Below are 72089 nucleotides of genomic sequence, written 5' to 3'. Positions count from 1 at the left end.
TACTTACATATCCTTGAAACAATAGCAAAAAGATAGATTTGGGGTTGAATGAAGTATGGGGAGAATGAACTCATGTTTTTTTAACATGAATTCTTAGGGAAAGTATTTGCATATAATAGAATACTGGTGTGTTTTTTGTTGCTGTTGTTTTTTAATTGAACACCAGGTGATTGGTATTCACTTCTGTTCCCTGGTGACTGCAAGTGGGAGGAGCCACAGAGGGCTGGGCTTCCAAAAAGCAGCTGTGCCTGTTTGAATAAAAGAGAGGAAAGGTAGGGCCCATCTATTTACAAGTCAACTGTAGCCTGGATATCTGATGCCTTGTGGAACTAATTCCTAATTGGGGCATTGTTTGTCAACACTGTCAGGACCCTAATACAATATAATGGTTCCAGCCACAAACTCTGATAGAGATCTTAATCTCCACACTGTCCCCTTCACAGGCAGCGGGCCTGCCTCCCACCCTCTCCCTCCCCATTCTTGGCTCTGTCTCTCAATCTCTTTTCCCTACATCCTCACCTCTTTTTGTACCATTTTTGCATTTCTCTATTACCAGCACCCTTTGTCTCTCTTTCACAGACTGGTTTTTTCCTTCTTCTACTCTTCATAGAGTCTTGGATCTCCCTCTCCATCCTCCTATTTCTCTTTTTCTTTTATCGCTCTCTCTCAAAAATACCCACCAAATTTAAATCCTCAAGAGTTCCCAGAGAGTTTAGGCCACATTTAATCTTAATATGTGGGTAGTTATTCACTCAATGTCAACAATCTCTGAAATCTTTAAAAAAGTCAAATTACACTTTGGCAAATTTTTACAAATAGAAGCAGAGAGTTAATATAAAAGTCTGTGGCAAATAGAAAGTGTCTATATTTTGATAATTTGGCAAAAATAATTGTCTCACTTTAGCTAGTGTCCTGGTTGGTATTATTGCAGCACAATCTGAACCAGGCCTTGGGAGAAACATGTTTATAACAGAGCCAGATAAACAGCAGGCACCAGTGAATTAGGATGAAGCCCTTCTGTTAAACACTGGAGCCACACCACATGGATAATGTCCCAGTTCCAAGACTATCTGGAGAGACCTGGGTAGAAAGCAGTAGCCAAGTGGGCACTCCATCACTTCATTTCATTCAGTTTTCAATTTTGCCTCCAAACTAGCTGGTTGCCACTTGAATCATACTGTTGGCCCTGAATCTAAAGCATGATCAATTCCTCACTCTTATCTTTCAAACTCCTTGGAAATGTTATATTTCAAATGTCATTGTCCTCACCCCTAGGGTCTCAGTTCAAACATTATACCTCTTTACAAAGGTGAAACCCTGACCACTCTGAACAGAATATTAGCTCTCCACACACCATTATTCTCTATCCTTAATCTGTTTTCTCCATGGCACTTATTACAAACTGTAATTATCTTGTTTGTTTGTTTCCCTTCAGGAGCATAAGATTCATGAAGAGAAAGAATGTCTCTTTACTTCCCCATAATGTCCCCATTATAGTGTCCAGCACATAGTAGTCTTCAATAAACATTTGTTGGATGAATGAAGGAATGAATGAATGAAATATGGAGCAAATAATAGGAAGATCATCCTCCAATCTTTCTCATTTCTAACAATAGTGATCATAATTCCATCACTTTAATTTTCTCTATTCTCAAAAATTCTTAGTGACCCATGTAATCAAATCCAAACTTGTGAATTTCTCCTTCGAGACCTCCTAAAATTTTGTTCCAATCTCCTTAGCCAGTCTTGTTGATATGTTTCTCAAGATTTCCCATAGTGAACCCTCTGCTTGGACTCGTGCTCTCTGCTCCATGCCTTGTGTATTCTCACCTTTGCTGAAACTGTTCTTCTGCTCTCCAGGATGTCAGCATGCTGAGAGCAAGCCACGCTTTATCCTTCTCTGTATCCCTAAACCCACAGCAGACTTTCCCAAAACCTCTGTGTTCTGGTAATTGGCATCACTGCTTGCCTGATTCTTTAGGGCTTTCTCTCCACCTGTATTATCACATTTTTCAGGCAAGAATGCTCTCTGCTTACCTGTGGAGATTATACAAGTCATGGAATTGAACTTACAACCAACTCAACCTCCCACCTAGCTCTACTACAACTGCATTAGTGGGACCTCTGGAGTTTCTTGGGAACAGGCTTTTGGAGAGAATTTCTCACCTGAAGCTGCAGAGATGTCTGAAGAGTTAAGAAAAATGTATGAGGAGATGGAGGCCAAGGGAGGGAGGAGTGGGAATCACTGAAAAGGAAGAAAAAAAGCATAAAGGAGAGTCTAGAAGTAGAGGAGGCCTAAGAAGATCTTCAAAGCCTGGTTGTGGTGATGGAATTGGCAAGCCCAGGAGACAAGCAAAAGCACCTGAGGGTTAAGAGTTGATGGGAAGTGGGCATGAGGCAGCAGGAGGGCCTGGGATTGTGGCCTCTGGTGAGTGTCTGTGGGCCAACTGAGGCACGATGTGGAGGTAAGCCAGGAACGAAACGTGCTCCCCTGACTTCTTTTATCCCCTCCATTTCCTCCCATCCTCTCTTTCCCTCCTTCCTCCTCTTCCCACTTGTCTCACACTAGGTCCCCTCTTTCTTCTTTATACCAATACTGTTCCCCCTCTTTTGTGCATTTTCTTCATCATACACTTTCGCTCCTCAGAGAGATGAAACTGTCTGCAAATGTTGTGGGGCTGAAGGCAGGCACATCATCAAACCTCCACAGAACTCCCACCTCCTTTGAATGGACACAGTCAATGCTCTGCTTCTGAGAAGCCCCACAAGGCCTCAACAAAGTGAGTCCTAAAAGTCTAGCACTCCCTGAACTGTCAGTTATCTCATGCTTTTTGTTTTCCCTTTTCCCCGTAGCTCCTAAAGTCTTTCTGCATCAGTCCCAGGCATGGCTACGCTTACCTGTGATTTATTGATGATAATCGCAGGGAAGCCATTTGTAATCAAATGTTAAACAAAGACATTCTCTCACTGAGAAGGAGTGATAACGCACCATTTAGTAATTTTTGTGCGGCTGGTAATTTGGAGAATGAATGATAATTTCTGAGCCTTGAAAAACTACGTTGACAATGCCTGGTGTTATTCACCTAGTGAATAAAGACACCTTCCTCTCCATGTCTTATGATAAATTTCTTTTATTAGGGCCACTTATGCGGGACTTTATCTTAATGGTCTCTCATATGGGGCAGTTGTGCTTAGCCATTAGGTTGTTTTTCATCACGCCTTAAACACAGGGCTCAGAGAAAATAAATAGCAACAGTGCTTCCAGGCAGCTCAGCAGCTATAGAAAGTAGCTGGTTTGCCCAATTACAAGCCACAGGAAACTCAGAGAGTGGGTCTCTACACCCCCTTGAGGATCATAAGACTACCCCACCTCCCCACCATTTCACTCTGCTTCTCTCGTCTCTGTGTCCCCTTCCTAAGTGACTTGTATCTTCCCTTCTTGTTCCCCACTCCCTATTAAGTTCCCTTATTTGCAGTTTTCCCTGTGTTAACTCAGTATTCCTTTCAGTGTGGAAAGAAGTGGTGGTACATCCAGTAACTGAAGAGACATTCTGTTGGCCCATACAGGTTCTCTGAAATCTGCCTTCCACCCAAGAGAAATCCTTGTAGGTGGTCAGAAGAATCTGAGGAGGAAGAGCAGTCACCCACTCCATACTCCACACCAACATGTCCTACGACGGCTACAGTGATATCCCATCAGTGATTGGCTTCAGTTACAGGTTATATAGCTCACTACATGCTGAAACCCCAGGACTGCCCTGGTAGAGGTAGACTGCCTCAGTGTGCCGTTCACAGCCTCAGGACCTCTCTATGGGCATTGTAGCCACCCCTTCAGATGTCAAAGAGTACTCATGAATCCTGTCCTGAGGTAATTTTCCCTTTCCCATAGTCCCAGTTCCTAAGCCCATCTCCAAACTCCCACCCAGTCCCCACCTTCAGTTGTACCACAGACCCCAGCCATTCTCTACCCCTCCTAGCTCCTCTCCCAGGTAAGGCAATTGTGGAAGAGAGGAACAGAGGAAGGCTATTTTAGTAAGCCAGTAGCACATCTAAAAAACCATGGTTCTGTTGGTTGGGCATTGTCTCCTGCACAGAAAGGTTGCTGGTTTGATTCCCGGTCATTCTATCCCCAGTAGGGGGTATGCAGGAGGCAGCTGATCGATGTTTCTCTCTCTCCCCTCCTCTCTCTCTAAAAATCAAAATATTATTAAAAAGCCAAAAACCCATAAGTCATCTCAACTTGCCTTACAAAAAGAGTAACTGTCACCTTCTCAGCCTTGAATTGAATTATAAGGAACTCCCTTTCATTTCTTTAGCATAGGACACATAGCTCCAGGAGATGGGAGGTAAGTGGTAATATTATTAACATCTAACATTTAATTCATAATTACTATATGCTAGGCATTGCACCGAAACTTTGCATTGGTTATCTCATTTAACCTTCAAAACATCCTTAGAATATAGATACTGTTATATTTATAGCTTTATTGAGATATAATTGACATATAACACTGTGTAAGATTAAGGTATACAAAGTGATTGAGAAAGATGGAGGAAAGGAAGAACCTGTTCAGAAAATAACTCCCTTTTAGTGGTCTTTTCAAGATGAGTCTTGCCTGGTCACCTCCCAAGGCATCCTTGTAGCTCCTAAGGAAGCTCACTAGCCTTTGGCCATGGAGAGAAGTGAAAGTCACTCCTTCAGCTGCCCTCTCTCCAGTCAGACTTCCCTTTCATTTCTCTGGGCAGCAGTTCCAGACCCAGATGACAAATGAGGGTCTCCCAAGAATTCTCTCAAGAGGAGAAACCAAGATGGCGGCATAGGTAAACACCTAAACTGCTGCCTCGCACAACAATTTCAAAACTACAACTAAAAGACAGAACGGACACCATCCAGAACCACAGGAAAGCTGGCTGAGTGAAAATTCTACAACTAGAAGGAAAGAGAAAAGCTCACAGAGAATTGGAGGTACGGCAAAGGGTCTTTGTGCGCGCAGAGAGGAAGGGCGGCTGAAAGCCTAGCTGACTTTCTCTGGTGGAAGGGGGAAGGAAGCCCCCGACCGCACTGAACCCCAGTTCTGACTGCACTGAACCCCAGTTCCGGGCGAGCCCCTGGGGACCCACGCTCTTACGGGGGGAGTCTGGACTCTCGGGCGGAGACTCGGGAGCTGGGGAAGGCGGAGGACTGAAAGTGCGCGCGCGCCAGTGCGCACAAAGGCTGCGGAGGTTGCCACAGGCTTTCCCTAGTGGAAGGGAGTCAGAGGCTCCTGACTGCACTGAGCCCCAGTTCTGACTGCAGTGAACCCCAGTTCCAGGCGAGCCCCTGGGGACCCACGCTCTTGTGGGGGGAGTCTGGACTCTCGGGCAGAGACTCGGGAGCCGGGAAGGCAGAGGTCTGAAGGCACGCACGTGCACGCAAGGGCAAGGCTGACGGGAAGCCAAGACTGAGACTCCACCCCATCCAAGCTGAGCACAGAGGCTATTGCAATTTGGCAAGTCTAATCCTATAAGGCTGTCTCCAGCACCGAACTTCTCCCAGCATAGACACAGCTGATCCTTACAGCCAACTGGCCTGGAGGTCAATTCCTCTCAGTGATACCAACAACAATCAAGACTTAACTACAACAAGGCTGTACACACAGTCCACAAAGGGGTGCACCAAGAGTATCCACCTCAGGTTAACTGGGGAGGCAGACCCACTGGGCCATATTGGAAACCTAGCACAAATATCTACCTTACCAACTCAGGGAAGCAGTGAAAATGCAGCGTCAAAGAATCAGATCACAAACGAAAGAAATGGAGGAAAACAAACGACTGGATATAGAATTCAAAACCACGGTTATAAGGCTTTTTAAGAATATCCTAGAAAAGGCCGATAAATATAACGAGACCCTCGAAGATATGAAAAAGGACCAACTAGAAATTAAACATACACTGACTGAAATAAAAAATATTATACAGAGACCCAAAAACAGACAAGAGGAACACAAAAATCAAGTCAAAGAATTGAATTACAAAGAAGCAAAAAACACTCAACCGAAAAAGCAAAAAGCAAAAAAAAAAAATCCAAAAAGTTGAAGATAATGTAAGAAGACTCTGGGACAACTTCAAGCGTACCAACATCAGAATTATGGGGGTGCCAGAAGAAGAGAGAGAGCAAGATACTGAAAACCTATTGGAAGAAATAATGACAGAAAACTTCCCCCACCTGGTGAAAGAAATAGACTTACAAGTCCAGGAAGCGCACAGAACCCCAAACAAAAGGAATCCAAAGAGGACCACACCAAGACACATCATAATTAAAATGCCAAGAGCAAAAGACAAAGAGAGAATATTAAAAGCAGCAAGAGAAAAACAGTTAGTTACCTACAAGGGAGCACCCATACGACTGTCAGCTGACTTTTCAACAGAAACTATGCAGGCCAGACGGGAGTGGCAAGAAATTTTCAATGTGATGAATAGCAAGAACCTACAACCAAGATTACTCTACCCAGCAAAGCTATCATTCAGAATTGAAGGTCAGATAAAGAGCTTCACAGACAAGAAAAAGCTAAAGGAGTTCATCACCACCAAACCAGTATTATATGAAATGCTGAAAGGTATTCTTAAAGAAGAGGAAGAAGAAAAAAGTAAAGATAAAAATTATGAACAACAAATACATATCTATCAACAAGTGAACCTAAAAATCAAGTGAATTAAAAACCTGAGGGACAGAATAATCTGGTGAATATAATAGAATCAGGGGCATAGAAAGGGAGTGGACTGATAATTCTCAGGGGGAAAGGGGTATGGGAGGTTCATGAAGAGACTGGACAAAAATCATACACCTATGGATGAGGACAGTGGGGGGGAGGTAAGGGCAGAAGGTGGGGTGGGAAATGGGTAGAGGGGAACTATGGGGGGAAAAAGGAGAAATAATTGTAATAATCTGAATAAAGATTTATTTAAAAAAAAAAGAATTCTCTCAAGCCACATTCTGCCAACAGCACAGGGAGTGAAACCAGGGTCTCCCCTCCTCTTCAGCACCCCCAATATCTCTAAGTCATTCTTTTGGGTTATTCCTCACTTAGCTAAGGTGGGATAAAAGTATTCCTGACCCTCCCCTCTGTATCCTCTCTGTCTACAAATTCCAATCCAAGATTCTTCCTCAAGGCACCCTCTACATTTCTATTTTATAGGCTGTTGGAAATGTTTACTATATCAGTTTGGTCACCTCTTAGCAAGATCTCAGATCCCTTAAAATACATCAGCCATTTTCCCCAGCTTTATTAACCATTCAACATCCTGCCACTCTCACTTTACCACACCCTGCAAGGTGTGTATTTTTTACAGGTACGAAAACAAACTCAGAGACTCGTCCAAGATCACTCCACTTGCAAATGGTAAAACTTGTATTTTAACCTGAGATGTCTGACTTCAAAGCTAGTACTCTTTGCACTATGCCTCAAAATGTTCTGCCTCACAAATTAAATCAATCAGAAGCCCCTTTGTTTTTTCTATTCTCAAGACAAAATACTGGACACACCTCCCAGTGAGCTTCTTAGAGTCCTGTTGCTGAAAAGACATAGTATCCACAGTCAAACCGTCAAATTGCAGGAATAAAAACAAACAAACAAAATATTATCTGCCAAGGAATATAGCAGCAAATTAAGGACAGTCATTTCTGTTCTTTTCACAGCATCTGTATGAGCAAGATATTGAGAATATTAACCTTCATTCTAAAAACCTCCATCCGGAAAGTACATTGATTTGTGTCCTAGCTGTCTTGCTCTGCCTCCATAAACATAACTAGTTACATGTCAGTGGGGTCTTCAGAAACTAGAGGAAGCGCTCTCAGGAGACAAGGGCATCGTGATCCCCATGTTTCCATTTCAACAGCTCAGGGGTCCACATTCTCTTGGCCAACAAGAAATTCACAAATCTTGCCCCCAAACTCTAGAAGTCTGACCACTCCTACTGCTGCCACCACCTAGCCATCCCAGACCACGCCTGTCAGCCTCCCACCTTTAGATTTCCAAACCAAATCCAATATATTTCATCTCAAACTTCTGCCTTTATGTCCTTTCTAAGTGAATGGTACACAAAACTGGCTATGTAATTTGTGGAGCCTGGTATAAAATGAAAGTGTAGGGCCCCTTTTTCAAAAATTGTTAGGAACTTTAAGACAGCAATAGCAGAATATTAAACTAAGTGTGGGGACCTGTGTGGTTTAAGATCCTCCCGTGCTCTGGTATTAGTTTATTGTCTTCTCATCAGTTGCCCCCACTACACTGTGAGTAAATTGAAGGCAGAGAATGTGTCCAGTAGGCTTTCAATAGAATTGAATGGATGAATGAATAAAAGAGCAAGAGTGTCACGAGTCTTCCAGAACTCTGACACCTCAAGCTCACTCTGCCTTTGGAGAATAGAAGGAGCAGAGAAGCCAATCTGGAAGTTAGCCAGGAAGGGGGCTTAGGAAAGTACATGAAGCATGACCATGAAGCTGGCCCTGAGTACCACCATCCACCAGTCTTTCAAGCCAGAAAGCAAGACTTCTCAACTCCTCCCTCTACAACCCCCGCCCCCTGACACTAACTCTCACACATATAATAAACTACCATATTCTGTCAATTCTAGTTTCTTAAAAGTACTTAAATCTGGCTCCTTCTTTCTGTCCTCACCTGCCACCACGTCATTTCAGGCCTGAATCGTTTTTTCACTTGGTGTATTAGTTAGAGTAAGAGTCTGAGCTGCTGTAATAGACTGGCTCAACAATGCTGTGTTAGAGTTTAAAACCAGATTTGTCTCACTCCAAAGCACAGGTCTTAATCTATACTGGTATTTTCTAAGATGTTGTAGAAGTTCGTTGTAGAAGTTCGTAAAAGTAGGAATAAAGGAGTTTATTATTCAAGGTTCTTTTGGATGCAAGTGATAAAAACTCAAACTAAAAAAAAAAAAAAGAAGAAGAAGGGATTTACTGGTTGCCATAACTGAAGAGTCCAAAGGATAGCTATTTTTAGAGACAGCAAGGTCCAGAAACAATGTTATCAGGAAGCCAACTCTTTGCTCTGCTTTTCTTTGTTTGTTGGCCTCATTCCTTCCTGTTGCAAATGGCTTTCTTAAGGCAGCAATGGAAGATGAAATACAAGCAACTCTGACTCCTTTGGCTCCAAAACCTGGTCCTCAGTTTGACAGACTTGGCTAGTTGATCTGACCAGGAACAGGAGTTGATGGGCTTCAGGGAAGCCAATTATGCCTATGACACAGCCCTCCCAGAATCACAGGAAGTTGGTAAATTAATTTACAGTAGACATTTCAGATCAAGACTCCCAGTTGGAGGCACATGTCTTGCAGCAAGCTATTGTCCATATCCATTTCTCTGACTGAAGCTTCCCTGTAAGGCTGTGCATGCTTTTTGGATAGAGCCCTCCTTCTTCCATGCTCTGCTTCTTCCATTTTCTGAAGGCAGCATGGGCTTGCAGTGTCAGCTGCATGACACTCCACTCATTTATTCATTCATTAAATTTCCTTATGGAAAGCCTATGTATAAGGCACACTCTCTGACCTCAACTTGCTCATGGTGTAGTGTGGGAAACTAAATAGAAAACAGTAAACTCCAATACAGAGCAGTTGAAGGTCTTACTAAAGCCAAGTACAACATAGAGTGGGAAATGCTCAACATGATGAGGTTCTGGGCCGTTCTAACCTTTACCACATTGAGTTTTATATCATCATATGTTCACCTGTTCCCTTATGAGAATGTGGGGTTGTTTTAAGAGAAGGCACCATATCCTATTTCACTCTGTATCCTTAGCATGTAATACTCAGTATGGACATAGTAAGTGCTTGGTCCAAATAAATGGGAGTATAAAAGATGGAAGGATTCTCTTCAACATTTTTTAAACACCCACTAAGTTCAACACTCTGTGATGGATGTGGGGGGAAACACAGGATGATTAACTGCCCATTCTTATAGGGAGAGGGTGCAGGGGAGTGAATTCTTAGAAGTCAGCTGAGACTTGTTAGGAACTGAATCTTCAGGTCTAAACACCCAAAGTTCCCTCCCACTGACTCCTACAAGAATGGAGCCAGAGTCAGTAAACTCATTACCCTTCTCTGCCCTGTAATTGAAAAGACAAATAACTCTTTAGCTAGTCATTATGCTCTAATCAGAGTAATTTCCATACAAGAAGGTAGACTGTGTTTGTTCTTCAATTGTAACATTTGTGAAATTCAACCACAATTCCACTTATTAATAGTCATTAGCAGTCTATAAATAAAGCACAGTCCTTTAAATACAGAAACCAAGCTATGAGCTTGTTTGAAATGTAAACAAGATATTTATGAATTTGCTAATTGCAATTCCCTGCTTGGCCTTTGGCCAACCTTCATTCTCTGGAAGTGGCCACTGATTGAAATGTTATGTTGTCTAATGATGAGTCCTGGGAGGTCAGAATCTAGAATGTGTGAGTTTATAATCCAGAAGCCTGGTACTTTCTTCTTTCACTCATTTACGCAAATACTCATTGAGTCCTTGCAGTGTTTGGGTCTGTGGGTTATCCAAATGTGAATACAGCATGTTTCCAGCCACGTAAAAATGTAAATTCTGCTGTTAGGTGTGGACCCAGACATTAACAATGCCCAGTGGGACCAGAGGAATGGACCAGGGGTCTCTACAGGGTGAGGGGTGGAAGGTAAAGAGGGAAGCTTCTTAAAGAGGGAACAATGGGAAGGATTTTATTGGTGGAGTTAGAAGTGTAGAGTGAGGAAAGATGGTCTAAGTAGAGGAAAAGTTGAGATCAATAGTTTAGAACATAAAAATTAAATATTCCAATTTAAAACTAGGCAGATTTTTTTTTATAAATGTCCGTATTTCTAACTTCTCTTATAAAGTCAGGAGATCCAACAGTACTAAGCCCACCCTCATTCCTTCAGACAACAATCAACTGAGTCTAGGTTCAAACTTCCCCATACATGTTAACCTGTGAGATTCAGAACAAGTGAAATTGGGATTCCTGGGAATGCTCAGAAATTTTCCCCAAATCATAAGTTTCTCCTAAAATATCTTCAAAATTCTTCATAATCATTACTTATTATTATGGATATTTTTAAATATTTTAAGAAATAAGAAATATTAAGCTTAGCAGTATTTTAAAATAAATGTAGGTCATAGTAAACACTAGAAAAGACCAGGGAAAATTGTTGGTAGTATTCAAAAAGCTCTCCTAGCAAGGTTATTAACACTACACACAGTCATATATCAAAATTGCCAACCTAAGGACTGACTTTGCTTCCAAACATGTTCTTTTTTGGAACATCATTCAGAGGATTCATATTCAATATATCATTTATAAAAATGTCATGTTTATTTTATTTGCAAAATTGACTCACTATAAGCAGCAGTCTAGGCCACAAACACACACTTATGAAGTGGTGACAAGCTGTAAGCAAGACTAACTGATTAAATGATAAGGATTAATTCGATCTTGATCACTTCTCTCTTACATGTTCATGTCCTGAAAAGTCAAATTTAATCTTCAATTTCACATGTCAGCATTTCCTGCTTGTTTTCAAGTTGACATCAGTGGATTCCTTTGAATCAATTATATCTTAATTTTAATTGTTAAATTTAATTCTTGCCCCAAAAATTGTAATGCTTTTTCCTGTTTTCTTGACTAATTTTTCTCTGGATTCAGGATTCAGAGAAAGTACGCATTTTCTAAGGAATGCTGGAAAAGAATACCTGTTTGGAACCACTATCTGGGTCCGAGTAGAAGCTGCCCCCTTACATGAGATGTGTGTTGTGCGATTCTCCAGAGTCCACAATCACTTCTTTTTCTCCCCTAGATTGAGACCAAGTATTGGATACCATTTATCATTTTTCCTTCATTTACATGGTCTACCTGGCTCCTGAAAAATATTTCAGTCCTGCCTCAAAGTTTAGGGACATGGAGGCCATGGACATCTGAAAGGACAGTGGCAAGAGGAACACCTGCTTTGAGTCAGGTGAGTCTAGTTCATGGGGAAATGGTGCTGAAATATCAGATACCAAGCTGTTTGTCTTACCCAGTGGGAAGCCACTGGAGGTTTTAAAGAAGCATGACACCACCAAAACAATGCTTTTAGAAGATTAATCTGGTGCCAGCATATAAGACAGCCATAACCTGGAGGCAGGGGGCTCACAATAATGTCTCTTGAAGGAGGAGATGAGACTTGAAACAACCGCAGACAGTAGAAGCATAAAGGAAGGAATGGACATCAGGTACATTGTGAGGGAGGTTGAACACGTGGCCCCTCATTGGAAGGCAGTGCTGAGAGGCTTTTAATCTACTGGGTCTGCGCCATCCAGCTTGTCTAAAAATAAGGGTAGCAGGGGAAAGAGTGCCAAAACCACAGCAGAATACAGGTCCAGGTGTCCAGGGTCCCACTCAGACTTGTTCACAGGCAGAGGGATAAGCAAGATGTCCTAACATCTTCCACAACTTCGCCCCTTTATAAAACTCTCAACTTTCAGTCCACACCAGCTTCACATCAGACAATCATAGGAAAGGAGATAAACAAAGGACTTTTACAATTGCTCGAAATACTTTTGTTCCAGCTAGGAGAGAAGACAGGATTCTTTCCCCACTGCAAGAAGTTGCCTCATCTAGATTTTTGTATAAGACTTCAACCGGCATGCTGCCCTCCAGACCACGGCACCCAGGACCACAGCACTCTGCTTCCCCCCAGGCTGCCGACATCATTCACGCCCTCCCCAGCCCTAGTAATTCAAGTCCTTCCCACAGCCCAAGCTGCAGCTGCCCGCTACCTGGGAGAATTAATAAGAAATTCACCTTTCCTCCCTGGCACAAATGAATTCCATTCAGTTCGTTCTCACAGGAAATAAATTTTAAAATGGAAATTAAACAAAACAATTGCTGGGAAAGGTAATAACGTGTTGGCCTTAATTCTGCCTCAGAGAGGAATGTATTACCATTCCCAAGATCACAGCAGGCTCAGAGAACCCTCTGTGGACACCAGGGTTTTGCAGTGTTAGGATGGCGGCCAGTGGCTCCTGTCCATTTGCTGGTGGCTTGCCAGGCTGTTAAATGGGTCTCAAAACCACAAATCTACTTGTCGAAATTCATGGGCTGCATGTAGGTAAGGGCCTCTGCACGCCCTGTAGCATTCTCTGCGGCCTTGGTCCCTAAGAGTTTCCACACCAGTCAAGACACTAACAGTGATTAAGAGACAGGCTTGTGGGGGATACAGGCTCTTCCATTTACTACCTGTGTGACCTTGAGCAAATTACTTAAACTCTCTAAGCTTTGGTTCCTTATCTGTTAAATAGGATAAAAAAAAGAAAAGAAAAGAAAAAACCCTGCGTCATAGGATTACTGTGAAAGCAAATAAATTAATGCTTGCAAAGACCATGCCTCACAGAACGTAAGTGTTCAATAAATGTCAGTTTTTATTATTATCCTATTTTTTAAAGGTCTTCAGGAGTGAGATAGATATGCTACAACCTAAAGCAGGTCCCATGTGATTTATTGTTTAGAAGTGTATACCATATTTAAATGTTTAATGTGTTTCTTTAAAAGGAATTTTATCTTTAACCAAAACTTACAGAGCTAGAAATTTGGGTCAGGAGTTTTGTAACAAAATCGAATAAAGCTGTTTGTTTGAATAGTTTAGATCCCTTTGAGCAGAAAAATCACAAAGTTCTGAATTGAAATGTTACTACAGGTGGTTCTGGGCTACCCACGTGCAGGCAGGAGGCTTCTTTTGTGCTAAGAGGAGAAAACTGGGGATGATACCGACAAAAAAGAGACTGTAGCAAAATAACCCGCTGGAAGTATTAAGAAGGCAACCCAACTCCTACTCATTTATTCATAGAAGCAGGTAACTAAAGAACATTGAAGGACTCATAAGGGATTTAGATGTCAAACTTCCCCTATGTTCCAAAGTGCCAGCCCTATAAATGATTTTATTCTTTTGCAAAGTTTCAGCGTGAATCAAGGTTGCTTTTCACGTTAACTTTGGGAGAAAGAGTCAGAGTTAGCTTTAGAACAAGGTTTAAATAAAAGCTACATAAAACCTTGAAGTTTGACAATAGAATATCACCACCTTGTAAGGGAATACTATGCAGCCACTAAAAGTGATGGCAGGCCTGTTAGTGGGGATGTACATATAAATTATTTATATGTATGTAAATATGTACATATAAAAATATAAATTATCTGGAGGGCAATTCAATAATATATACTAGAAGTTCTTATAAATTTGGACATCCTTTGGTGAAAGAATTCCATATCCATTACTTAATTTCAAGAAAATAATCTTAGTGTATAAAGACAGAAGTAAAATTATATTGAAATGCTTACCAGTGTGTTATAGTAGTTTAAAACATCTCCTAGTTAGATAACATTAAAATATGTTATGAATTTTTTTAGTTCTGTATAGATATGCTTTTATTGCTATTATTTACTAAATTTTCCCCAATTGTGTCCTATCCTGCTCATTTCTACCAATAGCCAAGCAAAGAGACATTTTAATATGGTGGTTAAAAGCTCCATCTCTGGAGTCAGATGGCCATGGGTTTGAACTTGCCTTTGCTTTTTACGCTAAATTGTCTGGTACATGTCCTTAGCTTCTCAGTTTCTTTAAACTGGGAATGAGTATAATATTTACCTAATAAGGTCATGAAGAAGATTAAATGAGTTAATCTAATAACAGTTACATGAGTTAGGGCCTAGTACTTAGTATGCTGTCGATAAATGTTAACTATTGTCAATAGAGCCCATATTTCTGGCATCATCATACCAAGCACATTTGGACTCTAAATGCCACGAGCCCTGCACTAACACTTAGTCAAACCACTTGTGCATCAGGAACATGAGAACAGATGAACTTGTCACCCTTAACTACAACCCTGATGATTCTTCAGTGTTAAACTACTGATTTAGAATTGGTAACACTTGACAGAAAATCAAATGTGACCTCCCACCTCCTTCATTATGAAGCTGAACCTTCAGAATAACCTCAAGTATCCCTCAGGCAAGAAGACCCAAGCCTGGAGTCTACAAAGCATGGGCATCCAAGGGACAGAGTGCTGAGCCTGTCCCTTCTAGGAACCTTCTGTTGGGCCAAATTCTGGAAATAAATAATCCTTTAGAACAGGGGCCGGAAAGTAGCAGCCCAGCCGGAGTCCATTCTGCCTGCTTAACCCAGGCTGTTTTACATTTTTCTGGATTGTCAACAATGAGCTGGTAGGTTCCAAATTAAAATGTCAGGTTTCTCTTGAAATAACACAAAAGTTGTCTATACTAGGCCCCAATTCCCAAAAGACAGCAATGCCTGGAAGCTGGGTAACAGCTGCCCCCTTCAGGCAGGGCATGGCCTCTCCTGTTTGCCACAGCCTCCATCCCATCACTTCACTCATGTCTATTTCCTGCTGGTTCCGTGGGCACTCGGTTTTCTGACTCTGCTCCACAGCATGCCGTGTGTGTGTGTGTGTGTGTGTGTGTGTGTGTGTGTGTGTGTGTGTGTGAGTGTGTGTGTGTGTGTGTGTGCGCGCGCGCGCGCGCCTGTGCTGGGGGAGGGCATGGGCTGGAGGACATAGGCTAGGAATCTCTTGGGACTCAGGAATGTTTTAAAAGATGGAGGCGGGCTTTAGCAGCACCAATGGACATGCTCTTCAGTAAGCAGGGTGTTTGGGGCTGCAGGGTTTCTGAACACTATTTACAGGCTATTCCTGTGTGGGCCAGGCCAAAGGCAGTCCCTCATGGCTGGTGAGAAGTTACAGAATTCTTGCACTGTCCCTGTCAGCAAACTGCTGAGACAACAAACTTAACCTCTCTGCCCAGTGTGAGCCTATCAGCCCTGGTTATTAAATCCCACAAAAGGGAGAAGAGGAGAAGTGAATAGGGCTGAAAGAAAAAGCACTTTCCCCATTTGGATAGCTGTGCAGAACAGGAGCTGCTGGAGAAAGGCAGGGAGTATAATTGCTGGCCTGAAAGAAAAAGAAAAACTATAAAAGGAAAGAAAGAAAGAATGAAAGAGGGGAGGAAATTGATAATGAACAATTTATCCTCAGAGCTAACAGTTAATTAATTCTGAAAATATCTGTCAGGCTAATAGAAGGGGGGTGGGGGCTATGCTACATACACAATTAATAAAATAATAATAACAAAAAAGGAAAGAAAAAAGATTTTTTAAAGGTGTTACTATCTTCTTACAGGCTGGGCCCTTGGCTTCCCAATGTCATTTTCAACACAATTTTTTCCCCTCCGTCTCTTTTCAGAAATTGTTCTCATGAATGATTTATATATGTCTAGTTATCTGGAGTGATTTCTATGGACCCCGGCGCATTGCTGCATAATTGTTAATTTTAACGCCATAATAGCTTCAGATGGAGGAAGAGATTAGGCATTTATTGCACAATTAAATGAAACATACTTGAGAATCACAAAGGGTTCGGTAATTATTTCAGACCATTAATAAAATGGGCATTAAATTATATGGGACACAAAAGGGAAAGGAAATAGATTTTCATTACAGCAATAGAAGCTGAGAGTAGTAATAGATCCTTGTTGAATTATCTTTCTCTCTCTCTCTGAAATTAATTGTTGCCCAGCTTATTTCAAAGCAAAATAAAGGAGGGGGGAAAAAGTGTTTTAAAGAACCTCTGATGAAAGGGCTTTGTTTGATGGGGACAATAGCCAGTGATATATTCCAAAAAAACAAGGTAATCTTTGATTCTGGCTCCCTGCCTTTGGTTCTGAAGGTTTTAAAGGCAGCTTTGCAGCAGATGGAGTTTCCCCACCCCTACCCAACTCCCAACACAGAAGGAGTCAGGTGAGATACCGGAGAATGGGAGGTCAAGGAAGGGTGGGTCATTGGCTTCTCTCCAAACTGCCCCTGACCAGAGAACTCAGACCATTGCACATACTCCCACACAACTGGATGACATTAAAACCATCCATCCAGCTTGAACTTCTTAAAAGGGATTTAAAATGGGAGGAAACCTCACTTCATTCACTATGTAATTCATTCTACATGCACTGGTCTCCAAAACAACACTGAGGTAGGGACTGTTGTTATCATTCCCATTTTACAGATGAGAGAACTGAAACTTGGCATGCTTAAGAAAATTACCCAAGGCTCCACCGCACTTGGGTGGGGCCGAAAGAAAAAGAAAACAGTTCCCTTGCCCTAAAAGTACTTATTCTAATGCAGGCGTCCTCAAACTATGGCCCGCAGGCCACATGCGGCCCACCGAGGACATTTATCTGGCCCGCAGGGTGCCGCTGCCTGTCCTGCTTAGCAGCTGACTCGTCCTGGGCCCGCAGTGCACATAGGAATTTGTTCATAGTTGTTTTTTTAAACTATAATCCAGCCCTCCAACGGTCTGAGGGACAGTGAACTGGCCCCCTGTTTAAAAAGTTTGAGGACCCCTGTTCTAATGGATGAAGACAGACAAGCCACACAGAAAAGTCTGATATCATGTTATTTTCTGCCGGACATGTGAGCTGCGCCCAGACACCAGCACACATCTACCGTTGCAGCTGCAGAAAACACAGTGGGATGAAACACTTCCTCTTCTTTTCCTTCCACTTACCAATGCCATATCTTCCCAACAGAATTCAAGTAAATGCTCCCTTCATTACCTTAATGTGCCCTCTGGGGGCCTTATGAGCAGGATCCCTGCCCAACTCTCTATGGCGATGACAAGAGGAAGTCAGGGTTCCTGGAGTGACCAGATCCTCTTGATCCTCCCTTCAATCTGCAGAGGCTGCCTCTGCTAAGGAGAAATGACCATGAGAAAACCAGTGTGCCCAGCACTTCAAACTAGAGGCAAAGAGTGAGGAATAAGGCTAAAAATGTTGCTAACTTAAAAGCTACAGCAGGCCGCAAGCAACAGAGAGGCTCGGTATCACCCCTGTGGCTGGCTCTACCTGAAGTCTGGTGGGGCTCAATCTCAGAGTCCAGGACCACACTCCGGACTTCTTTGCCCTTACTCTGCTTCCCAGCTTTGCAAGACTTGCCTGAGGCTGCCCACACACACAAGTATTTTACTCCTAAAGCTTCAATTCTTGTGGCCCAGATCAGGATCTTGTAACACTTATCAGGAGCCCCAGTTTGCATACCAGATCCAAGAGCACCCCTGACTTCACTCGCAAAACAGAGAGCTTGTCAATGTGGCCCAGGCATTGGGAGAACCCTGTCCTTTAGGAGAAAGTGACCCAGGAATAGTAGGGACAGCCTAGAAAAGGAGGCCAGGGAGCTAGCTGCAGATGCACCAGAAAACCACCCAAATGCCGGCATCCTTCAGAAGGTCTAGTTAGGAAGGACATGCATCAAGTTAAATGACTTAGAGCCCTATGAGCATAAGACCTTTGGATTTCTCTTCTTGACAAGATAAGCCACTAATAAAACAATGCTTCACCTGCGAACTCTTCCACAATTCATGTATTAACAAGACTTCTACCTTCTCTATTAAGACAAATAATCTTCAATCAGTTTGTAAGAAAAACCAAATTCCAAGAGAGACAAGGATATAACATGAGAACACTTCCAGATCAAACGTATTACACAGAAGGGGCTTAGGAAAACAAAGAGGTTAAATGACAATTTAAGCAATTGATAATTTGTATGGAATCATGGAGAACAGGTAAATTGTCAAGAGATTAGAGATGGATTTATATGGTTTCACTTTTGACTACCAAGATAGGTTCTGGAAACTGTAATCAGTGGTTTTAAAATTACTTCACACACAAAAATTTTGGGTCTGGGTCTCACCCAATGGGGATGGGGCTGGCCGGGTCTGGTTCTCCTGTGTTTTTGAAGTGTGTGCGGGTGGTGGGCAGGGACTTGACTCTAGGTCCTCCCAGACTCTGACAGAAGGGAGATTTTCATATACATTTTACTAATTTCATCTGTGACACTTCTATTATAGAGAAAGGGCAAATAGCAATATTAAAATATTTCCTCTAATTAATTCCCTTTTAATGTGCACAAATTTCATGCACTGGGCCACTAGTATATATATACCATTATTATTTACAAGAGAAGAAATGCAATACATATGGCTCAAAAGGCTGAAAGTAAAAAGATGGGAAAGGGCATTACAAAAAAAAATTAAAACAAAAGTAAGAGTAGTTATAGTAATATCAAACAAAATAGACATTAACCCCCCCAAAAAAATTTAATAGGATCATATGTCGCTACATAATGATGAAAGGATTGAAGATATAGCAATTCTAACAGTATATATACCTTTCAAAATATGCTCAAATCATATAAATAAAAAACTGACAGACTATAAAAAGAAATTGACTAATACACTATACTATCATAGGTGAAGATTTTGTTACACATCTGTCGATTAAAGAGAGGTCAAGCAGATTAAAACATTTGAAAATATATAAAAAATATAAATTATACAATTAACAGAATTAACATTTGACATATTTTAAACCCTGTACCCAGCAATTAGAATACCCATTCTTTTCAGTAACACCTGGAATATATATGAACTATACACTAGGCCAGTGGTCGGCAAACCGCAGCTCGTGAGCCACATGCGGCTCTTTGGCCCCTGGAGTGTGGCTCTTCCACAAAATACCACATGCGGGCGTGCACGTACAGTGCGATTGAAACTTCGTGGCCCATGCGCAGAAGTCAGTTTTCGGCCTGGGCGAGTCTATTTTGAAGTGGGGGTGTCGGTCGGTCGGGCGACGGGAGACGCGGCGCAGGCAGGCCACGGGATACACAGCGCAGGGGAGGCACACGTGATTCATGCACGAGTTGAGTGAGCCAGTCAGTCAGCAGTCTCATTGTGCAGTGGTTAGTGCTAGTCGCGTCCGCAAATGGCACGCGGGTGACAAAAGTACCTACTTGAAGCATAAAGTTACCTGTATTTTTCCAACCAGCTGCAAATCCTACAGGTATTTTTGTCATCAACTTAAGAATTGTAATTATTTTGTGTTGGTGGCTTTATTATTATAAAATGAAACTTTTTTTAGGTGCCCTGTTTGACATGGCTACAAAGAAGAAGCAAAGAAAAACAGAAGACGAAAACTGTGAATTTAAAGTTGAATGGACCGAGACTTTTGCGTTTATTCAAAACTTAAAGGGCCTTCCGACCTGTCTTATTTGTCAGGAAAAACTGGCGCATAACAAGAAATCACATTTGGAAAGACACTTTACAACTAAACACGTGTCATTTAGTACTAACTATCCTGTCAGTGATGCAAGGAAGAAAGCAGTTGAGGAACTTCAGAAAAGTCAGGAAAAATCCAAGTTCTGTATTTAATTACTGGATGCAATCTTCCAACAATGTTAATATTGCAAGTTTTGTGGTTAGTCAAGAGATTGCTAAGAGAGGAAAACCATATACAGACGGTGAATACATAAAAAGTTGTTTTATAAATGCATCTGAAGAGCTATTTCAGGATTTTAAGAACAAAGCAGATATTCTAAAAAAAATTAAAGAGTTACCACTGTTTGCTAAAACAGTGCAAGATAGAACAGTTAAAATGTCTTCGAATATAACCGACCAGCAAATCGAAGATCTTAAATTGGTTTCAGCTTTATCAATAGCAGTTGACGAGTCTTGTGACATAAATGATACAGCGCAAGTTTCACTTTTTGTACGATTTACTTCATCTACAGGTCCTAAAGAAGAACTTGTAGGATTATTGCCACTCAAAGATCAAACACGTGGAGAGGATATAGCAAATGCTATAATTGAGTGCATTGAAAAACATCATATTCAACTCGATAAAATTGTCTCAATTTCAACAGACAGGGTGAAAAGTATGACCGGCATAAGAAATGGGTTTGTTGCTATTTTGAAAGAAAAAATTAATCACGAGATACTTACCATTGCATCATTCATCAAGAAGCGCTTTGTGCGCAGACATTTCCAGAAGAAATTTGCAAAGTTATGGAATTGGTGATTAACATTATCAACTCCAGTATAGCTAAAGCTCTTACTCATTGCCAATTTAAAGAATTTTTAGTTGAAATGGAGAGTGAGTACGCAGATCTTCTGCTGCATAACAAGGTACGTTGGTTATCAAGAGGAAATGTTTTGAAACGTTTCGCTTCCTTATTAACAGAAATTAAAGCATTTCTCCTTGAGAAGGGTGTTCACTATCCAGAACTAACGAATGATCAGTAGATCCAAAAATTTTATTTCATGGTAGACGTTACGTCTCATCTAAATCAGCTTAATCCTAAACTACAGGGGAAAGGAAACACAATTTTTTCAATGTTAGAAGAAGTTATTTCATTCGAAAACAAATTATCTCTTTTTGCTCAAGATTTTGAAAGAGAAACTTAGATTCACTTTCCAAGCCTGTTGAAACATCGCCAAGAAAATAATTCTGATATTGACATCTATTTCAAAACAACACTTTTAAATATGAGGGAAGCTTTTCTCAACAGGTTTCAGGAATTCAGAAACAGCAAAGCGACGTTAGCCTTTGTTAAAAAACCTCTTAATGCTACTGTAACAGAATTAAATTTTTCTCCCTTTAATATTGACATTGGTAACTTTGAAATGCAATTGCTGGATTTAAAAAAACAAAGAATTGTGGAGCTCGAAATTTGTGCTGATATAGAAATATTGGAGAAAAACAAATATAACTTAGTTCACAGCACAAGTGGTCTGCTTTGAAAGACCTGGAGAAGGAAGATACGTTGATTTTTAACACCTGGAATAGTATGCCTGACTCATATAATCAACTGAAAAAACTAGTGTTTGCTGTTCTTTCCTTATTCGGGTCTATATATTTATGCAAACAATCATTTTCAAGCATGAACCTTATCAAGAGTAAATTGAGAAGTCGTCTTATTGATGAGAACCTGGAATCGTGCCTAAAATTAAAAACAACAACATACAAACCTGACTTACCCAAACTTTCCAAGGAGATGCAAGGCCATTGTTCACATTAGTGTTTGTCAGTCATTGTCATGATTTAATTTTATGGATATTGTAAGATAAATTGTAAGGAAGTTAATTTTATCAATAAATAATATCGTTATTAAGTATGATACCAATTTTTATTCAATGTACCTATAGTTTAACTAAGACTTAAAACTTTAAGTAAAGTTTATTAAGTTAATTTTAGGGAACGTTGTGGAGTGAAAAAAGATGTAGTGTCGAGGACTGAGAAAGGTATGTTGAGATGGTTTGGACATATAGAGAGGATGAACGAAAGGAGATAGACGAAACAAGTATACAAGACGAGTGTGGAGGGGAGAGTTGGAAGGGGTCGACCTCAGCGAACGTACCTCAATCAGATTGAGGACGTTTTTAGCAAAGGCCAGCTTAGGAGTACTCTAATTAAGTTAATAACAATGTACCTACCTATATAGTTTAAGATTAAAAAATTTGGCTCTCAAAAGAAATTTCAATCATTGTACTGTTGATATTTGGCTCTGTTGACTAATGAGTTTGCCGACCACTGCACTATATTGCCGACCACTAGGCAATAATATGTCTCAACTAATTTTAAAAAATCAATATCATTTAACCACATTGTTTGCCACAATGCAATTATGTTAGAAATCAATAACAAAAGACAGTTTACCAAAAGAAAATACACCTGAAAACATAAAAAGAATCTTATAAATAAATAACTTCTTGGTAAAAAAAAAAATCATAATGAAAATGTGAAAACATTTATAATTGACGAATAGTGTAAAGACTACATATCAAACTTATGAAAAGAAGCTAAAGAATTACTAAAAAGGAATTTTATAGCCTTAAATACTTCATTAGAAAACAATTATGAGATGGGCATCCCATGTAAAAGATTATAATTTAAGAAATTTGAAAAAGAACATCCACATAAATCCAAAGAGGAATGATATGATAGAGCAAAAATAATGAAATAGAAAACAAAAGTAAACCATAGAAAATGAAGAAAACCAAAAATGTGTTCTTTGAAGATACTAATACAAAACAAATTTATGGTTTAATTAATATGTGGAGGAGAGCACAAGTATTCAATATTAGGAATAAAAAAGGAGAAACCACAGAATCAGCAGAGATTTAAAATAATGAGAATATACCATTGATACTTCTATGCCAATAAATTTTTAAGTTTAGTTAAAATTTATACATTTTCAAAACTCTAACTTTTAAAAGCAGTTTCCAAAGGAACTAAAAAGCCTAAACTATACTTTATAATTATCTATAAAGAAATTGAATCAATAGTTTAAAATCTTCCCACAAATAAAACACCAGACATGATAATTTTCCACTTTACTCTATCAACCTCCTAAGAAACTGATCAATTATTCCAGAGACTGGAAAAAGAAGAAATACTTCCTACGTCATTTTGTGAGATTATTATAACCTTGATATTAAAACCAACCAAGGAAAATACAAGAAAAAAATGAGAGAGACAGAAAGAGAAAAAGAAAGAAAAGATGAGAGAGATGAGGGATAAATCCAATAAAAGATGTGTAAAATTTGTCTATGGATAATTATATAATAACATTGAAAGTCATTAAAGAAGATGCCTTTATACAATGTTCATAAATAAGAAGATCAAATGTTTTAAAGATTCCAGTTCTCCCAAAATTGATCTATAGATTCAATTAAATTTCAAACCAAATTCCAAGATTAACACTCTCATTCTAAAATTTATATAGAAGAGCAAATGATCATGACAAATTGCCAAGGCATTTTTAAAAACCAACAAAGCAGAATGATTTGCTCTATTAGAATTTCAAGATTCTAAGACTAGAATTATTAAAAGAATATGCATTGGTGAATATATAGCCAAATATACAAAAAGAACAAAAAGGAGAACTCCAAAACAGACCAATGCATACTTGGAAACTTGGTATATGATTAAGGTGGCCATAGGAAAGGAAGTACTATTGAATCCCTATCTACATGTAAAAATAATTCAATGTGAATTAAAGGTGAAAAAACTTTTAGAAAAAAGTGTAAAAAAAAGAAAATATTTGACTCCCTTTTTTAGTTGGTGAAAATCAGCCAAAACCATCATTTGCCACCAATTATCTGGATGCCTATTATCTACACTATTGCATGTCCAGAGAGAAGATGGATATAGATTTCATAATTCTATCATCCAATCTAGCCTTGAAAATTACTGAATAAAAGGTGATGATAAACTGGCATTCTTTTAAAGATGAAATTTGCCTTGGGTCACCATCAAAACCTATTAAATGTTATAAAGAAATTACAGTCTGATCTGTGTATGAGAATTTGGCTTTGGGAGAGTTCTCCTTTTCATACACTCTACCAGCAAAAGGCTGCTAATTTCTGGAGTCAGAAGTTAAAATCAGCTTGACCTAAGGTCAAACCAGTTGTCAGTCATGTCTGTTAGTAAATTGTGCTACCTCCTAGAAGAACTTTGGCTTATACATTCTTATTCTTGCCTTTATCTTTTTAAATGTCATAACCTCTCCAAGGACAATTTGGAATTACTGTGGCAACCAAAACTATTCCTTCGAGTGGTTTTTCCACAGCCATGAGAGTGAGCTGCTCAGATCTCCCCTTAAGAAAGAACTGATGGAAGGAATGCAGTCAGCAGACCTGCCCCACTTTCAGGATCCACCACATTTATGTCAAGGCCATGCCTGCCCTAGGTAGTTTCTAGCCAATGATTTAGCAGGGATCCTGGATCTGGGAAATTCCTGCCCGACATAGGACTCCACTAACAGGAAATCTTTGCTCTGAGACTCACCCATTGCCTGGGTGACACTTTATTAGAGTTGTACTTTGGGTTGAGGCTTTTTATACCAGATTTCCCCACCTCTCCTCCCTCCTGGCACAGGTATCAAACTTACACTGCAGTCTCAAGGCTCTGTATTCCTTCTCTCCCTTTTACCCTTTAAGAAAATTTCCTCAATATTTTTCACTTCTAATTCAGTTTTGCTGTCTGCTTCTCAGAAGATCCAAAATGAAATGGGTGCCTTAGAACAAAAGGGCAGAAACCCTTGTGAGGAAGTTCTCTGCTTTGGCTGACTAAAAGGCATGTCACTTTAATATGAAAGATGACTCTCCTTTGGGAATTAATAAGTATCAGCTTTTATTCATGTGATACTCATGGAATTTTCAAGGCCCTGAGTTGTTTAAATCAGCTGTAGCTTCACTCTAATAACATCTAATGTATATAAGCATATCTAATATAAATTAGGAGTAAATTAGATTACAAGGTCTCTTAAAATGTAATGAAGCAACTTCTGTTCTTACTTTTAGGAGGTAAAATTATAGTGAATACTTATATAAATTTGGAAAATAAAATTGAAGAGCTTCCCAAAAAAATAAATTTAACTCCTAATTTTTAGTATATTTTGGCTTCTCTAAAGGAAAAATTTCTATTTCTATTATAGCTCTGAAAAATATTAAAAACTTTATCTGTAAATTAAGTTAATGGCCTTTGTTACTAGGTTACAAAATAAGAAAGAACTTTTCAATATGATTTAAAGAATTATTAAAATCCTATATAATAAAGAGGTGATATGCAAATTGACCCTCACACCCTCGCACAAGATGGCCGCCCCCATGTGGTCAAAGATGGCCACCACAAGATGGCCAGCAGGGGAGGGCAGTTGTGGGCAATCAGACCAGCAGGGAAGGGCAGTTGGGGGTGACCAGGCCAGCAGGGGAGGGCAGTTGGGGGTGACCAGGCCAGCAGGGGAGGGCAGTTGGGGGCGACCAGGCCTGCAGGGGAGGGCAGTTGGGGGGGACCAGGCTGGCATGGGAGGGCAGTTGGGGGTGACTGGGCCGGCAGGGGAGCAGTTAGGCATCAATCAGGCTGGCAGGGGAGTGGTTAGGGGGTGATCAGGCTGGCAGGCAGGTGAGCGGTTGGGAGCCAGCAGTCCTGGATTGTGAGAGGGATGTCCCCCGAGGGGTCCCAGATTGGAGAGGGTGCAGGCTGGGCTGAGGAACAACCCCCCCGCCTCCCAGAGCATGAATTTTGTGCACCGGGCCTCTAGTTTGGTTTATAAATTCAAATATATTTTAATTGTATTCCAAAAAGTCTGATCAAGAAGCTTTGGAAAAATTAAACTAACTTAACAATTTTAATTTAAAACTAACTCCATGTCTCCTGTTTATACCACCTATAAGAAATAATGTAAGTGCAATATCCTGGATTTTGCAAGGGGAAATTTATTTTTTCATGACTAAAATTTTCTAAATTTCCCATATTGGTTTTACAAGTCAAAATTATCATTGCTTTCATAAATATTATAAATATGAATATTATAAAATATGTTTAATTAAATGAAGTTGTAATAATAGATGAATTTTAAAAGTGTTATGCTATTGAAATTTTTTACTATGTTTGAACTCAATTCTGTAATTTCCATATTCATGTTAACTTAAAATCTTGAATTGATATTAATTTTTTAATTGGTAAGTAACATTTGAATACTTAGACAATGTAATTTTCATTTAACTATATTCTCTCTTCTACGTATTATTCAAGTAGGCATCAGTTAATATGTCAAAAAAAAAGAGAAACCAAGATGGTGGCATAGGTAAACACCTAAACTGCTGCCTCGCACAACAATTTCAAAACTACAACTAAAAGACAAAACAGACATCATCCAGAACCACAGGAAGGCTGGCTGAGTGGAAATTCTACAACTTGAAGGAAAGAAAAAAGCACACTGAGACTCAGAGGAGCTGCAGGAGGCAGAGGTACTGAGATGACTGGCAACTGAGTGCGCGGCTGGCTTTCTCAAGCAGGAGGAAGACAAAAGCTCCGGACTGCACTGAACTCCAGTTCCAGGTGAGACTCTGGGGACCCAGACTCATATGGGGTGAAACTGGACTGTCAGGAAAAAGAAAAGCACACTGAGACTCAGAGGAACTGTGGAAAGCAGAGGTACCGAGGTGCGCACACGGAGAGGGCGGGCAACTGAGTACACGGCTGGCTTTCTCAAGCGGGCGGGAGACAAAAGCTCGTGACTGCACTGAATTACAGTTCCAGGCAAGACTCTGGGGACCTAGACTCATTCGGGGAGAAACTGGACTGTCTGGCAGCGGGCGAAACTCGAGGGCAGCTTTCTCTCAGAGGTGCTTGCAGTGATTACCACAGGACACTGAGACACAGGGGCCTATTAGGGCAGGGCTCATGGGAAACCAATGCTGTCTGCTCTGCCCTGAGACTCCGCCCCATTCAAGCTGAGCACAAAGGCTTTTGCAAGTATTGTCTCATAAGGGTGTCTCCAGCACAGAAGTTGTCCCAGCATAGACACAGCTGATCCTCACAGCCATTTGGCCTGGAGGTCAATTCCTCCCAGTGACACCAACAATAATCAAGGCTTAACTACAACAAGACTGCACACAGCCTACAAAGGGGTGCACCAAGAGTGTCCACCTCAGGTAAATGGGGAGGCTGAGCCACTGGGCCCTATAGGACACTTAGCACACAAAGCCACTCTATCGACTCAGGGAAGCAGCCAAAATGTGGAGACAAAGAAACAGATCACAAATGAAAGAAATGGAGGAAAGCAAACGACTGGATATAGAGTTCAAAACCACGGTTATAAGGTTTTTTAAGAATTTTCTAGAAAAGGCCAATAAATTTAGCAAGACCCTCGAGGATATGAAAAAGGACCAACTAGAAATTAAGCATACAATGACTGAAATAAAAAATATTATACAGAGATCTAACAGCAGACTAGAGGACCGCAAGAATCAAGTCAAAGATTTGAAATACAAAGAAGCAAAAAACACTCAAATGGAAAAGCAAAAAGAAAAAATAATCCAAAAATATGAAGATAGTGTAAGGAGCCTCTGGGACTTCAAGCGTACCAACATCAGAATTATGGGGGTGCCAGAAGAAGAGAGAGAGCAAGATACTGAAAACCTATTGGAAGAAATAATGACAGAAAACTTCCCTTACCTGGTGAAAGAAATAGACTTACAAGTCCAGGAAGCACAGAGAACCCCAAACAAAAGGAATCCAAAGAGGACCACACCAAGACACATCATAATTAAAATGCCAAGAGCAAAAGACAAAGAGAGAATATTAACAGCAGCAAGAGAAAAACAGTTACCTACAAGGGAGCACCCATATGACTGTCAGCTGATTTCTCAACAGAAACTATGCAGGCCAGAAGGGAGTGGTAAGAAATATTCAAAGTGATGAATAGCAAGAACCTACAGCCAAGATTACTCCACCCAGCAAAGTTATCATTCAGAATTTAAGAGCTTCACAGATAAGAAAAAGCTAAAGGAGTTCATCACCACCAAACCAGTATTATATGAAATGCTGAAAGGTATTCTTTAAGAAGAGGAAGAAGAAAAAAAGGTAAAGATAAAAATTATGAACAACAAATACATATCTATCAACATGTGAATTTAAAAATCAAGTGAATAAAAAAATCTGATGAACAGAATAAACTGGTGAATATAATAGAATCAGGGACATAGAAAGGGAGTGGACTGACAATTCTCAGGGGGAAAGGGGTGTAGGGGGTGCGGGAGTAGACTTGACAAAAATTGTACACCTATGGATGAGGACAGTGGCGGGGGGCAGTAAGGGCAGAGGGTGGGGTGGAAACCAGGTGGAGGGGAGCTATGGGGGAAAAAAGAGGAACAATTGTAATAATCTGAACAATAAAGATTTCTTTAATTTTAGAAAAGTCAAAAAAAGAATGCCCAAATATCTTTGAGCTTTATTAATATTCATGTTCATTTCTGAAGCAATGTAAAAGAATGGATGTGCTGGTAAGGAGACATATGTTCAAGATAATCTATGTGTTTTTGTTTATGAAGAAAAAGGAAAGAATAATTTTGTCTTTAAAAAAAAACTGGCTGGTTGTACCAGAGCATGAAAGAAGATCACAAAAAATGAAAGAAATGAACTTCATTTGCCTGGATTTCAAATACCTATAAGTAATAAGCTTTAAGAAATAAGTAAAATGTGTAAAAACACTGAAAAAGTATGTTAAATGTATGGATTTATAAATAAAAAAAAGAACTGGGAATTATTTTTACTGCAAATCATTAGAAGGATGATTTGAACTTTCCTGGTGTTGAAATGGTCAAGTGAGTCTGTGGCCAGATAACACAGGTTCCTTTTGTCACCACAATATTTAACTATCTATATTTTTTATATGCTCTTGAACTACTTTTGAAAAAGTTTCTTAATTTTGAAAAAAAGATTAAGTTACTAATAATTGTCATTACTTACTGCTATTTTTTAATTAAGTACATATGCATTTGTAGTTGTCAAATCTTCCTGAAGGATTAACCCTATTCACCAATATAAAGTGATCTGGCCAGTAATATTCCTTGTCTTGATGTCTATTTTGTCAGATATTAATACCATTCCAGCTTTATTTTGTTTATAGTTTGCATAATATATCATCTTCCATAATTTTTCTTTTAATCTATATGTGTCTTTGTATTTAAAGTATGTCTTTTGTAGACAGAATATATTTGGCTTTTACTTATTTTAATCTACCATAACAATCTCTGCCTTTTGATTGGAATATTTAGTCCATTTGTGCTTAACATAATTATTGGTTGTATTTAGGTCTGCGATTTTGCTATTTTCTATTTGTCTCATTTATTTATTTTTTATTTTTTTAATCCTCATCCGAGGATATGTGTTTTTATTGATTTTTTTTTTTTTTTTGAGAGAGAAAACACTGATGTGAGAGAGGAACACTGGTTGGTTGCCTCCTGTATGTGCTCTGACTAGAAATGGAACCCATAACCTTTTGGTGTATGGGACAATGCTCCAACCAACTGAACTGCCCAGCCAGAGTTGTCTCATTTATTTTTTGTTTCTCTGTTCCTCCTTTCCTGCATTCTGTTGTGTCAACCAAATATTTTTTAGCGTTTCATTTATTTTTATTGGCTTTCTAGCTATATTAATTTTCATTACTTTTAGTGGTTATCCCATTATGTTTAGAGCTAATATTGAATTAGTTTATATAATTTAGAAACTTTGCAATAGTATATTTCTATTTATGTCCTCCATACTTAGTGCAATTGTTGTCATATACAATTACACATTTTGTAAACAGAACAATAGTGTAATAACTTTTGCTTTAAATAGTTACATATCTTTTAAAATATATTACATAACATATACAATTATAAATATAGTGGGGCAAAAGTAGATTTACAGTTATGAGTACACAAAACAGAGTTTATTCTTGCATTACTATTTATTAACTATTGTATTATTTTCTATATGAACAATTATAAACCTACTTTTGCCCCACCTGCATATATATGCATTTTTCATTTCTTTACTACTTTCTATAGATTTAGTGTTATTTCCCTTTATCCTGAAAAACTTCCTCTAGTGTTTCTTGTGGCACAGGTATGCTGGCAATAAATTCTCTGTTTTCGTTTATATGAAAACAAGAGGCCTGATGCCTGAAATTCGTACAAGAGTAGGCCTTCCTTCCCCCAGCTGCCAGCACAAGCTTTCCTCTGGTACCCAGAACCTGGGCTGGCTTCCCTCCAGCTGCCTGCAGGCACCCAGGACCCGGACTTCCCTCCGGCCCCAACTTTGTCTGGAAGGACGTCCAGAAGGATGTCTGGTCTAATTAGCATATTACCCTTTTATTATTATTGATGTCCCTATTTCACCTTTTTTTGACTCAGTTCTCACTTCTTTTTTTAATATATATATATTTATATTGATTATATTGATTATTGATTTCAGAGAGGAAGGGAGAGGAAGAGAGAGATAGAAACATCAATGATGAGTGAGAATCATTGATCAGCTGCCTCCTGTACTCTTCCCTACTGGGGATCGAGCCTGCAATCCGGGCATGTGCCCTGACTGGGAATTGAACCGACCTCCTGGTTCATAGGTCAATGCTCAACCATTGAACCACATTGTCCTGGCTTACCTTTATTTTTAAACAATAGTTTCATTCAATATGTAATTCTTAATTGATAGCTTTTTCTTTTAGTATTTTGAATATGTTATTCTATCTTCTGGCCTCTATTCATCCCATTTTCATTAAAATAATTTTTCTTTAATTTTTAATGTGTTTTTCGTTGATTCTTGGAATGTGTTTATAATTGCTGCTTTGGTGTCCATTAAATCTTATCTTTGGTCCTTCTTAAAAATAGTTTCTATTTACTGAGTTTTTTTCCTTAGTATGCACCACACTTTCCTACTTCTTTGCATTTCCATAATTTGGTTGAAAACTGGACATTGTAAACAATACATTCTAGCAACTCTGAATTTGGTGGAGTTTAGAAATTATTGTATTTTTCGCTTTTTTAAAATTTTTTTTAATTATTGGGGTGGCATTGCTTAATAAGATCATATAGGTTTCAACTGTTCATTTCTATGATACATGATCTGCATATCTCATTGTGTGTCCACCACCCAAGGTCAAATCATCTTCTGTCATCATTTATTTGATCCCCTTTGCCCTTTACTACCACTCCCACCCCCTTCCCTATGGTAATCACCATACTATTCTGGGTCTATGAGTTTCAGTTTCATATCTCACATATGAGTGAAATCAATTAGATACATTCAAAAGAAAAGGGCTACTGTATATATAAAACTTCCTTTTTCATAAACCTAATGGTAACCACATACAAAAAACCCAAAACCAAGACATATTACTTTAAAAAAAAAGAAGAGGAAACAGAGAAAAATAAGTATGTGGTTGTTTGTGTTTTTCTGTTTTTTCAATTAACATACCTGGACTCAAAACTTCAAACTTTGTATCCCCTACTCTGCACTACAACTGATCTATCTCTGTTCAGTTTTTATGGCTTCCTTCTAATGCGTTTTTGCTTGGCCTCCTTGGGACCTCCTCTGAACCTACGTAATTTGGAAAATCAGAGAGAGAAATGAGGAAGTTCTCTCCTATCCAGCTCAAAGTTTATGGAGAAAAACAAAAAAGTAGGCAATATCAATATAATGTGACTAATTGTATAATGAAAATATGACACGGCATACTAGTAGTACAGAGTAGGAAGCAATTAACTCTGAGAGAAACCAGTAATCCAGGAAGATTTCATAGAAGAGTGATTTGTAGGTTGGGTGTTGAAAGATAGTAATTTACAGGTGGATGTAGAAAGAGGACATTTCAGGGATGTGCAAGGGTAGATGAGTAGACACATCATGACATGTTCTAAAAATGGCAGACCATCTGATATAGCTGTAACATAAAACATTAGGGAAAATAAAGCTGGGAATGTAAGCAGGATGTACATCATAAATAGTCTATATAACAAGTTAAGGAATAAATACTTGGCTGTAGTGATGATGATAAGCTACTGGATGATCTTAGCTATGTTAAGAGTGGATTAGGGCAGCCAGGTAGGAAATAATAATGGCATGGCCTAGGACGGTAGTTGTGAAAGTAAGTGAACAGCATTGAAAAAGGAGGCAAAATAGAGCTTGGAGAGAGGAGTAAAGAATGACACTGAAGATCTCTGCTTAGGCAACCAAGTAGAGGACAGTGTCATTATCCAAGATAGGAAATGCAGGAGGAACAGAGATTGGAGGTCGAGAGAAGAGCAGATAATGTGTTTAGCTTTTGATGTACTGAGGTCAAGGTGCTGGAGCAAATCTGAAGAGAGGTCTGGCAGGCCACTGAATATACAGTGATCAGCATGCTCTGGGAAAGAAAAGTGTGAATGAGAGAGTTCACAGATTGAGAAAAGAGGTGGGCTGAGAACAACATCTAGGGCATGCTGATAAGGGGTGGGCCAAAAGGTGATTGACAAGAGAGGAAAGAGGAGTTGATGGTAATAAAGTCATAAAACTAGAGGAAGTAGTGGTTTCCCATTACAGACCAATGCTCTGCAATCTTGAGAAGGGCTGGCCTTGTCTACATCTTTTCCATTATTGGCCCCTCTAAGTCTTCCACCAGACTGTATGTCAGACCTCTGCCCTTACTAATTAATTAGAAAATACCTAATAAATACATTATCCTTGGAAGTGTTATATAGTATTGCTAGAGACTTTGGTCCAGTTGTAAATCAATTGCACTTCTTTAAGCTTAGCACAACAGACATCCGATAACTTCACCCCATCCATCAAATGTCATCCATGAGGTATTGGTGATGAAGACCCGCAGTCCCAGGGTCAGGCTCATTAGCCAGAGCCTCCTTCAGTTTCATTCTCTATGGACTTCCTTTAATAGCCTTTACCATAGGGCCCTGCAGCGGGGACCCAGGAAAAGCAGAGCATATGTCTAGGAGAGGATTACCAACTGGAATCCCCTGCAGATCTCAGGAACTAGAGAATTCAGGGATATTCCTGCCTTAAGAAACACATTCAAGCACACACACAAAACAACAACAACAACATGGGAAGCACATTTAAAGAGAGAAGGTGAAGAACAGACGGGATGTGGATTTAGACAAATGTTCTTTAAGGATTCGGAATTCACGTATACCTGTAATTACAAATTACATAACCTCCAAACTAAAAAGAGATATGTTTTCTAAGAGACAAATGAGTTACTAGGTAACTATGAAAGATTAAATGTGAAGCCATATAATCTTTCTTAAATTTCAGAAGACACAGTCATAACTTACAACTAAGCAGGAGGGTTTAGGTAAAGATCTGAATATTCCTGAACTGGAGACAGAATAGATTTTGAAGTAGGAACAACAGAGAGGAGTTGAGAAGAGGGTAGAGAAGAGGAGGCTGGAGATGATGGTGCAGGGAACGAAAGCAGGAACCTGACTGAGTTTTAGAGAGACTTGCAGCTTTTATGAAAATTTAGAGTATCTAAGGACAGAGAAGATTTCCCCTACTCTCCAGCTTTATTGAGGTATAACGGACAAAACAAATTGTATGTATTTAAAGTGTACAATGTGATGATTTGATATATGTACATATTGTGAAATGATTACCACATACAAATTAATTAACACATCCATCATCTCACATGATTACTTTTCTTCTTTTATTTTTTTTGGTGAGCACACTTATCTACACTTAGCAAATTTCAAGTACACAATACAGTATTGTTAACAACAGTCATCATGCTGAATATTAGATTCACAAAGACAATCCATTTATCCCTTTCTAACCTTTCTATATGGTAATATCACAAATTTTGGCTGAATGCGCCAAATATTAATATTATAAATAGTTAAGAAATGTTATTTCTTTTCTTTTTATACAATTGCCTTGTTTTTTTCTTTGGCTTCGTTTTCTATGTACCATCACTAATTCGTCTCAGTAGACTGAGCGAGCCCTAGAACTTCAGCAATACCTGTCCTTCCCATCTCTCCTGAAGCCCTCTGGGCGTTTGTCTAATTTGAGCTATTTGTTCTCACAGCCATCATCATGGGACCATCATTCTGAAAATTCCTCTCATCTCTCTCCTAAGTTGATTCTCACTTTCTCGAAGCTCACATCTTTGACTTTCTTGGTCCTGTCTCCCATTTTGGAAGAGCCCATCCTCCAGTGGCTTCCTGGGAACGGCATGAGGAAGGTACATGGAGACCTGAATGCGGAGGAAAAAAATATTTTGTTCTACTCACACTTCTGAAAATTTGGCTAAGTATAGGAATTTAGATTGGAAAACATTTTGCTCTACTGTTTTTTAGGTTATGTTGATGCTGCTGAGAAGTAATCTTCTGATTTGTGATCCTTTCTACAAGATTCATTTATCTTCTCCAGAAGTTTTTAAGATACTTTGTCTCCAGGGTTTTGAAAATTTATGATAATACAATTTTGTATACACCTTGTATTTTTTTCCTTCATTACACTAGGTTCTCAAAGGACTCTTTTAACCTAGAAATGTATGCCCTGTGATCATAGGAAATTGTTCTGAATTATTTCTTTGATCATTTCCTCATCTCTGATTTTTCTGCTCTCTTTATGAAGGACTTTTTCTTTGGATATTGGATTTCTTGGCCTACTCTTCTAATTTCCTTAACTTTTCTTCTATTTTCTTTTCTATTTCCATCCTTTGCCAATATGTGCTATTTTATCTTCCAAATCCTCTACTGAAATTTTCATTTCTGCTTTAATATTTTATTTCCAATAACTTTTTTCTCTCTGAATGTTCCCTTTTTATAAGCTTCCTGTCCTTTTCTAGTGTCATAAATACAATATCTCCCTTATCTTCCTGAGTATATTCAGCCGCATGGTTTCATTGTCAGTTTCCTTTGACTCATTCTGCATTGTCACCATGTTCTTTTTCTGTTTCTTGATTTTGATCTTCCTGTTTCAAGTGAAAGGTTTTCCTCAAATGTCTGATGATCCTTGGCTATGTTCTCATATTCAAGAATGAGGCACTGAAATGCTGATGTGGTGCTCTGTGTGAGTGGCTGTGCTTGTCCGGGGGCAGAACTCCCAATTGTCAATGTCTGTGCATCTTTTCTCCTAAGCAGGTTGCTCTCCTCTAGTCTCTGGCTGAGGCAAAAATCCTGGCTGCAAGTGTTCTTGGAGTTGGTGTCAGAGCAATTGGAGCCTTGGGGACTAACACAATCTTCTCCCTGCCTCTGTCATATACCTGAAGTCCCTATGTCTAGAGTCCTGAAACCTTCCATTTTCAACCATGTGGGGCTGCAAATGTAGAACCCTTCTATCACTGCAGACAGTTTATTTAAGTGTACAATCCAATGACTATTAGTAATATTAGAGTTCAGCAACCTCACTGCAATATAATTGTAGAACATTTCCATCCCCCCAATAAAAGATCCTTCCTACCCATTTGCCATCACTCCCTATTCCCAAACTCAGCCCCAGTAAACCACTAATCTATTTTCTGTCTCTATTTTGCTTTCTGGACATTTTTAATAAATGGAATCATTCACTATGTGTTTTGTGTGTGTGTGTGTCTGGCTTCTTCCACTTAACATATTTTTGAGGTTTAAATGTATCAAAATTCTATTCTTTATTATTATTTTGAACTAGAGGCCCAGTGCACTAGGGTAGGGTCCCTCAGCCTGGCCTGCACCCTTTTGCAGTCCAGGAGCCCTCGGGGGATGTCCGACTGACGGCTTAGTGCTGCAGCGGAGGCGGGAGAGGCTCCTGCCACCACCACTGTGCTCGCCAGCAGTCAGCCCGGCTTCTGGCTGAGCGGCACTCCCCCTGTGGGAATGCACTGACCACCAGGGAGCAGCTCCTGCATTGAACGTCTACCCCCTGGTGGTCAGTGCTCATCATAGCGACCGGTCATTCTGCTGTTTGGTTGATTGTATATTACCCTTTTATTATATAGGATAAGATTACATTCTATGGATATACTATGTTTTGTTTGTCTAGTCTCTGATTAATAGACATTTTGGTTGTGTCCAGTATTTGCTCTTGTGCATAATGCTGCATATGTGACTTTTTGTGTACATATAACAGGTTGCAATTACTGTTCCTAACTCTTCATTCACTTACAGTAAGATAATACTTTCACATCCTTCACTGTGTAACCTTGCAGTGTCTCTCCCTGTAAGCACAGTATACTCCCTCCCCATTAATGTTGGGCTTGGCCATATGAGTTATTTTGACCAATGGATTATTAGCAGAAGTGATGGTATTACTGTCCCAAGATGAGGTGTCAAGTGGTATGACAAGGGTCCACTCATCTCTCTTGAGTTTCTGCCATCTGCCATGAGAAGAACATGCCCCCAGGTAGCTTTTGGTTCCTAAATGAAAAGACACGTGGAAAAGACATGAACTCAATCCCCAGCTTCTGAAGCTAAATGCAACTGATCTCAGCTGATTTGCAGCATTGGTTCAGCCAATTGCAGACCTATGAGTGAGAAAAATCAAACTTGGGACCCTTCAGTCTGCAGGCTGACGCTCTATCCACTGAGCCAAACCAGCTGGGGCCTGAGTCTTTATTATACATGTATTTTGGCTTTTCTGCTCTCCCAGGAAGTCCATCTGTCAGTGGGATTATAGATGCCTGCTTTTCCTGTTTCCTTTCCAATAAACTCTAATTTTGTTTCCATATTTTTGAGCAGCCAACTTCCAAATCTTCTACTATATGACAGTCACAGACTGAGTGTTGACGTGTTTGTTCTTCTCCATACCTTTGCTAGGTACATGGTCCTTTTCTTACATGAAACCTGATGCTTAGTTCTGTTTTTATTTCTAGATGTTTTTTCCTGTGAAATAGTCTGTAAGACTTCTCAACTTGACCAAATTGTTCTATTTCCTGCAGCCTCCCAAAAACCCTTTTGAATAACCTCATCTACTCCTCCATCAATTTCTATTTTATGGATATGGCTTTCCTTTGACATTTCTTTGTGTATAATGTTCTTGGGTATTTTCATAGATTTTTCAGCCTTCATCCTTTCCTTTTCCTTTTCCCTGACACTCCCTTTTCAAAGAGTAACACTCATAACATTTTGTGTCCATGTGTATGAATTATTTCAACAAAAAAAAATCTCCTCCACTCTGTATACGCTGTCTTTGGTTATTTGTTTGAGAATTCAAGGGGTTCACAACTCTTGAAACAAGTTTAAATTGACAAAATCTGGGTCAGTAAAGAGAAGATAATAAAAGTCACTCTTCCCCTCCACTTACAGCTCTCTTCAGAATGAATTAAAAATTATTGAATGTTAAGAGTCAAATAAGCTAGGAAGATGGCAAAAGATGGTAAGAAGCACTCTTTTGAACACTGCAGAACTTGTGTTAGCACAATAGAAAAAAATAGAAGAGGTAGATGGTTGATTTGACAATATTTAAGGCAACAATGAGTACTAATTCCTATTGACTTTTCTGAAGCTTTTATTCATCTATCCATTCAACATATATTTGTGGATATCCTACTATGAGTTAGCAATTATCAAAGTACCTAGCCTATACATTGACATTCAATAAATATCCAGTGAACTGGTCTGAATTGCTTAAGCAATGGGAATGCAAATGTAATAAAGATAGTATAATACTTAGGCTTACAATTTGGAGGATTAAAAACAGGCTTAATATTTACTAGAGAATGTATTAGGTACTGGAAAAATTTAACCTAATTTCCCATTTAATCCTAATAGCTCATACTTTAAAGATAAGAAAAATGAAAAGTAAGTCACTTAGGAATATATTGGGTGAAGTAGCAATAAACCCAATGAACAATGGCTTAAATAAATAGGGATTTATTTTTCTCACATAACAAGAAAGTAGGTGAATTGCTGGAGATGGTACAATAGGCTAAAAATATCAGGAGCTACATGTCTCTGGTTCTTGTGGTCTTTCTTTTCTTTCCAGAGAGCTTCATGGTCATAAAATGCCATTCATGTTTAAGACATGAATAATGTGAAAAGAAGAAGAATGCTGCTAGGAATTTTTATTCCTTTTAATAGTATATTAAAGGGCAGATTTAATATCATCTAACTACTTCCTGTGCATTATCTTATTTAATTGTCAAATTTTTAGAGTACATCTTTTAGAAGTTCTTTTGGTGAGGATATGTAGTAGTAAAATTTCTGAGTCCTTATTGCCTAAAATTTTATTTATTGACCATGCCCCCTTTAATTATAGTTGAACTGGGTATAAAAATAAGTTCAAAATTATTTTCTACTAGTGTTTCAAAGATACTTCTCTATTATCTTCTTGAATTCAGTGTTGTTAAATAAAAGTCTTGTGTCATTCAGATTGTAGTTAGTATGCTTTTATAATTATCTTTTAAATTTTCTGGTTTTCCTTAGTGTTCTGAAGTTTCATACAATGTCCCTACATATGGGTTTATTTTTATTTATCTTGTTCTGCACTTGATGGGCTATCTAAATTTAAAAACTTATGATTATCTCAGGTGTTGGGAAATTTTCAATTATTTTTTTAAATATTGCCTCTCTTCCATTCTCTTTATTTTCTCTTCCTGCAGCTCCTATTAGAATGCTTTAACTTCCTATTTATTTCAATTTTTTCTTTACTTTATTTATACTTTGTCAAATAATAAACAGTTTAATTTAAAGCACACCTGAAATGTATTTGAATAAGAGGAACACAACATATATAGATGATTGTCAGAAAACAAAGATGCAAGTGAGACTTATTTTATGTTTTTAGTAGATGTTTGGCTTATACTGTATTCTCTGGAGCACACTTACATAGGAATCAGAGAGAAAGCTCAAGTTACTTATGGATTTTCCACAAAATCATGTGATATAATTCACAGAATGCTTGTGGGATGGTCATCATGGGTAGTGGTTGCTGCCCTTATGTTGATTTCTCCACCTTAAGTAAGCTAGGACTGCACCATTCCACTCATTGTTATTCCTTAATTTTCATCAGTTTTTCTCTTGATATCATATTCTGGAAAAATTGCTTAGCTCAACTTTTTGGCTCACTGATTCACTCTTCATCTCATTCAATATGCTATTCAGATCATAAATTGAGAATTTTTTCAATAGGATGGATAGATAGATAGATAGATAGATAGATAGATAGATAGATAGATAGATATAATGGGAGCTCTTGCCTAGGCTGAGAATCAGGTGCCTTGGTTTCATGTGGACCCCAACAAGGAGTACTTAAGCTTCCTCATGGAGTGATTTTGTTTCAAGAGCCAACATCTGAGAGACTAATGTGGAAGCTGTATTACCTTATATGAATTATCCTTGAAAGTCCCCATAACCACTTTGGCCATAGTCGTAAACCTGCCCAAATTTAAGGGATAGTAATGTAGATTCCAGCTTTCAATGGAAGGTGTGTCAAAGTCACATTATAAATAGAGAATGTGGGATGGAAGATGTTTTTATGGCCAGTTAAAAATACAATCTGTCACACTTTCTCTCTTTTTTATAGTGACCTTCCCGAGTTACTGGTCAGTTTATTTGTGGGTCACCCATATAGTTTGTCCCCTCTTGCTGGATGGGGCAGTCTTATGACAGTGGCAGCCATTTCAGACTCATAGAGATGTACAAAGCCCAGAGGTCACCTTGGCCCTTAAGCAGCAGTATGGTGGCTTCTGCTTACTGACCTGGTTCCTGTTCTGCTTTTTTCCATTAAGAAAGACTCTCATGTCTAGTACACAGACAGTCCCCTGTGTTTTAAAACTTGGCTATGTACTTCCTTTTGGTGACTTGGTGTATGAGTGGAAGATTTTAGTGTTTCCTCAACCCATCGTATTGAACATAATTTCTTCAGGTTGGAACTTTTATTGTCCACATTTTATAGTTAAATAATCTGAGGCTTAGAAGATTTTAGTGATTTGCCTACGCTTGAAAAATTGAGACAAGTTTGACTCCAGCGTTACTATACTCTACTTCCTATCTTTGAAGTACTACTATAGAGAAATGAGACAGATTTCATCAACCATACATATAAATCAACTCCATTCTCTTATAATTATACCTCAGTCATATATGAAGTATTTTAGTATCATTGGTAGAGATGGCTTATGAAACTTTGACAGCTTGATTTCAAAATATATCCTATATTTCAAAATACATATCTCGCCATTTTATATAAAAACTTTAGCAGGAAAAAAGTGTATAATTTCATAACTTGTAACTGGCACTTAGGTAGCAGAATCATAGGCAACTTTCAAAATAATATTTTATCATAAATCTAAAATTGTGTGCTTAAAACAGGAGCAATTAACTTTGTAACCCTCTTCTTAATAATATTCTTGTATATTTTTCAGCAGTCTCTAGTGACCCATAGGAGCTGGCTTCTTGCCCTCAAGCCAAGAAGCATAGACCTGGTCAGGATAGTACACCAGAACTAACCCCGAGGGAGTTGGGCCATCATGGCTGCCCTGAAATAGGCATCATAGTTGTATCATTATTATTTTTGGATAACTAATTTACCTAAAACACGTTGTCTTAACACAAATTATATTTCAAATTTTCATTGAGAATCCTTGTTGGACTTCTTTTCACTTTCATAGAAAATTTGTGTTGGGGAAACCACAAATAGGTTTCCAATTGTAGGGTGCTACTGGAGAAATCACACTGGCCACAGACAGAGGTGGTGTTGACTTAAGTGTTACTCCCAGGTAAAGTAATCCCATTGTTAACTATTTTCCCAAAAGAGAGATGTCAGTTCTAAACAGGGCACAAGATCAGAAATGTGGGAGGACAAAGTAGGTTGATCTCAATTCCATTTACATGACAATTTTATATTATCAAGCGAGAATCCACCATTTCCAGTTGCAGGTACTTCTTTTTTTTTTTTTTTAATCCTCACCTGAGGATACTTTTTCCATTGGTTTTTAGAGAGAGTGGAAGAGAGTGGGAGAGACAGAGAGAGAGAAACATTGATGTGAGAGAGACACATTGATTGATTGCCTCCTACACACTCCCTGACCAGCACCAGGATCAAGCCTGCATCCAAGGTATGTGCCCTTGACCAGAATCAAACCCAAGGCCCTTCAGTCTGTGGGCCGATGCTCTACCAATGAGCAACCAGCTAAGGCCAGGTGCTTCATTTTCAATGGATATTATCATTAAATTTGATTAGGCTGGGGCAGTCATACCCAAAAAATATTCCACTAGACCAGACCACTGAATAAAGAATTCCTTGGCCAAATAAATTTGGCAAATGATTCATACAGCATTCTTCTCTTAAAGTTTCACAAAGCCCATTGGTACATAAAGGTTATAGAAAACCCACAGTAAAGAAACCTTGTATCGGCAGTCCCCTCGGCGGTCCCAGATCTGTCTCTTGCTTCAACAGTGTTTGGACAGAACAGAGCCAGGGATGCCCCTTCTTCCAGCCTCCTGCCACTCTCCTGCATCTTATCCTGTCACCACCTTCAGAGCCACCTCTGGGACCAGCCAACACACAGGAGGTTTTTTTCTACCTTAACTCCTTATTGCCGAACAACCTTGACCTCCCACATTAGTCAGAATTATTCCCTGAGGTGGAGGCTGCGGCCAACTGCCTGGCCAGCCTGCATCTGCGGGCCTCCCACACCTACCTCTCTCTGGGCTTCTATCCCAACAGGGACGATGTGGCTCTCGAGGGCGTGCGTGGGCCACTTCTTCCGCGAGTTGGCGGAGAAGAAGCACGAGGGCGCTGAGTGTCTCCTAAAGTTGCAAAATAAGTACAGTGGTGGCATTCTCTTCCAGGACATGCAGGAACCTTCCCCAGATGACTGGGCAAAACTCAGGACACCATGGAAGCCGCCCTGGTCTTGGAGAGGAACCTGAACCAGGCCCTTTTGGAGCTGCAGGCCCTGGGTTCTACCCGCGCAGACCCTCACTCGGCTGACTTCCTGGGGAACCACTTCCTGGGTGAGGAGGTGAAACTCATCAAGAAGTTGGGCAACACCTGACTAACATCCAGCCAATCCACAGGCTGGCTGGCCCCAGGCTGGGCAGGGCGAGTATCTCTTTGAAAGGTTCACACTCAAGCACGACCAGGAGCCTTTGGAGCCCAGAGGCCTTTGAGGGGCCCCTCTGCATTCCCTGGTGTCTGGCTTTTCCCTGAGCCTCTTCCCAAAACTACTAGCCATTTTTTTAACCACTCTGAAGCCCTCTCCCATACATTGGACCAAATGAAACAATAAAGCTTTTTGCAGCAACAAAAAAAAAGAAGAAGAAGAAGAAGAAACCTTATATCTACTTTTAACCTAGAGTTTCTTAAAAGTACTGGACTTTGGCATCATTATTTCTTTTAAGACTTAGTAACATCTAATGGATGCCAGTGTCTGCACACTTTGGAAAACCTGTGCTAAAGACCAGATTGGCCATTCATCCCATTGTCACCTGATCAGGAGATGTGAGCAAAATTTCCTCCAGGTAGAATTATAAGGTTTCAATATAGTCTGAAGAGCCACTAGTTTATTACTTTTCAGATGCTGCAATTTTGCTCATCAATTGGATTAGTAGCATGTGTCATGTGGTATCTTGTATATGACATAATTCCTGTTTAACTTTGATGGCAGGAGTGTGGACTACATACTGTGGCAGCTCATGCACCACCAACCATGATGCTTTATACATATTAGGTCTCAGAAGAAATTCACTGAATTGGATGAAACTGGCTTGAATTCTTCCACCATAAACAGATCACTCCTCATCTTTGGGGCTAGTTCTTCACTAAGCAATTACACAGGCTCCCTCTTGTCCTTCCTATAAGAGCTCATTAAATTCAATAGGCAATTACTGAGTGGTCATCAAGAGCCAAGCTCCTTATGCTGTCTCCACTCTGCCCTCTTCTGGAGAAGCCCTACCCCTCCCAGTTGGCAAAAGTAGCCTGGCAGTGCCCTCGCTAATTTCTTATTATTTCTTTACCCTGAATACCCTCCAAGCCCCTGGAGGAACAGAAAGGAAAGAGAAGCAAATAAGAACCAAAAGAGGAAGGGTGCAATAGGCTTGAAAGATATTGTAGCACAGCTGTTCCTAACTCTTTAGCAGATACAGACCTCTTTCTAACACCCATATATTTCACAGACCTTGGCATGATTGGGGGTATGTTTTGAGTACCTATTAACTGAGAAAATGTAGAACAAAATATTACACTAAATTCAGTAACAGTTTGAAACTGGAAGCTTTCAATGTCAATACAGAAATCCAGACTTAACCTGGGTTTAACAATTCGGTCATGTGACTCAGTACTGGACAATGAAATGGAGAAGATGTAATGCACGTAACTTGAGGGTGAGAGTGATAAGCTATTTGGAGATATGGTGAAGGAAGAGGAATAATGAAGTGATAACACTTTATTCTGCTCCTATTTGTTCCAAGCCAGGACTGTTGCTAGATGGCATTTCATTTTTGATCCTCACATCAACCTGTGGGGAAGGCACTATTACCCCTGTTTTATTGTATAGGAAGCAAAAGCTCAAATAGATCCTTGAAATTTCCTTTAAAGAAAAAGGGATCATATAAGAGTGGCAAGGTTATTTTCTTATTAACTGTGTTTCAGCATATTGCCTTCGCCCCTACTCTCTCACAGGTGTCCTGAAGGTCTTTTCCTCTCCCTCTGCCACTCCCATAACTGTGAGTCACTCAATTAGGAAGCAACTACAAAGACCAAGTGCCTCAAAGCAAAGGCAGAGGATTTGGGTGACTATTTGCCCAGGGAGGTTTTTCTACTACCTGAATCAAAGTTAAACTCACTATGACAGTGGTCGGCAAACTCATGAGTCAACAGAGCCAAATATCAACAGTACAACGATTGAAATTTCTTTCGAGAACCAAATTTTTTAAACTTAAACTTCTTCTAACGCCACTTCTTCAAAATAGACTCGCCCAGGCCGTGGTATTTTGTGGAAGAGCCACACTTAAGGGACCAAAGAGCCGCATGTGGCTTGTGAGCCGCTGTTTGCCGACCACTGCAGAAAGGGGAGGAGGAGGAAGCATGGGGCAACTGAGACACCTGGGAAGGAAGGGGAAATTCAGTCCTACTGGAAGGGAGATTGGTAGAGTCATTGTACCATGACAACCAGGTTTCTGAGAGCCAGTGCCATCAACCTGAGAATACTGCCAGCTTCTCTCTGCCCCAACTGACCGACCATCTACATGAAATCAATTACCTAATAGTCCCAACCCTTTGGGGTGGCAGACGGACAGAGGGAACGGTTCTCCCTAGCCAAAGGGAGAACCTCATCCATGTTATCTGAGGCTTCTTAATACAGGCATAACAGGAGGAGTGATAAGTTCTGTTTTAAAATAGAAAGGTGGTTACTGCATGCACTGGTTGGAAGCAAAGGAAGCACTTGTCACTTGAGGAATGAAGTGACAAGAGCTAAAGATGGGAAAAGAAAAGGAGGCAGGCATTAAGAACAAAGAAAAGTTGGTGGTTGGCAGCATATGAGAGAAGGAAAAAGAAGAGTCCATGATAATACCAACATTCCCAGCCCCAATGAATAATGCCACTACAGGCAGAAATAAACAAGGAAGAAGAGTGGGGAGTTAGCATAGATGGAAAAATAGATACTTTCTGCTTTGGACAGAAGAAATCAGAAGTGAGACTAGAACTTGGTGAAGAGGTCAGAGCAGAAGACAGGTCTGAGTCCATTGAGCAGACATCTGTTGAGCTATTAGATACAAGGCGTTGAAGTGTCCCGGGTACAAGATTAACCAGACTGTTCTTGGCTACAAGCTCATCTTAATTCAGCTGATATGTTTCAGTACAGGACTGGGCTCTCCCAGAGAGCAAGTGAAAAGGGAGAAGGCAAAAGGCTGAGGTCAGCACCTTTGGACAGAAAAGTTTAGAGGATGGACAGTACCACCAACTGCTGCAAATGGTCAAGGCAAAGGTCATGCATTTGTAATTAGGAGAGTCTGGCTGCCTTTGCTAGTTCACTTTTGGTAATTTGTGGAATCAGGGAACAGAAGGGAGGGTATGCAGCACCGGAGGAACAGGAAAGACATGGAACCAAAGGCATGAACTTTCCACTCTAGAAATCTGGAGCAGAATCTACTATTCCAAGATCATTACAGGGAGAAACTCAGCACAGCTCTCTCCTATTTCTCCTGTAATGCAAAAGCAAGAAAGATTTTGTGAAGGGAAAAGGGATCATGAGATGGTACCTTGAGGAAGCAGTACGGTCAGCTTGCTTTTTGTCCCAGGACAATAGAAACTAGAGTCCATCTCTAGGCAGAAAAGATTATATTTTTGCAGAAACCTGTTAATAAAAAGGGCCCAGGCTCTAGAGTAAGAAGAAGATAGAGGAATGGTGCAGTGGTAGAGGGAACTTTTAAGAAAAAGAAGAACACCTCTTCTTCTGAGACGGGGAGGGTAAAAAAGATGGGGAAGAAACAGCCAAGTTTGAACATGGAGAGATAAGAGACTTCACTGGGGAAATGACTACAGTCTGGATGATCTTTAGTGCAGCCTCACTGAAGGAAGTGCAATCAGAACAATAGATGAATAGAGGGACTCCTAAGCAGTCACACAGCTGCAACAGGACTGCTGAAATCAGCACAATCATAAGACTCAGGATAGGACCTAGGAAGCTATAATGTGAGTGTGTGTGTGTGTGTGTGTGTGTGTGTGTGTGTGTGTGTGTGTGGTGGGGGGTGGTAGGGCGGTCTCCACACTCCCAATCCCGTTGGGGCCACATCATGTTTCCCAGCAGCTGTAAAGTAGAAAGTATCTACTGTTCTAAGATAATTATAGGGAGAAATTCAGCCCAGCTTATTTCTATTCCTCCTGGATTGTAAAACTGAGTGGTTATTTATACAGCAAGCTGATGCCAACCCAAATAAACTGGTCAGTAAAAATAACCACAATTTTACTACATCAACGTATGTGAAAATAGAGTACAATTGAACAGAAAATCCATAAAAATAAGACTCAGATGTGCATACCAAAAGAGCTTAAAACTCTACATGTAAAAGCTTAGCCAGGTTGTATAACTTCAGCTAAGTCCAATCCTAGACAAAACCTGAGATGGTGAAGAAGGGAGGCTTTGCAATAAATAGGGAGCTTTTGACTGGCACCAACAGAAAACCTAACCAGAAAGGACTTAAACAAAAAGGAAAATGAATTCTCTCACATATCAAGAAGTTTCAAAATTGGGTTCCAAAAGTGGTTATTCAGCAGTGGGACAAAGTCATCAAGGAACTAGATTCTTACCCTTGTACCACACCCCATCCTCATCTTCTTGATGTGTTCTCTTCAGCTATCCCTTCAAGGTTCTAAGAAGGCCACCCTAGCTCCAATGGTGAAGTGGTAACATGTAGACAACAACCTTTCAAAACAGAAAAACTGGGAATCATTTCCTTCTGTGCAAGTCTTTTGAAGAGCAAGGAAAACTTTCCTAGAACCCCACCCCAGAGCAGACTGGGTCACATGCCCATCTTTAAGCCAATCACTGGAAAGCAGATGAACACTCTATTACAGGTTTAATCAAACAACCCCTGGGTACTTGGACATTGAAAAGACTCAAGGTCTAGGTCTGATTAGCAAAGGAGAATAGGAGAAATGACTGTTAGCTGGGCAGTCAGCATTGCCTATCACAAGTCAGAGAATCACAATAGGATGGTTCACAAATGAGGAGGGGGCTCTGTGCCACCAGCCAGAACCATGAAAGAACTTCAAGATATCTGACCTACTTACTCAGCTCAAGTCCATCTTCACATGTCCAATAAAGATGCCCTACATTTGGACATCTTTAAACAAGTATTTCAGCAAGGCAGTCCACTAGAATAGGATCAGACAGACCTATGTGCCAATCCTCACCCCGTGGCCTGCAAGTACATAAGTGACCCTTGACACACCATTCCAAGGAGGTTTCTTTCTCTCATTATCTGTGTCTATTGTGGAGATTAATAAACAAATAATCTCTGTGTCTAATAAGCACTGTGAAATACAAGGATTGAGATTAACTTTTAAATGATAATTTGAGGATTATAAATGGACTGTCCTGATTTGTAGAGAAGTCTAATCATTGCTAGAATTATCCTACTGAATGTAGCTGTTGAACATAGGTTGATAAGGGGATCAATCCACTCTAGCATAGTAAGTGCAAACCTAAAAATATTTTTAGCAAAGAACTGCTGCAAGATATATTTGGTTAAAACCATAATAACAGACCAAAAATAAGTCCTCATCAGCAAACTGGACATTCTGCTTTCTGATACAAGTAAGAATTTAGGGAAATTTATTGAAAAAAAAATGTTGTATTAGCAGAGACATTGCAAATGCTTACCCTGAATAAACAGTGACAGTAAATAAGTACAGAGTAACTTGCAACTTCTTCCCATTTCTATCTATCTATATAACACTCTCATACTGAACTTCATGAAGTCCCATTTTCAATCACTCACTCCTCATCTCTAAAATGTACAGGTTTAGTTGCCCAACTAATAGATTGCCAGCCCCTCATTCTGTCATTAAATGCTATTGATATCTGGTTAACCTTACTTTTCACCTTTCCCCAGCTCACAATGAGACCTTCATCCCATTTCTGTACCTGCCCCAATGCACATACCCCCCAACCTGAACTGCTTCCTCCTTTCTTCTTCTCAGCTTTAACAATTTTTCCCATCCTTTCATGAAAGAAGAGGGTCAAGGCCCCTGCTCAAGGAGCTTTCTGTTAAGAGCTAGCCCTCAAGGATCTGTGCTGTCCTCCTCTGCTTCCTACCATGCTTAGGTTCCATCCAAGTTCACACTAGGACTAGGTCATATTGAGGGGAATCAGGGTAGCAAGATAAGGGCTCTTGAACCTGAGTTCAAATCCTGGATCCAGCACTTACTAGCTCTTTGACTTGAGGTAGTTCTGTCTAAATTTTAGGGGGCCTCAGTTTCCTTCTCTTCAAAATGGGGATAACAACAAATTTCTCCACCCAGGCTTATTGAGTATTCAATAAAATAATGCATGTAAAGAGTTTTATGGTATATAATATGAGAAAAGAAAATTTCAATAATTGTTGACTGCTACCTGCTATAATTGTCTGCTCTCAAATTACTTTCTGGATATGAGGGTGATCTGGCTGTAACATCTGTCAACCCATTGATTACCAGGGTTGATTCAGCTGACCTGGCTGGCTAGGCAGATGTCCCCTTCCCCCCTCACTGATCCATGTGCATTACTGCCTAAGCTGTGAGCTCAGTCAAAGAGGACGACCTTCCCTCCAGAGGAGAGGACTAGTCTTTAGTCAAGAGTACATGTACTAGTAGCTGTGTTCCCCTGCTATAAACTCCAAAGAAGCTCTCGAATTACTTTCTGAGCCTATGTCTTGCCTCACTGGTCTGACTGAAATTCCTGTAGACAATGACCTCAAAAGACAGATCCTCTACCCAACTCCTCCATCAAGTCTTGTTGGGCCCTCAACACCCTAGGCTGAGGAGGCTTTGCCAGATCTAGGTCATGACTGAACTTTCCCTCTTGCCACTAACTCACATAAGAATCAGAGATGTCAGCTCGCCCAGATCCCTGGGTCAGGGCTGTTCCAGATATAACTGTTCCCTTGTATGTTTTTTAGGGAGAGTTCTAATAAGAGTAGAGAGGCATGTGCTACTTCACAAAGGGCAGGACTGCCACCGGCAGCATGAGGGCACTGGCCCCTGGAAGGCAGAGGAGAAAGAATGCCAAGAGGTAAGACAGAGAGGAGCTCAGAAAGTTAGAGGTAGGGTGCCAGAGCTCCGGAGAGGAGCAAAAGTGAGCACAAATAAAACTAAAAAGCATGAAAGATGAAATATGAAGGGGAAAACAGGACACAAAAACTGAAGCTCCAGGAGAAGTAAAGGAAATGTTCTGGGTGAAGATGAAGGGAGAACACAGGCACCAGGCAGGATAGCAACCACTCCATATTGGAGCAGTGGGACTTAGAAGACTGCCATTGTTATGCCATCTCTTCAACCTGATAAAAATACTGGAAGTTACACTCCAGCAAAACATGGAGTGGACATGAAAGGGGAAGATATGAGAAATGGAAAATAGGAAAGTCAACCCAGAAGGAAAGGGCCTCCAGAAAAGATGTCTCTGAGAAAGAGATGAGAATGGTAGACTACCTGACATGCTGACCTTGAGGGAAATTATGAGAGGCTATGGGAAGATTGGGGAGGATCAGTGACAGTTACAAAGCAAACCAAATAAGTGGGAAATAGGACAATGAGTAGGAAGTAAAAAATTGAAACAGTCGTAATGCACAACTATGAATATTTACATAGGCATAATGTAAATGCTGCTAATTTAACAAAAACAGAAACTATGATAGAACTACTACATTGAGAGGGTGGAAGAAGGGAAGTGGAGGTGGTGAAGGCAGGGTCAGAGAACTAACTTCTCACCTATTGAGGCAATAAATAACAGTCTGCACATTCTTTAGAAATATGGAGATGTGAAGAGATTCTGAAATAATGGAACATGATTACCTCTGGAGAGAAGCTCTTTTTGGGGGACAGTGAAAATCAGGAGTGTCCTGGGTCAGGCGACTTACCAGGCTTTAACACTATCTGACTTTTTAAAATGCATGAATGTATTATTTCAGTAAAATAAAATTTAAATAACAAATAAAAAAGGTCAAATTGATCAGCATATTCTAAGTCAATATACTGGCTCCTCATCAATTGATTGCTAATTAATGTTTTACTTACAGATATTTTCCCTTTTTGTGTGTGTGGGTCTTTTAATTATTATTTCGCTCTTTTTCTTTAACTGGGAGGGTTTTGTTTTTCTTTTTACCTTTTTGTTTTGTTTGATTTTTCAACTCTTTATGGTTGAGAGTATTACAGATGCCCTCCTTTTTTTCCCCCCATTGACCCCTCCACCAGGTTTCCTGCCCCATCCCAGGCCTTCACCATCCTATTGTCTGTATCCACAGGTAATGCATATATGCATATAAGATCTTTGGTTAGTCTCTTCCTGCCCCCCACTCCCCAGTCCTCTCTGAGACTCCTCAGTCTGTTCCATGTTTCCAAGCCTCTGGTTCTATTTTATTCATCAGTTTATTTTGTTCATTAGATTTCCTGTTCTTTTATTTTGATTTTTAGATTCAACTGTTGATAGCTATGTATTTTTTTGTCATTTTATTGTTCTTATTTTTTAACTTTTTCTTCTTCTTCTTCTTCCTTTTCTCAAAGAATACCCTTTAACATTCCATGTAATAATGGTTTGGTGGTGAGCTCCTTTAGCTTTTTCTTGTCTGTGAAGCTCTTTATCTGACTTTCAGTTCTAAATGATAGCTTTGCTGGGTAGAGTAATCTTTTAACCTTTTTTTTTTTTTTTTACTGTTAATCCTCACCCAAGGATATTTTTTCCATTGATTTTTAGAGAGTGAAAAGAAGGGAGGGGGGGGAAGAGAGAAACATCAATGGGAATGAGACACGTTGACTGGTTGCCTCCCACACCCACGCCGAGCAAGGAGCAAGGAGGGGATGGAACCTGCTACCCAGGTACATGCCTTTGACCAGAATCGAACTGTCAACCCTTCTGTGCTTGGCTGACACTCTAACCATTGAACAACACCAGCCATGGCTTTTTTTTTTTTTTTTAACCTTTTGACCACCAATCTATTGTCTGAGTTTGGCTTTTGTTTTGATTTTTTAGCTTCCACATATCAGATAAATTATACGTTATTTGTCTTTCTCTAACTTAGCATAATGCCCTCAAGATCCATCTATGTTGTATTAAGTAGCAAGATTTTATTCTTTTTTATGGCTGAATAACATTGCATTTATACACACACACACCACAATTTCTTTATCAATTCATCAATTTATATACACTTAGGTTGTTTCCATAACTTGGCTATTGTAAATAATGCTGCAATGAACATGGAGGTGTATACATATATCATTTCAAGTTGGTATTTTCATTTTTTTCAGATAAATACCCAGAAGTGGAATTGCTGCATCATCTGGTAGTTCTACTTTGAATTTTTTGAAGAACCTCCATACCATTTTCCACAGTGTCTACACCAATATACATTTCCATCAACAGTACACAAGGCTGCCCTGTTCTCCACATCTTCGCCAATACTTATTTGTCTTTTTTATAATAGCCATTCTAACAGGTGTGATAGGATATTTCACTGTGGTTTTCATTTGCATTTCTATGCTAATTAATGATGTCGAGCATATTTTCATGTACATGTTGGCCTTCTGTATGTCTTAGTAAAAAATGTCTATACAGATCTTCTGCCCATTTTTAATCAGATTATTTGTTTTTTGCTATTAAGCTGTGTGAGTGCTTTACATATTTTGGATATTAGCCCCTTATTAAATATATGATTTGCAAATATTCTCTCCCATTCAGTGGGCTTTCATTCTGTTGATGGTTTCTTTTACTGTACAGAAGCTTTTTAGTATGATGTTGTCCCACTTGTTCATTTTTGCTTTTGTTGCTTTTGCTTTTGGTGTCAGATTTTAAAAAATCATCACCAAGACATATGTGAAGGAGCTTACCCCCTATGTTTTCTTCTGGGAGTTAAATGGTTTTAGATCTTACATTTAAGTCTTTAATCCATTTTGAGTTAATTTTTGTTTATGATACAAGATAGTAGTTGAGTTTCATTCTTTTCCATGTGATTGTCCAGTTTCCCCAGCACCATTTATTGAAAAGACTGTCCTTTCCCCTATTGTCACATCTTATATAACTATAGATATCAGGATTAGCTCAGAAGCAGACCGAGAGTGAAGTGATGTCATTTCAGAGGTGCTACAAGGAGGTCCTTTCCCCATAGTATCAGCAACACTGCCTGTAATCTCCCCATCATGGTCACGCAGAACTGGGTCTTCAGCAGTCCTCTTCTAAAACCCAGGTTCTCAAGTCTTTTTTTTGACACCCTAGTAATTAGTGAGCCTTAGCTGGGATTCAACTGACAGAAGTTAATAGGACACAGTTTTGGGATGAGAATGGTGAGGGACAGGATGTCATTAAAGAAGCTGGAAAAAGGACAAGAGACAGCTCCAGCAGGATCAAATTTGTGCTAACAGAGGGAAGTGGTAAAATTTAGGACAAAATGAGGTTCTCTGCACAATTCTGCCAATAGCTAGCAGCTAGCTGGGAGGGTAACTTAGAGTGATGGTGTTTTGCTGCCTACAAAGCTCTTCCCCTCTGTTATACAGTTGGAGTCTCTGGTAGGAAGCCCCCAATGATCCCTCCTCCCAGTATTCACACTCTTCTTTAGTCTCCTCCCGCATTGTACCAGGCTTTTGCCTCAATCCCTCTCCAATCATTTGTACCAGGGGGAATCAAGATACTATATTGTGAGCAGCCTTTAGGGAAAGACCCATGTGGTGAAAAACTAGAGACCTCTTACCAACAGCTACATGAGTGAGTCTGGAAGCAGACTCTCCAGTTCAATCAAGCCTTCAGATGACTGCAGCTCCAACATATTGATGCCCTCTCACAAGAAATCCTGAGTCAGAACCAACTAGCTAAGCTGTTCCTGGATTTTGACTCTCAGAAACCATATAAGATAATAAAAGTTTGTTATGTTAAGTCACTACTAAGGTAATTTGTTACACTGGGGGCCAAGATAAGTCAAGTAATTTGTCCGAGGACTCATAGTAATTAGAAACCCTAAGTCTTGAATTTTATATTGATAGCTCTTTCTACTTAACCATCAATTCACGCAACAAATACTTCAATGACTTCCTTATTAAATAAAATGTTAAGGGTTGTTTGGGGTTCAGAACATGTAAAAATGATGCTTTAAAGAAACACCAGGTACATGAAAATAAGCATTTAATGTAGCATCCTTTGCAACTGCTGAGTGACTTAATATTTCCTGTTATTTAGATTGTGAGCAAAGACATGTGCCACAAAAGAAAGGAAGTGTTATTCTGATCCTTGATTGGGGCTTGTTGCCAGAGTTTGGTCTTATCCTCCGCAGTATATAATTTGTGATAAAACTGGCAAGAGAATGTATGCTCCAATAACTTGGCCGGCTGCATTAGCAAACACAGAGCCTTAAAGGGTATTATTTATGATAAAAGCTGAGCAAGGATTCTTACAGTAGAAGAATAGGGGTGGGGGAGCCCTAATGCATGTGAAAAACCTGAGCACAAGAAAACCCAAGGCAGAGGCATACAATGCTGACATTCTTTTGGTTGGTTTTTATTCTTAGAAACAAAATGTCTTTCCTGTTCTAATAACCACTGGGATTTTTTTTAAGCCTAAGAAACCCCATTTACTCATATACAAGTCCTATATTTCTTAAGTGGAGATATTCAAGATGGCTATATGGAGACTCAGTTTCTCCAGGTAGCCAACCTAGAAGCCTTGGGCCCTCCACAGGGAAACAGAAGAACTCCACTTGGTGGAAAGTGGGAAGATTAAGCCAAGGGTGCATTGGGCTGCTATTATCTACTATCAGTGGACATGTTGTCAGAATCATGAACAGCTATGAAAGACCATCTCTTCTTTTATTCCTCACTCCCTGAAAGGAGAGAGAAGAGGAGGCCAAAGCATTCAGGAGGGTGGCAATATTCTTTAGGGAATGGTCAAGCAGCTGACCCCAGGGCAAATAAAAACCTATCTATTTATAAAATTTCTGGACCATAATTGGAGGTGAGAGGCCTCCACAAGTAAAGTGACTGAAAATTCGTATTTTTTGTGCATAGTTGCTGGGATTGTTGTTAAATAATTCTGGTGTGTTTCATGCCAATGACTTCCCAATACATGTGAATGAAACAAACTCGGATGGAATCTACAAGACTTTGAATAATCTGAGCCTGGGAAACACCCAGCCTTTTCCTTATACTCTGCCCAGGGTCATGGCCAGGTTTCAGCCACACTGGCTCCTTAAATCCTTCAGGTACCTTCCATTAGTCTCCTCTCCAGGTGGTGCCATTTCCTGCTTCTCCTGCTTTACCCCCCATCCACAACAAGGTTGGCTCTTTGCCGTGCTCAGGTTCCCCACCACCCAATGTAAAGTAAACACCTTCTTCATCTCAGCCCCTGTCTCATCACCTGATTCACTGTTGACCACTTATCACCGTCAAAAATTAACTCCTTATTTATGTAATAACAACATAATATTATAACCTGACCATTTATTGAGCAGTTTCATAAGCCAAGCACTATTCTAAGGGCTTTCCTGGTAATAACTCATTTAGTCCTAATACTATTCCATTATGCCCGTTACGGACAAGGAAACCAGGACACAGACAAGTAACTGAAGTGATCATCTATTAACTTGCACCACATGGGTGATCACGTGGTCTCTGCTACAAGGAGACTCCAGTTACTCAAGGTAAGGCAGTTTGAAGTATCATAAAGTCCCCTTACGTGGGCGTGCTCCTGGTGTTGAGACAGAAGTGTCCTTCAGCCCAGAGGAGAGCTCTGTGTAGGCAAACGCACCTATTGCAGGCTTTCCAGGCATTTTATTCTGGGACCAGAGTTTGTTCTGTTTCAAATTGTTTCTTGCTGGAAGCCGCGCTCTCCTGGGCGAACTGGGCGAGGGCCCCCCGTGGAGTTTTACAAAACTTCAAAACTCTCCTGGCAGGCTGGGCTGGGGCTCTGGAGGGAAGAACTAGCTAGAGTAATTACCAGGAACTGTCTTAATAGGACCAGAGTCCTGGATCCTTTCCAGCACTCTCGAGAGACTAGATATATGAGGTCTCTGAATTTGAAAACAGACAGAAAATGAGGGGTGGGGGGACGCAAGGTTGTCCTGTATTAAAATATTTTCGCTCATAAGAAAATTAAAAGTTTATGATTTCACCGAAGTGCGTTATTTCCCGAGATCATTCTATCACTCTCAAGTTGGCTTCTGGGTTGGAAACGCTCAGAGATGGGCCGGACTGACGCTCAGGTAGCTGAACAGCGGTGTGCCTCGCGCTCACACTCCCCGCAGAGCCGCAGCCGGCTGCGCGCAGAGGCTCTTGGAAAACCGCACTTGGAACTTCGCTCAGGTCCTCTCAGAATCACGGAGGGGCGTCCCGCGAGCGCCCAGCTCCTCCGCCTGCCGAGATGCAGGCCATTTTCTGGGTCTCTTCCGAAAAACCACTGGGTGCGAGCCACGTGGCAAGGTCCTTTCTTCCACTCCACCTCCCAGCCATGTTCTGAAAGCCAAGGTCTGCACATCTTTCTCTACTCGCCGGGCTGTCATTCAGTCCCGAAGGCCTCGGAACAGAGACCTTCTGTCCACTAGAGAGGCGCAGGTGGTGGCTGAGGGCTGCGGAGCATTGATGCCAGGCAGGTGGTTGCGGGCCTGGTAGCCGGGGATCTGCGCACTTGGCTCTACCAGGCTGCATCTGGGGGCCTGTCTCCGAAGCTACGAGGTAGGGAAAGGCCTGTTGAAAAAGTGTAAGCCTGAGCAGAAGGAAACGACCCACGTCTTCTGTGCGCTCAGAGTTGTGCTGCCACTGGGCACTGGAAGGTGAATAGCACGCCGCGACCACCTTCGAGGAGCTCGAAGTCTGGTGGACTACACGGACTGCGACGTGGCTCCACTAGAGGCTGGGAACAGGGCGTGAGAAGGAGAGGTTGTGCGAGTGAGAACCTAAAAGTAGTCTTACCCCAGCCCGGGAATCAAAGAAGGCTCCCCAGCGCAGGTGAAGCCTTTAAGAGACCTGATGTACGCACAGGAGTTGGGCGGGAGCTCGCTACAAAGGCCCAGAAGCGAAAGCTGGGAGCGCGCATCTAGAGGCGGCTGGAGAGAGTGGGCGGGGCGAGAAGTCCGTGGGGTGGTGACCTTCAAGGTCGTGACCTCTCCACTTCTATTGGAAACACGTGGGTTCACGACCAGACTTGCGTAAAGGCGCGCGCACTGCAGCTGTGCGCGAATTCTATAGGAGAACGCAGAAGCGGAAAGGCCTTATCCCAGGGACGTCCCAGCCCTGGAGGGTGGCCTAGTGGTCAAAGGCCCTAGCTTCCTACTGTTGATAAAGTAGGAGGCGCGTGTAGGCGACCTCTGTCCTAAGGCTTGTTCCAGCGGTGACCACAGCTGTTGCTTCTCCCCAGGGGTCTCCTCTTTAGAACGTCCGCCTCGCTACCTAGGCCTGTCTGGGAGGCAGAGCTCAGAGGGACACGCAGGATAGAGGTCTGGGCTGCAGACAGCACCAGGTCAGGCCCGGGATCATGGCAACTCCTGTGTGGGGCCCAGCTCTAAGGAGTCCTGAGTAAACCCGCGGCCAAGCAGCACTGTGTAAGGGGTGTGTGCGGCTGCGCTGTTCACCTAGGAGACGTCTCCCAGCACTGAGTTCAAGTCTCAAGGTCAAGAAGTACAGGGGGATGGTGACACCCGTCAGGGTCAGTGCAGCCTGACCCAGCACCCTGGGGCTCCGGAACCCTGGGAGGTCGGGCAATGCCTGGTTCAAAAATTGCCACCCCACCATTTCAAGCCCTTGGTACCAATCTACTCCAGAGTTTTGAATTGAGAACTAAGGCTGAGCCAGAGATATTTAAAAGAAGCCCGGGCAGTAGGAGGGGGAGAATTGAGGGACTGAAAGCACACCTGTCTGAGCAGCCTCAGGGCAATCAAAGAGAGAAAGGGTCTACGACCCTGGGCCAGATCCCCTCCTTGAGCCGTTTCCAAGAGGTTGGTTTGCATTAACCCAAATCTCTGTGTGTGGGTTTAGTGTTCCCTGAGTGTTCTGGTGTGAGAGTTTGGTGGATTCCCGCTGGATGCTGGATCTCCACAGATAGGAGTATTTCTGTCATTCCTTCCCCAAATCCTCGATATCTGTGGGTTCTGAAAGCAGGGCTCAGTCTGCAGACTAGTTCCACCTGAGTAAGGGTTGCCTTAGACTCTTGGAAACCCTCCCAGGACTGGGCTGAAAAGTGCTTCTACTCCCTGAGACCCCAAGTTAGATCAAATTTGCGGAGAAAACAGGGGTAGAGGGCAGGATGGAGGCTGAGTACAATGTAGAGACCGTGCTCGCCAGGTGTATGGTCAAGGAGGTCAGGGTCCATCAGAGCCTAAGTGAGTCAAAAACAGTCATGGCAATTAGCCTTTCAGTGCGGTTTATCTGCGTGGCTGATTTTGATGGCTCCAAAGGTCTCCTTGAGAGTTCTGTGTTTGACTGCAGCACCAGCAAATCCGAAGTGGTGCAGTGTGGGGTAGAACAAAATTAGAATTTTCAAATCCTATACACCCGTCATCACCACGTCCCACTGGAGTCACATTTTGCAAATCACTTAGCCTTTCTCAACCTCAGTTTCCTAATCTGTAAAATGGGCATGGTGTCCACCTCTCTGAAGAGCAAGCTAAGGATGAGAAATGCCACGCGTCTTTGTAACTGTAGGAAGGAAAAGCAAAGCCTTCGCCTCAAACTTGACACGCTATATACTAAAGAAAGACCCTCTCTCCCCTCCTCCTAGTTCTCTGCCTGGTTCTCCCCCACCTCCGACCCCTCCAAGCCCGCGGAGCCGTGCACATTTCTGGTCCGCCCTCCCGAGAGAGGCCGATGCAAAAGCCAATAAGCCTGGAACACACGCAGGTCCTGCTGGGCCTGGGACAATGGTTTCCATTTAATAAATATTTCCCCCAAGGGCATTTCACATCGGGCAGGCAATTATTCAAAGGAAACAGGCGCGCAGGTCTGCTCTGCAGGTTATTTCGTCCTCTTTACCCGAAAATGCTCATCTGACTGCAAGAAACGAGTTTCGCGTTCTTGCTGGGTGGGCAGAGGCGCCTAGGGACGAACGACCCTGAGTGCGGATGCAGCCTGAGACTCGGCTCTAGGGCCTCGGCAGAAGGGGCAACGGGAAAGCCCCACCTCCGGCTAGGCGCCTACTGGCCTTCAGGCTGCCTTTCCGGTGTGGGCCGATGTGTCGGGGAAGTTGGAGGTTTAAAAAACACTTAATAATAATAAGGTAAAGAGGAATCGTGATGGAAATCCCATTCCCGCCCCCTCCAAGGAAGTGAAGGGCAGATCGCGGCTCTCTTCAGGGCTCACCAGCCAGGGTCTGAAACCTCTGCACTGCGGGACTCCAGGCCTTCCCGCACCCTCCGGGAGCGCACCGCCGAGCTAACCCGGGCCCAGGGCTTCGCCGGGCGCTTCGTGCAGGGGCAGGGGTGGAGGCGGCGCCTCGGGGTACCCCGTGAGAACGCAGCCCAAGGACGGCCGAGGATAAGGCGCGAAAAGTTTATTTCGCTTTTAAACCTGAGTTTGATAGATTCTTTTTCTCTTCCAAGGACCTTTGACAAGGGAGGGTAGAGTGCTGTCCTTGCATTTCGTGACAAGGCTGTCCTATTTATCAACCTGCGCTCTCGGCTCGTTCCCTTCGCTGCCCCTTCCCAGGGTCTTTGTATTCGAAGCCTTAATGCTCCTTTGCAAACCGGGACAGAAAACAGATAGTTTAATTTGTTGAAAGCGCCAGAAACAATGTGGAATCCAAGTCCCCAGTCCCGCGCTGGCCGCTGTCTTCTCCTCCCCATCTCGGCCTCTCCGTCACACCTCTCCCCGCCCCCGCTGGTCGCGCTCACTCTAGCCTCGGCGGCGCGGTGGCAGGTGCGCCCCTCGCCTTCTCTGCCGCTGATTGGAGCCCAGGTTGGGGAGTCGCCGCCCCGCGCTTATGTCAGAGTGCGCGCTGTCCCGGCCCACCTCGCCTTTGAACTTCGCCGCTTTTGGCTGGCGTTCACCAGCCTCCCCGCATTCTCAGCCAGGTGCTGCGCCAGGCGAAGCAGCTCCGGGAAAGCCACGGGAGGGAGGAGGGAGCCTCGGCCGTAGACCCAGGAGAGAAGAGAAGCGGAGAAGGCGAAGGTAGAGAGGGGGGGAAGGAGGAGCTTCCTGCCCTCTCCAACAAATTACCTGGCCACTAAATCCCAGAGACTCCGGTACTTGGACCCCGACGAGTGTCGGCAGCATCCTGGCCCGCCACCCTCTCCTCCCCCGCCCTTTCTGTCCCCACTCGCCCCCCGGGGCCCGCCTGGGTGCGGGACTGGCATGATCAGCTGAACTTTGCGGGGTTAGCGCTTCTTTCTGGCTTCCCCTCAGCGGTGCGGAGGCGAGGGGAGCGCAGAGTCCCGGCTCAGGACGGACAGACAGGCAGACAGACAACCGCGCCCAGTTGGCCTGCAGAACCCCTGCACTCCCCGCCCCCACCCGCCTAGCCTCCGGGACCATGTCTAAACCTTCAGACCATATCAAGCGACCCATGAACGCCTTCATGGTATGGTCCCGAGGCCAACGGCGCAAAATGGCCCAGGAAAACCCCAAGATGCACAACTCAGAGATCAGCAAACGCCTAGGCGCTGAATGGAAGCTTCTGTCCGAGGCGGAGAAGCGGCCGTACATCGACGAGGCCAAGAGGCTACGCGCCCAGCACATGAAGGAGCACCCCGACTACAAGTACCGGCCACGGCGCAAGCCCAAGAACCTGCTCAAGAAGGACAGGTATGTCTTCCCCCTGCCCTACCTGGGCGACACGGACCCGCTCAAGGCGGCCGGCCTGCCCGTGGGGGCCTCCGACGGCCTCCTGAGCGCGCCCGAGAAAGCCCGGGCCTTCTTGCCGCCCGCCTCGGCGCCCTACTCCCTGCTGGACCCTGCGCAGTTTAGCTCGAGCGCCATCCAGAAGATGGGTGAAGTGCCCCACACCTTGGCCACCGGCGCGCTGCCCTACGCGTCTACCCTGGGCTACCAGAACGGCGCCTTCGGCAGCCTCAGCTGCCCCAGCCAGCACACGCACACGCACCCGTCCCCCACCAACCCGGGCTACGTGGTGCCCTGTAACTGTACCGCCTGGTCTGCCTCCACCCTGCAGCCCCCTGTCGCCTACATCCTCTTCCCCGGCATGACTAAGACTGGCATAGACCCTTATTCGTCAGCCCACGCCACAGCCATGTAACCCCCAGCCCGGCCCACCAGACCTGGAGGGTGGCCTGGAGTTGGGGTTTGCACCCTGCCATCTGCGCCTAGCCCGGGCCTGCAAACGCCTTGGGGCCAGCCTTGCCGGCTGCCCCCTACCCTACCCCAGACTCTGCCTCTCTCTTCCAGGGGGATGGTAGGGGCGTCCTACCCGACCCAAGACGCAGACAGGTGCCAGAAACTTATGAACATTATGACCACCGTACAGTTGTCCCTACTCCAACTGTCCCAAATCAAATCTCCAAATGTACCCCCTTTGGACAAAAAAGTAGGCAGTTTGCTTTATTTATGTCCCCTTGTCTCTCCTCTGATGGGCTTTGGACTTCAGAACTCTCTGATCCTGGTATTATATCTAGAATATGCATATTTTTTTCTTTTGCACCCCGAAGAAAAGAGTTAGCTCTGTGTTTTGTCATCAGACACAACTAGGTGACATTGGCTCTTCATGTGTGGGGAAAAGGCTTAAAAGTTTTAAACTACAGAAGGGAAACATTTCTATTTAAAACTCATGCTATGATAGTGTTTGCTTCTTTAAAGGTGATACAAAAGGACCCACATGATTATTTACTTTGTATAAAGCAGTGCTCCTAGAGACCTAAGTTTACTTTTAGACAGAATGTCAGGTTATGAAGCAGGAAGTAGAAAGTGAACAAAAATTGAAAGAATAAAAACATCCTAAATGGTCGTAAATGTTTTGACGATGTCTTGGAAATGTACCTAGAAGGATTTCATCTCCTTATTCTGTTCATTTGTTGAACAAAGATGTTTTGAATAAAGACAATCTGTCATTGCAAAAAAAAATAACCTTTGATGTGCATAAAATCTGAAGTCAGGAGGCCAGGTCCGGGCTGGGAGCTGGTCACTGGGAGGCTGAGAGTGCATAGAGCAACTCTAGCAGCGGCAGCTGGTGGCTGGCCTGCGTTGGCCCAGCGTGGTGGCCTTCAGGCCAGGTGCAAAGGGGACCAGAGTCTATGATTTGTCCGGATCGTACTCTTTAGAGATGGGACAAGGGTATAGCTCCCTAGGACATCACTGCTTCCCCCGCGTCCTTCACAAAGTGGTCAGAGCACTTCAAGGAGCAAATGAGCTAAGACAAAGGCTAGTCCAGACCGCTGAGATCTGGGTGCATTTTCCTTTTTTAAACCAAACTCCAAAGGAATGGAGAGAAACGCGAATCTACTGGGAACCAGTTGCGCATGGGGCACCTGCGTCCTGCAGTAGGTGTTTAAGTTAAATGATTAGGAAGACTGGTGGAAACCATATATATATATATATGTGTGTGTGTGTGTGTGTGTGTGTGTGTGTGTGTGTGTGTGTTTGAAAATCATGCTGCTGTTTATTCTAGGGGTTTGGGACTCTGTACTGTTCCTAAGTTAAAAAATAAAAGTCTAAGAAACGCCACGGGAGACTTTTTACTAAGACCCCATGGATGGGAGCAAAGGAAAAAGGGAGGCGATAGTGACATGCTCAAAATCATAAAAATCATAACTCATAGCCTCCGTGTTTAACAAACAATAAAAAGAACCTCTTTCTTTCCCCACTGGGTGAATGTTAGCTTAAACATTGCTGTTTTTTTTGTGGGAGAAAGTACTTTCGGATGCCTTCCAGCACAACTCTTTGGAACTTATTCTCCAAACCAAAGGGTTTTACCCGCCCCCCCCCCCCCCCGCCCCCACGACCCCCCAGCACCCATCTTCTCCTGATCTCATCCCCAAAGCCCTGCTCGGGTTTCTGTAGGTCCGGTGATTTACCCATCGGCTTTGATTTGGTGCGGATGGGGGTAGGGGGCATCCTAGTGGCTGGCTGCTTTCTGCTGCTGCTGAGGGATTTGTGCGCTTGGCTCTGCCTTTTCCAAAGGAGCCAAAGGGCTGGAAGTGCACGAGAAACGTTGTCAACAGACACCAAAGCCAAACCCACGGATTAGCATATTGTCCTCAAAACAATTAGAAGTGTTTGAGGTGTTATTTGGAGCCTATTCATCCGAGCCCCTTTGTCAAAGGGGGATTTCATTATTTAAAAAAAAAAGTTAGCGGTTGTCCATCTGGCTGAGCTGAATAGTAAAGTGATCCGTGTTGTATATGCTTTTCTCATTAAGAGCTCTTTTGAGACCGATGTTAGAATTAAATGGTATAACACAATTAACATACACGGGCGCTGAATAGGAGGGGACGCCTATAAATAATAGATAGATAAATAAATGAGCGATCAGGCGAAGGTAAACAAAGGCGGGCTGGGGGACCTGTGGGGGCGGGGGGCGGCCGGGCGGGCTGCGCCACGCTTACTTAGCATCACAAAACCCTCTTACAAATCGAGACAATTAGGAAGTGACTTGCCTCTGGTGGCCGTCCGGTCTGGGGGCTCCGGGAGCTGAGGGAAGGCCCCTCCTCCCGCCCTCTGGGAAGCCCAGGAGGCCCAGGGCGGGGGCGCCGCGGTTTTGCTGTCTGATATAACCCCAACTGACAGTGCTGTCAGCCACTCTGAACGCCCTCATAGCTCAGTGTCCCTTAACATCTCCTAAGATGAAGCGTACTGGGGTCTGGGTGTCTCCCGCAGAGCCCGGCGCTCCAGCGCCCCGGATGCACAGTGCCCCGGCCCGGGAGGAACCCCGAGCGCTCCGGCCCACCCGGGCGGGCACCCCACCAACTCCGAGGCAGGCTTAAGCTGGGCAGGGCACCAGGTGGGTCCCATGGGAAAGGCTTTGGGCAGCGGTGGAAGCTGGAAAACTGAAACCAGGGTTCTAGCTTGTGCCTGGCCCGGTCGGAAAGACGTTTGTGTGCCCACGAATGGGCAACTGAGAGTTCTTTCCAGCCGGCACAGAGCAGGGGACCCAGCCGAGGTCTGGCTTGGGGCGTTTCTGTCTAGCACACCTCGTCTCCTTCCTCCCCAGGCGGGCTTTGTCCGGCTGTCTGTCTTCCTCAGGCCTGGCCCCTGCCTCGCCCCCAACGGGCCTATCTCAGCCCAGCCTCCCGCGCCCGGGGGACAGGGGGGCTGCAGAGCCTCTGCCGAGGTGCGCGGCCGAGACTCGCCCTAACAAACAGCCCAAATCCTGCTCGTCAAGCCAATGACAGGGGCCTATTACTGACTTTGAAGTCAGGCGCAGACAAAAAGGAATCCCCCGGGGTGTGTGTGCGGGGTGGGAGGGGGGGGGGGCAGTCCCTGTCAAACCTGTTTGCTCACAACTGTCTCTTTCTTTCAAGAAAATCATTAAAGCAAACCTATAGGGAGAGGAGCGCCCCGCCCGCCTGGAGTCGAGGAGAGCCGCTTCTCCCCAACGCGCGACGCGCAGCCCAGAGCAACCGGGAGTCCCCTTCGACGGGCGTGCCGTGGTCGGGAGTACGCGAACTCCCGCTCCGCGCGGGCGCCGGAGACCCTGCAGGAGGCGGCTCTGTCCAACCCTCTGCCCTTTCGCGCGTTCCGCAGCCAGAGGTCCCAGACTTCTGCCTGCAGCCTGCGTCTCCCTGGAGCAGGGGGTACTTGGAGGGCCCGGACCTCTCGCTTACTGGTGCGGTTGCTTCAAGGGTGTACCATTTTTTTACCCAAATACGCGCCACGCTTGCCCCCGACTCTCCTTTCCTGGATACGTCCTAGGACCAGGAGACCTAACCCACACGTTGCTCAGGGTGGCAGCGCTGGCAGGGGCAGAGTTGTTTGGGTTTTAGTTGGGTTTTCTTTCTTAAACCTTGGCAACCGTTGGCTCAGGGGGCACGCTGGCCACATCTTCTGGGAGATGCGGGATCTTGGGCCCCCTTACGCTCCTGGCCTGTCATGCAGAGCCTCTGCAGCCTTTCATGCCCTTCCCAAGCTTTGGATCCGACTCCAGAAACCTTTGATTTTCTTCCCGTTTCCTGGTTTTTCCATGTAGATATCAATGTCCTTAGAACTGCTAACTTGATAGAGGGGATACCGGCAATGTAGACTAAATCTTACTGAGGTGTGAGTGACTGACATCTGAGACCCTTAACACTGGTGTTTTAAAACAGGACCTAGATAACCTCCAGAAACCGCCAGTCCCCTAAAGCAGGGTGGCATTTCAGTCAGGGCAGACCCTGGGGGACTTCCATTACATCGCTCTATCTAGGGAAGCGGCTCCTTCTTCAGCAGCTTCTCTGGAGATCCGAGGCTGCCAGGGCCTGAGAAACTTGGCACGCGGCGGTGCCAGCACTGCCCTGGAGGACTCGCCTTTCCTTCGGCTCCTTCCCAGCTCAGGCCTTGTTACCATTGTTCAAGCGGACAATGAATTTCAAATCATTTGAATTTGAATATCACGTAATTCACAAGATTCCTGTTAAGAACACTCATCTCTTTATTTGCTGAGTGGATTGTGCGTGTGTATGAGTCTGAGAGAGGAAGAAAGACAGAAGCAGAAGGGGCCCAGGAGATTTGGGTGCAGGAGATGCCAAGGTGGGTGCTTTCCACCTCCCCCGCTGGGCGCGCCCTCCTAGCCTCGGAGACCCTCCCAGACCCAGCTTTGGGAGTGCTACTCCGACTGGTTTTCTTGGTGCTATGGGAATGAGCCTTGTCCGGGGACAAGACCCGTTGGCACTGAGCCGCTCCAGAATAATTAAGAAAATAATGAAATTAGGGGCGAAGGGGAGCCGCTAGAAATCCTAGGGTGTCAACATAACCGGAGACTGGAGGTCGCCCCCGCCTAACCCTGGATGTGCGCTCCTGCGCCCGCGGCTCGGTAGTGTCTGTCGTGGCAGTGGGGAGGGGACCGATGGCGAGAAGAGCCTCCACACCCCCTCCCTCCTCGCCCAGCCCTGGGCCCTGAGTCTGGCTGAGCCGTTACCCGCGGACTCCTGGCCAGTCCCTGGGGACAGGTGGTGGGAGCGAGCTCTCCGGAAGCAGGAAAGGCCACGGTCCAGGACATTCTTGGGCGGCCTCCACAGATTCTCCATCCTCTCTCTCAAATCCCAGTGCTGGGTATCCACTCCGACCCCCCAAAAGGCCCCAAGTTTGGTCGGATTTGGGGAAGAGATCAGGTGCCCAAGTCGGACAGAGACCGAAAGGAGTTCGCAAGTTTTCTTTCCTCCGAAGTGAAGAAGTTGCGCTACTCCGGCGGCCAGTCATCATCCCAAACTTTTTCATTCTTGGGTCGGGAAGAGAAGCAATTCAAATGGCATGCATGCCTTCGGGCAGGCGTGGAAGGGACCTCAGAAAAACTCAGCCCGCTGACCGGGTGGAGAGCAGGGAGGAAACTGACCACCAGACCCGATGGACCCTACGCTCTAGGGTGGGTCTCCAAGGGGCCCCCGTCGGCGCCGCCCGCTAGCTGCTCCCTACTCGAGAGCTCAGCCGCTCCTGGATGCCTCTGGCCCGGCCGCACCTCCGAGCCCCGAGGTTCTGCGGGCGCTGGAGCCGCGCAGGGAAGGAGGGAAAGTGGATGGGAGGCACGCGCTGGGTACCGCGGGAGAGGCGAGCGCGGCGCACCGGTCTAGCGGGCGGAGAGCGGAGACCAGGGAGTCCCGAGAGCCGCTCAGCAGCTCCCGACTCCCTGTAGCAGGGCCAGGCCCCCTGGTTTCCCGGTGCCCCGCCCGGGGACCGAGGGAGGCGGGAGAGGGGAGGGAGGGAGCGGGCGGCCCAGGCGCTCGCCGCTGGTCCCCGTCCGCCCAGCACCCCCCGTGGCGCGGCGAGTCAATGGGATTTGCACACTCGAGGTGTAACAGCATTACTGCATTAATTACCATTTCCATTTCACGTCCAGATTGTTTACTTATCTGCGGGAAACATATGTCGGGAGAAGTTCACATTCCGGATTCTGCTCCGCTGCCCAAGGTGCAATTCCGAGGAGGCGGCGAGGGGGAGGGGAGGGCTTCAGATTTTTTATTACACCCTCTAGCCTTATCTGCCGCTGTAAATTATGAGGATCCTCCATTGAGCGGCATATGGAGATTATATACTTTTTTGAATATCGTTTCCCAAAGCCTGCAGATTTTCACTTTGAAATGAAACAATCCTCCGCCGGCTCCCCCGGGGCCGGGAACCGGCTGCGCTTACCCTCGCGGCCCAGGGGACCCTTTCTGTAGGGCCGGGCGCACACCCACATCCCCAGGGCAGTGCCCAGCGCCCAGCGCAGCTCTATTTCCCAAGGTGTGAAATAATCTACTGGGGAAAATCCACCCATCAGAGGAGTTTGAGAGCTAAGGTGATTCCCCCGCTCTGTTTTCACCCCGGACTTCGGCGCGGCTTGCATTTCTTTGTCATTTTGGATACCCGCATAGACGCGAGCCCACTTCTGCCCTCTTCCTGCGCCGGGAGGTTCCAAACCCGCGGCGAGGGGTGAGGTGTCCACTCCCGCCCACAGCAGCCTGCCTCGCCCTCCCGCGCCTCCAATCTTCCCAAGCGCCTTGGTCTTGGGACGGCCAATTTTGGCTTCTTTGTTTGTTTGGGGAGCAGAGGAGGTGGTGGGGAATGTGCCCACGCCGGGGACCGCTTTACTGTGAGCCTCAAACGGAAATGCTGCGTGGAAAGCAACTGCCTCCCAGCTCCGGGATAAGCAGGACCGACCCGGGCAGCGCGGACCGAATCCCATCTTTCTTATCTCTCCGAGACTCCTTTCAGCCTGATATCAGAGAGGGAGGGAAAGGAAGAGAGAATCATTGTTCTTCTTTTTTTTTAATTTAATATACCAAGCCACCCGTTCAGGTCATTTATATGCTTAATTTAGTGATAAAAGTCAATAAGCAGAATCACAGGATTCTCCCCTCTTCCTATTTCTTTGACCACATTTTCCCACAGTAATTGGGAGAACAGTAAAATATATGCGTCCCTGTTTTGTTTTTCTGTTCAATGCTTTGTCGACAATGCAATCGTAATAGGTGTGCTTTTGTAATGTTTGCCTTTTCAAAAAAGGATGTAAGGAAAAATATGCCTTTTATGCCATTATTTTTCATCTGTTTGGGTTCCGTTTGCAGGATTACCCACACTCCACATGTAGACACCCACTCTCAAAAAACAAATTCAGAAATTTCCTTGAAATGCCTGTTTTTGTGATTGTAAATACCCCATGGGAAACCAACTGTGGTGTTATAGCAGGAACAATTAAATGGGCCAAAGCAATGCAATTAAAGCAGAGAAAAAGTAAGATGGAAGAATAGGAAAATAAACAGATTCTTCTCCATTAAGTATTGTTTTGGGATTTCTAATTTTTGCAAGACTTCTAAGAAAATTGTGAGGTGTCACTTCTCTCTTCTGGATCTATCTGTAATTGAATCTAGGTCACTATTCTAAAGCAAGAAAAGTCTGCTTCCCACTTTCCTACATCAGGCTGAAATTTGGGGGAGGGACGAAGGTCTTGCAATTTCATTTAAAATGTAATGGTGGATGAACTGATAAGCAAATAGGGAAAAAGGAGTCTGCTTAAAAGGAAAAAAAAAAAGGCATGGTTTTAATATGCTCCAGATGGGGGGAAAATGATTTACATGAGAGTTTATTTCCTCTTTGCTGATATGAAAGAATTACAGATACAAAACCCACTGATCTATAGAATAAAAAAAGAAAAGAAATGTTATTTTCCTGTAAAGGTGTCAGTTCATTTATATTCATTTAACCATCCATCCATCAACTCACTTTCTCACTCCTTGCACATTCTCTCCGGCTCTGTTAAACCTTCTCCTACCAATACACTTTGCTAGAATATGCAATGAAGTTTTCTTTCTCTAAAATAATCTGAGATTGAGATGAAATGGGTAAAGGTGAATAAAGAAGAAAGGGTTTGTTGTTTTTTAACATTATGATTTCAGGGCAAAATTTTAACCATATTCACCTTTCAGTTTGAGCACACATAGCATGCCTAAAAGATTATATACAGAGGATATGCAATTATTTTTTTTTCTGTAAAATATGCATGCAGTTGAAAACCTTTCTGTTACACAGAAATGTACCAAAGAGGAAATCCTTATGTATAGTCAGATGCCGGGTCAATAATGCATTGTTTCATTAAAATAGCTGTTATGGGTATGAACAAGTTTGAATTTCCCTCAGGATTTTCTGATCAGTCAAGGTATGAGCCGTATCAAGTCTTTTGTGTTAAAAGTTGCCAAGTCTAAATAATTGTGTAGTATACATATATCAAGTAAGAAATGAGAGGTGCTGTTATGTGGGGACTTCCAAATGGAGAAGATTACTTAAGAATATGTTTTATTTTTCTTGAAATAAAAGGATGACCAGAATGAAAAATACTTTTTCCATATTCACCCAAATAAAGGGGTGATGAGGTGTCAGCCTCTGTTTTAATGTCATCCAAATGGATGATTGGAGATCTACAGACTTAAGGACAACATCTGGTGATGGTTTCCACGAGTAAAAAAACAAAACAAAACAGAAAATCCATTCCCACAGACTGGAGCTTCTCTAGAATGAAAACTAATTTCTTTTCCTTTCTTATTCTTTCTCCTCTTCATGTTTAATTTCCCTTTATAAAATATGAACACTACTGTCAGATCAGAAATTTCCTTCATAGGCTTGATAAATTATCAGCCTCATTCTTTGTCATTTTGGTTTCTTACTGGTCTCCCTTCCGCTGTGGTAATGCATTTTCTCACTCATTTAAGTTTTAATCAAACAAATTGAGTATGAAGCCCAAAGAGTAACAGTTTGGTCAGAGGTAGAAATGTCTCATGTACATTTCTTACCTCAAACTCTACAGACTATTGGGAGTGAGTGTTTATGATATAAATCAGCTGGATGAGGGGACACCTGGAAGACATTGTAGACTTTCTCTGTACCATTGCCTTTTCCCTCCTGGGTTCTCTGGAGTGTCTGTGATACTTACACCTAATAAGAAAGATCTGCTTACTTTGAGTTGTCTTTGAGAATGGAATTGAGAAGAAGAAAAAGCTGAAGGCCTGGTGGTGTGTCATCTGTATAAGAGGTGAGCTGAACTTTTCTCTATCCAAATATACTCATGGTTTTTAATGAGCCATTTATGTATTTGGGTTACACCCTTAGCTTATGTGAGCACAAACAAGGTGTAAATACAAATGACTCCCTGTCAGTTGCTGTGGCAGTTCTGCCTTGTTACCACTGACTTGGTGAAACTCAAAGTGTATCACACAGCAATAGCAGTGTTTAGAGCTGACTTATAAGGTAGAGTGGACTGGAATCAGGAGGTCATTGTACTGTCAAGTAAACAATCTTAGCTCTTTGCAGATGGTTGAAGATGCTTCAACATTTCTTGAAAACATATTTTACAATATAAAAGTGAACTGAGCGATAATGAAGGTAGGTTTGGATTTTTATTTTAGGAACAGATATTCCAACAGCAAATCTGAAGCCAAGTCTTGTGATTAGATATCTCTCTGCCCTAGTCCCATCCTTCTGCAGGTGGCCTCTTCTGGAACTCTCCTAGCATATCAAGACTACCTGTCTCTTGCTCTCCCATGTCAACTCTCAGATGACATTCCACAGGGACATTTTATTCTTGTCCTCCATTTTTTAAAAAATGAAAACAGAAATTAGATTATCTCCACTATCCACCAATGTGTAATGTGATGGACATCTGAATCACCAAGCCCAATGAGAGAAGGAGCCTTCATCCCCTTATGAGATAATCTGGAGTCAAAAAGGTGAATTTAATTTGTGACAAACTATTGCCAAACAGAAAATTACTATTATGATTTTACCCTTCTTAGTTGGCGAGGACTCAACAAAAGGAAAAGCTCAGAAAGAAAAAAATTATTTGGAACGAGACCAAAAGGGATATGTATTACTTTCTGTCTTCTGCTCAACCTCTGCGTTTCAACTAGATATCAAAATAGCTTTTCTTTAGTTAAAAATGGGGAAACAAGTCGAAAAGACCTTGAGTCATGAATATATTTGTCAACCCCTTTAGGGTTCAACTTCCCTACTTTTCTAAGTGGCAGCTAATTGCCACTACCCGGGGGAACCTAGACTCCTTATGCTAAGGTTCCACACCACTGTCAGTGAAACATGGGTGAAAGAGATGATGAAGGGAGTGACATGATTAGTCATGAGTCTTCATAATTGGACTTTAGTCCCCTACTGACGGTATCAAGTTCATTCATATACTCTTGCCCTTAGAAGCATCAAAAGCTCTGTCTTACTAGGAGAAATCATGATACTTAAAAACACAAAATCTGGAGTATGATCAGATAAGCCTGGAAGACTCCCAGAGCCCAGTGGAGCTATTGCCTGTCATGGAAACTGAAATCTACGCACCAAGCCTCAGACCATTCATTTAAGGAAGTCACTAGCTTACATGAATAAAAAGGAGTCAGGAAACTTGTATTTTATTCCAAAGGGCGGTGACTGTGCCTAGATTGGTGGATGCAAATGGATAGGAGACAGTTGAATGCAAATGGGTAAAACTTTTATTTCTTTGAAATCAGTGACAGAAAGGAAAGCCAAGATTGTCAACCATGTTTAGGTACCATCTCAGCTAGTGAATTAAGTGAGATTCCTTTTTATTTCAGTAAATGTATTTTAGGGACACTTTTAATTGAATATATTTTCTTTCCAGGACTCTGAAGATTTGTCTCCATCTTCCCTGGGGAGATGTACTCTGTTTGCAATAAGAGAAAGCCACATTGTTTATTAGATGGATGTTAACTGAGTCTTCAGTGCAAAGAAGCATGCGGGCTACCTTAGATACTCCCCAAAGCACCAGGAGGTAGGTACTGCTATCATCCCCAATTCACGTGGAAGGAAACGGAGGCTCAGAGACATTGAGTGACTCATCCAAGGCTCACAGTCCTTAAAATAGAACTGCTATACTCATGTTCACTGTCTCCCCACTACTATCTGTCAAGTTGAGCGCTCACCGGAGGTGAGTAAAGGAGGGAACAGAGAGTCCACAGAATTTACAGCTGGAGCCAAGACCAAGGAAGAGGAGAAAGTATAGAGCTTCAGGGTAAGATGGAGTAGTTGAAACATTTCCCCTTTCTCAGGTGGATGCATAGAATATTTAGAATCTAAACCAATCAGCATCCCATGTCAATGTGGATGGCGCTTTCTTACTAGTTTAGTACACACAAGCTTCAGCCTTATTAGCCTAAGTTTCACTGGCTGCTTCTAAGTCTTACAGACACAGCCAGGGACCAGGACATCACCAAGCTAATCCTGAATCATTACAGATTTGGAGGGGCACATTCACAGACACAGATTTCCTGCAGAGCCAACTAGATGAGCCCCTTTCCAGTCTCATTTCATGTTGCTCACTCTGCAGGGCCTCCTATGCTGGGGAGCTTAGCAATTGAAGGTATAATGTGTTGGGAAGGGAAAGAAATATTTCCCCAAATCCTGTTTCTTATTCTCTTGCCCCTTGGCAGAGTTAGTAAATCTGTTACCCTATTGCTCCCCTGCATTCCTCAGCAAGATCCTTTAAATCTTCCCAGCTTCTGTGTCTTTGCCTTAAGATGGGAACAATGGTTTTTGCTTGCTCATTCTGCATTGAATGCTTTCATATCAACCACGGTATACCAACTGGCTTTGCATTGGCTTGTTAATAATAGTTTGCATTTGTCACATCTTTCTGGGAAAACCAAAGCTTGACATAAACAAAAAGTTACTGATCACAATGTTTATGTTTAAGGCAACATCAAGACATTCCAAAGCCATCAGTTTCCCAGTCCCTACTTTGGGTACAACCTTTACAGAACTGTTCAGAATCCACTAGCTTTAGAATCCACCCTCATTTTGAATACAGATGGTTCCTAACAAGTCACATTAAAATTTTTTTTGAATGTATGAAGCCAGAAGAGGGAATCCCATGGAGAACCTCAGGGCAAAAAATTCACATGCAAGATTTGATAATTTTAATGACCTTAACAAGACATTTATTTGTGAGCTGCAATTCATGACATGATCACTGTGTAAATTACAGTTTTATACCTAAGGGTTGCAAACCAGTGGAATGTTTCTGTTGGGCAGGTTTCTCAGTAATGTTGATGGGAAGCCCTGATGGAGGCTGGGAGAAGAGAGGAGACAGAGTGTCAAGGAGAGAAATAAAAGAAAAGGCTGAGTGCTGGTCTTGGTCCCTGCCCTTTGATAAGGGACAGAAGGTCAGAGTTGGCCAAATTTTCTTCTTTCAAATATGACCTTCTC

The 72089-nt window shown here is 42.4% G+C and overlaps 1 protein-coding gene across 1 annotated transcript; it reads left to right on the top strand.

The window, feature by feature from the left end:
• The first annotated feature begins 58871 nt into the window (after positions 1–58871).
• Positions 58872–60696, top strand: SOX14 (SRY-box transcription factor 14). Its single transcript, XM_080673972.1, has one exon. The coding sequence runs from the start codon at positions 59284–59286 to the stop codon at positions 60004–60006; it is 723 nt and encodes a 240-aa protein (XP_080530098.1). The 5' UTR covers positions 58872–59283; the 3' UTR covers positions 60007–60696.
• The last annotated feature ends 11393 nt before the right edge of the window (positions 60697–72089 follow it).

Source organism: Plecotus auritus, assembly GCF_963455305.1.
Source record: "Plecotus auritus genome assembly, chromosome: 6".
Taxonomy (NCBI): domain Eukaryota; kingdom Metazoa; phylum Chordata; class Mammalia; order Chiroptera; family Vespertilionidae; genus Plecotus; species Plecotus auritus.
The sequence above is the reverse complement of the archived record's forward strand: the minus strand, read 5'-3'. Positions and strand labels throughout refer to the sequence as shown.

Excerpts from the sequence above, each read along its gene's own strand:
- SOX14 (XM_080673972.1), top strand. The coding sequence starts at position 59,284 with ATGTCTAAACCTTCAGACCATATCAAGCGACCCATGAACGCCTTCATG.